Genomic DNA, 61,617 nt, shown 5'->3' on the forward strand with positions numbered 1-61,617 from the left:
TCTCCTCGATCTTCTTGGAGATCTATTCGATGTAATTCCTTTTGCGGTGTGTTTGTCGAAATCCGATGAATTGTGGGTTCATGATAAAGATTACATTTTGAACAATATTTGATTCTTCTCTGAAATCTTTTATGTATGATTTGTTATCTTTGTAAGTCTCTTCGAATATCAGTTTGGTTTGGCCTACTAGATTGATCTTTCTTGCAATGGGAAAAGTGCTTAGCTTTGGGTTCAATCTTGCGGTGTCCTTTCCCAATGACAGCAGGGGCAGCAAGGCACGTATTTTATTGTTGCCATCGAGGATAAAAAGATGGGGTTTATATCATATTGCTTGAGTTTATCCCTCTACATCATGTCATCTTGCCTAATGTGTTACTCTGTTCTTATGAACTTAATACTCTAGATGCATGCTAGATAGCGGTCGATGTGTGGAGTAATAGTAGTAGATGCAGAATCGTTTCGGTCTACTTTTCACGGACGTGATGCCTATATACATTATCATGCCTAGATATTCTCATAATTATGCACTTTTTCTATCAATTGCTCGACAGTAATTTGTTTACCCACCGTAATACTTATGCTATCTTGAGAGAAGCCACTAGTGAAACCAATGGCCCCCGGGTCTATTTTCTCATCATATAAGTTTCCAATCTATTTTACTTTGCAATCTTTACTTTCAATCTATATCATAGAAATACCAAAAATATTTATCTTATTATCTCTATCAGATCTCACTTTTGCAAGTGGCCGTGAAGGGATTGACAACCCCTTTATTGCGTTGGTTGCAAGGTTCTTATTTGTTTGTATAGGTGCGAGGTGACTTGCGTGTAGTCTCCTACTGGATTGATACCTTGGTTCTCAAAAACTGAGGGAAATACTTACGCTACTTTGCTGCATCACCCCTTCCTCTTCAAGGGAAAACCAACGCAGTGCTTAAGAGGTAGCAAGAAGGATTTTTGGCGCCGTTGCCGGGGAGATCTACGCACAAGTCAAGACATACCAAGTACCCATCACAAACTCTTATCCCTCGCATTGCATTATTTGCCATTTTCCTCTCGTTTTCTTCTCCCCCACTTCACCCTTGTCGTTTTATTCGCCCTCTTTTCCATTCGCCCCCTTTTTCTGTTCGCCTCTTTTTCGCTCGCTTCTTGTGTGCTTGTGTGTTGGATTGTTTGTCACAATGGCTTAGGACAATACTAAATTGTGTGATTTTTCCAATACCAACAATAATGATTTTATTAGCACTCCGATTGCTCCCCTTACCGATGCTGAATCTTGTGAAATTAATACTGCCTTGCTGAATCTTGTCATGAAAGATCAATTTGCTCGCCTTCCTAGTGAAGATGCCGCTACCCATCTAAACAACTTTGTTGATTTGTGTGACATGCAAAAGAAGAAGGACGTGGATAATGATATTGTTAAATTGAAGCTATTTCCATTTTCTCTTAGAGATCGTGCTAAAACTTGGTTTTCTTCTTTGCCTAAAAATAGTATTGATTCTTGGAATAAGTGCAAAGATGCTTTTATCTCTAAGTATTTTCCTCCCGTTAAGATCATCTCTTTAGAAACCATATTATGAATTTGAAGCAACTAGATCATGAGCATGTTGCACAATCTTGGGAGAGGATGAAATTAATGATTCGCAATTGCCCTACTCATTGTTTGAATTTATGGATGATCATACAAATTTTTTATGCCGGATTGAATTTTGCTTCTAGAAATCTTTTAGATTCAGCCGCGGGAGGAACTTTTATGGAAATCACTTTAGGAGAAGTTACCAAACTCCTAGATAATATTATGGTTAATTATTCTCAATGGCACACCGAAAGATCTACTAGTAAAAAGGTTCATGCTATAGAAGAAATTAATGTTTTGAGTGGAAAGATGGATGAACTTATGAAGTTGTTTGCTAATAAGAGTGCTCCTGTTGATCCTAATGATATGCCTTTGTCTACGTTGATTGAGAATAATAATGAATCTATGGATGTGAATTTTGTTGGTAGGAACAGTTTTGGTAACAGCGCGTATAGAGGAAACTTTAATCCTAGGCCGTATCCTAGTAATTCCTCTAATAATTATGGTAATTCCTACAACAATTCTTATGGAAATTATAATAAGATGCCCTCATATTTTGAATCTAGTATTAAAGAATTTATTAGTTCGCAAAAGAGTTTCAATGCTTTGATTGAAGAAAAATTGTCTAAGATTGACGAGTTGGCTAGGAACATGGATAGAATTTCTCTTGATGTTGATTCTTTGAAACTTAGATCTATTCCACCAAAGCATGATATCAATGAGTCTCTCAAAGCCATGAGAATTTCCATTGATGAGTGCAAAGAAAGAACCGCTAGGATGCGTGCTAAAAAATATTGCTTTATAAAAGTGTGCTCTTCTAGTTTTGATGATAATAAGGATGAATATCTAAAAGTGATTGATGTTTATCCTATTAAATCTTTGTATGAATCTTGATAATTATGGGACTCGAGATAAGTCAACTTTAGTTAAAAGGCGTCCCAATGATTCGGAGCTTTTATATCTTGATGCAAAAATTAATAAAAGTGGGATTGAAGAGGTCAAAACTTTACATGGCAATAAACCCACTATTTTGGATTTCAAGGGATTTAATTATGATAATTGCTCTTTGATAGATTGTATTTCCTTGTTGCAATCCGTGCTAAATTCTCCACATGCTTATAGTCAAAATAAAGCTTTTACCAAGCATATTGTTGATGCTTTAATGCAATCTTACGAAGAAAAGCTTGAATTAGAACTTTCTATCCCTAGAAAACTTCATGATGAGTGGGAACCTACTATTAAAATTAAGATTAGAGATCATGAATGCTATGCTTTATGTGATTTGGGTGCTAGTGTTTCCACGATTCCAAAAACTTTGTGTGATGTGTTAGGTTTCCGTGAATTTGATGATTGTTCTTTAAATTTGTACCTCGCGGATTCCACTATTAAGAAACCTATGGGAAGGATTAATTATGTTCTTATTGTTGAAAATAGGAATTATGTGCCCGTAGATTTCGTTGTTCTTGATATTGATTGCAATCCTACATGTCCTATTATTCGTGGTAGACCTTTCCTTAGAATGATTGGTGCAATTATTGACATGAAAGAAGGAAATATTATATTCCAATTTCCGTTAAGGAAATGCATGGAATACTTTCCTAGAAAGAAAGTTGAATTACCTTATAAATCTATTATGAGAATCACTTATGGATTGCATATCAAAGATGACAATACCAAGATCTATTCTTGTTTTTATGCCTAGCTAGGGGCGTTAAACGATAGCGCTTGTTAGGAGACAACCCAATTTTAATTTTATTTCTTGCTTTTTGGTTCTGTTTAGTAATAAATAATTCATCTAGATTCTGTTTATATGTGGTTTTATGCTTTTAATTAGTGTTTGTGCCAAGTAGAACCTTTGGGAAGACTTGGGGGAAGTTTTTGCGATCCTGCTGTAAAAAACAGAAACTTTAGCGCTCACGAGATTTGCTGCCAGTTTTTACTGGAGAGTGCAATTAGGTTGATTCTTTTTTAAGATGATTAATATACAAATTACTCATGTCCACCAATTTATTTCAGGATTTTTGGGGTTACAGAAGTATTCGAAACCTACAAATTACTACAGATTTTTCTGTTTTTGATAGATTCTGTTTTCGTGTGTTGTTTGCTTATTTTGATGAATCTATGGCTAATATCGGGGGGTATGAACCATAGAGAAGTTGGAATACAGTAGGTTTAACACCAATATAAATAAATAATGAGTTCATTACAGTACCTTAAGTGGTGGTTTGTTTTCTTATACTAACGGAGCTCATGAGATTTTCTGTTGAGTTTTGTGGTGTGAAGTTTTCAAGTTTTGGGTAAAGATTTGATGGACTATGGAATAAGGAGTGGAAAGAGCCTAAGCTTGGGGATGCCCAAGGCACCCCAAGGTAAAATTCAAGGACAACCAAAGGCCTAAGCTTGGGGATGCCCCGGAAGGCATCCCCTCTTTCGTCTTCGTCCATCGGTAACTTTACTCGATGCTATATTTTTATTCACCACATGATATGTGTTTTGCTCGGAGCGTCTTGTATGATCTGAGTCTTTGCTTTTTATTTTACCACAATCATCCTTGCTGTACACACCTTTTGGAGAGACACACATGAATCAGAATTTATTAGAATAATCTATGTGCTTCACTTATATCTTTTGAGCTAGATAAATTTTGCTCTAGTGCTTCACTTATACCTTTTTAAGAGCACGGTGGTGGTTTTATTTTATAGAAATTATTGATCTCTCATGCTTAACTCATATCATTTTGAGAGTCCTATAGAACAGCATGGTAATTTGCTTTGGCTATAAAATTAGTCCTAATATGATAGGCATCCAAGATGGGTATAATAAAAACTATCATAAAAAGTGCATTGTATACTATGAGAAGTTTGATACTTAACGATTGTTTTGAGATATGAAGATGGTGATATTAGAGTCATGCTACTTGAGTAGTTGTGAATTTGAGAAATACTTGTGTTAAAGTTTGTGATTCCCGTAGCATGCATGTATGGTGAACCGTTATGTGCTGAAGTCGGAGTATGATTTATTTATTGATTGTCTTCCTTATGAGTGGCGGTCGGGGACGAGTGTTGGTCTTTTCCTACCAATCTATCCCCCTAGGAGCATGCGTGTAGTACTTTGTTTCGATAACTAATAGATTTTTGCAATAAGTATGTGAGTTCTTTATGACTAATGTTGAGTCCATGGATTATACGCACTCTCACCCTTCCACCATTGCTAGCATCTCAAGTACCACACAAATTTCGTCGGTACCATAAACCCACCATATACTTTTCTCAAAACAGCCACCATACCTACCTATTATGGCATTTCCATAGCCATTCCGAGATATATTGCCATGCAACTTACCACCGTTCTGTTTATTATGAAACGCTTCATCATTGTAATATTGCTTTGCATGATCATGTAGTTGACATCGTATTTGTGGCAAAGCCACCTTCATAATTCTTTCATACATGTCACTCATGAGTCATTGCACATCTCGGTACACTACCGGAGGCATTCACATAGAGTCATATTTTGTTCTAAGTATCGAGTTGTAATTCTTGAGTTGTAAGTAAATAAAAGTGTGATGATCATCATTAGAGCATTGTCCCATGTGAGGAAAGGATGATGGAGACTATGATTCCCCCACAAGTCGGGATGAGACTCCGGACGAAAAAAGAGGCCATAAAAAAGGAGAAGGCCCAAAAAAACAAAAAAAATGAGAGAAAAAGAGAGAAGGGACAATGCTACTATCCTTTTTACCACACTTGTGCTTCAAAGTAGCACCATGATCTTCATGATAGAGAGTCTCCTATGTTGTCACTTTCATATACTAGTGGGAATTTTACATTATAGAACTTGGCTTGTATATTCCAATGATGGGCATCTCCATAGCCCGTTGATACGCCTAGTTGATGTGAGACTATCTTATCCTTTTTGTCTTCTCCACAACCACAATTCTATTCCACCTATAGTGCTATATCCATGGCTCACACTCATGTATTGCGTGAAGATTGAAAAAGTTTGAGAACATCAAAAGTTTGAAACAATTTCTTGGCTTGTCATCGGGGTTGTCCATGATTTAAATATTTTGTGTGGTGAAGATAGAGCACACCCGGACTATATGGTTTTGCAGGGATAACTTTCTTTGGCCATGTTATTTTGAGAAGACATGATTGCTTTATTAGTATGCTTGAAGTATTATTATTTTTATGTCAATATTAAACTTTTGTCTTGAATCTTTCGGATCCGAACATTCATGCCACAATAAAGAAAATTACAGTGAGAATTATGCTAGGTAGCATTCCACATCAAAAATTCTGTTTTTATCATTTACCTACTCGAGGATGAGCAGGAATTAAGCTTGGGGATGCTTGATACGTCTCCAATATATATATAATTTTTGATTGTTCCATGCTATTATATTATCTGTTTTGGATGTTTAATGGGCTTTAATTTTCCTTTTTATATTATTTTTTGGACTAACCTACTAACCAAAGGCTCAGTGCAAATTGCTATTTTTTTGCCTATTTCAGTGTTTCGCAGAAAAGGAATATCAAACGGAATCAAAATGGAATGAAACCTTCGGGAGAGTTATTTTTGGAACAAACGTAATCCAGGAGACTTGGAGTGGCCGTCAAGAAAGAAGCAAGGAGGCCACGAGGCAGGGGGCGCACCCCCCACACTCATGGGCCCCTCGCAGCTCCACCGACGTACTTCTTCCTCCTATATATATACCCATATACCCCAGAAACATCCAGGAGCACCACGAAACCCTATTTCCACCGCCGCAACCTTCTGTACCCAAGAGATCCCATCTTGGGGCCTTTTCCGGAGCTCTGCCGAAGGGGGAATCGATCACGGAGGGCTTCTACATCAACACCATAGCCTCTCCGATGATGTGTGAGTAGTTTACCACAGACCTTCGGGTCCATCGTTATTAGTTATATGGCTTTTTCTCTCTCTTTGGATCTCAATACAAAGTTCTCCTCGATCTTCTTGGAGATCTATTCGATGTAGTTCTTTTTGCGGTGTGTTTTTCGAGATCCAATGAATTGTGGGTTTATGATCAAGATTATCTATGACCAATATTTGATTCTTCTCTGAAATCTTCTATGTATGATTTGTTATCTTTGCAAGTCTCTTCGAATTATCAGTTTGGTTTGGCCTACTAGATTGATCTTTCTTGCAATCGGAGAAGTGCTTAGCTTTGGGTTCAATCTTGCGGCGTCCTTTCCCGGTGACAGCAGGGGAAGCAAGGCACATATTGTATTGTTGCCATCGAGGATAAAAAGATGGGGTTTATATCATATTGCTTGAGTTTATCCCTCTACATCATGTCATCTTGCCTAATGCGTTACTCTGTTCTTATGAACTTGATACTCTAGATGCATGCTGGATAGCGGTCGATGTGTGGAGTAATAGTAGTAGATGCAGAATTGTTTCAGTCTACTTGTCGCGGACGTGATGCCTATATGCATGATCATGCCTAGATATTCTCATAATTATGCACTTTTCTATCAATTGCTCGACAGCAATTTGTTTACCCACCGTAATACTTATGCTATCTTGAGAGAAGCCACTAGTTAAACCTATGGCCACCGGGTCTATTTTCTCATCATATAAGTTTCCAATCTATTTTACTTTGCAATCTTTACTTTCAATCTACATCATAAAAATACCAAAAATATCTATCTTATTATCTCTATCAGATCTCACTTTTGCAAGAGGTCGTGAAGGGATTGACAACCGCTTTGTCGCATTGGTTGCAAGGTTCTTATTTGTTTGTATAGGTGCGAAGTGACTTGCGTGTAGTCTCCTACTAGATTGATACCTTGGTTCTCAAAAACAGAGGGAAATACTTACGCTACTTTGATGCATCACCATTTCCTCTTCAAGGGAAAACCAACGAAGTGCTTAAGAGGTAGCATACCCATCAGATAAAATGATATATTGCTATCTCCTAGTTTCCTTAATTACGAGGCTATGGAGCATCACAAGTTTATTGAGAGGAATGACCCATCAGTTCGGTACCAACTAATCTTTAACAAGCGTCGTGTATTCCATATTACATTGCCTGCTTCTGCCTTCTTCAACTTGCAAGAAAAACATAGACATTACATACTTGAGGAGGATGCCGAGGAGTACAAGGGAGCGAAGGATACCGCTTGCCTTAACGAGGCAGCTCGCCAAGCTGTGGCAGCTGCACTTCCGTACAACACTAACTACGATTATGGGCATTACCTAGGCTATCAAGGGCCATAGACCAACTTAGGACAAAAGCCTAAGCTTGGGGAGTGTGTATTACTCACCGACATTACATTCATGTACCACACATTCATTCCAGTTGTCGGTGTTCATCCTTTTTCATTGTATTTCCATGTTAGTTTTATTTCCGCTCTCTTCTTGTGTGTTTGAAAAACTTTGAAAATCCAAAAATATTTCTCGTTTCTTTTCGGTTTTTCTTTCTTGTTTAGTAGTTTGTAGTATTGAAAATAAAACCCCAAAATATTTCTCGTTCTTCTTTTATTTGTTGGGAGATTTCCCATGTAAGTAGTTATTCTCATTTTCGTTTTCTTCCCTTGTTAATTTTCTTTCTTAAAAAAACTCCAAAAACATTTCAGTGTGTTTCTCTGAAATTCTTTTTTTGTTTTGAGTTGTCGTAAGGAGAAGACCACGATGAAATTGTTGAGTGGCTCTCATATGCATTATGGTTGATCTAACAAAGAGTCCATATTACCTTGTCTTCTCCTTTAATAAAATGTTTGCAGATTCCAACTTAGTCCACGACACACTTGCACTATTATTATTTTCATATCATTCGGTTGTGCAAGTGAAAGACAATAATGACGATGATTTGATGAAGTGGTTGAGGTGAAGGAAAGCTGGTATGAACTCCTCTTGCTTTTGTTTTTGTAAATATGTTTGGCTCATCGTTATTGATTCAGGTTATTATGAGTAAACATGTTTGTGATGATAATTAGAGATTATAGTTGCTCACGTCATGCTTAAATAGCTAGGAGTGGAAAATGATTTATCTTGAGTGTCAACATACATTAAAATGATTATGATGTAGTATGATAGTATGGTATCTCCCTCTGAATGATTCGAGTGGCTTGACTTGGCACATGTTCACGCATGTAGTTAATTCAGAACCAACATAGCCTCCACGATATTTATGTTCATCGTGTTTGATATCCTACTCACGCCCGTATTCGATGTTACTTATTCTGAATGCATGCTTATGACCGTATTCGCTCTCTGGTTGGTCGCTTCTCAATCTATTTGCTAGCCTTCGCCTGTACTAAGCGGGAACACTGCTTGTGCATCCAAATCCTTAAACCCAAAGTTTTTCCAGACGAGTCCACTATATATACCTATATGTAGTATTACCCTGCCATTCCAAGTAAATTTGCATGTGCCACCAAACATTCAAATAAGCATTTGTTTTGTGTGCACGTACCGCTCATGGAGCGATAGGGGGTGGTCACTATCTTCCATGCTAAGCGGATTATTCTCACGACAAGTGTTTATTCACTTGTCCTTACACAAGAGGGGTTGGTATTCGGGATGCCCAGTCCAATGATCAAATCACAAAATAAACTTCTCTTTGGTGTGTTTGTTTCGCTCGCGGAGCGTTGAGGGGTGGGGCGGCTAATATTTTCCATGCTAGATGTGTTATTCTCAAGATGAGTGTTTATTCACTTGTCATTGCACGAGAGTAAGGAAAAGGTCTTAGGGATGCCCAGTCCCGAAATGCCAAAAAATGAATTTAATTTATGTTGTCAAATAATAAATTCCTTGGAAAGTGTTGGTATGGAGGGCACCCGTGGATAAGGTTAGCATGGAAAGTGAAAGTTATGGTGGGAAAAGGAATAAACTTTATTTTCTATTTGGGAACCACCTATGATATATCTATGCATGGAAAGTATTGGGAACTCTAAGTCGTTTTCGTTGGTCGGATGGATACACCTCTCAAAATGCTTTTATCTCTATGTTTTTCGCTTTGAGCTCTGGCACATCTACAAATCCCTACTTCCCTCTGCGAAGGGCCCTTCTTTTACTTTATGCAATTTTTATTTTGAGTCTCCATCTTCTCTTATAAAAAGCACCAACTAGGAGGCAATATGATCATACTTAAGTATTGGGTGTAGCTAATATTCGAGTGTGTTTCATGAATGGATCAATGTTTGAGCATGATGGGCTAGGGATAACTTATCTTAGCGTTGATATTTTTAAAGACATGGTTGCTTGTTGATATGCTTGAGTATCTAAATTATTATGTCAAAACTAGACAATTTCTTTGAATCACATAAAAAGTCCAAATGTCCATGATATAAATAAAAGAATATGATATGACATGTTAAACAGCACTCCACATCAAAAATTCTATTTTTATCACTTTACCTACTCGAGGACGAGTAGGAGTTAAGCTTGGGGATGCTGATACGTCTCCAACGTATCTAATCCCTCCATTCCTAAATATTTGTCTTTCTAGAGATTTCAACAAGTGACTACATACGGAGCAAAATGAGTGAATCTACACTCTAAAATATCTCTATATACATTTGTATGTGGTAGTCCATTTGAAACCTCTAAAAAGAGAAATATTAAGGAACGGATGGAGTATAATTTTTTATTGTTCCATGTTGTTATTTTATCAATCTTGGATGTTTTATAATCATTTTATAGTCATTTTATATCATTTTGGGTACTAACCTATTGACATAGTGCCAAGTGCCAGTTCTTGTTTTTTCTGTGTTTTTTACATCACAGAAAATCAATATCAGACGGAGTCCAATGCCACGAAACTTTATGGAGATTTTGTATGGACCAGAAGGAACATGTTGGGCCCTGGTTGCACCTGGGGGGAGTCCCAAGGAGGGGACAACCCACTAGGGCGCGCTAGGAGGCCCAGGCGCGCCCTGGTGGGTTGTGCCCACCTCGGGTGCCCCCCGAACCGCCTCTTTGCTCTATAAATACCCCAATATTCCAGAAACCCTAGAGGCATCGACGAAATATTCATCCAGACGCCGCAGAGTCCAAAACCACCAGATCCAATCTAGACACCATCTCGGATGGGGTTCACCACCTCCATTGGTGCCTCTTCGATGATGCGTGAGTAGTTCTTTGTAGACCTTCGGGTCCGTAGTTAGTAGCTAGATGGCTTCATCTCTCTCTCTTGATCCTCAATACAATGGTCTCTTGGAGATCCATATGATGTAACTCTTTTGCGGTGTGTTTGTTGGGATCGATGAACTTTGAGTTTATGATCAGATCTATCTTTTTATATCCATGAAAGTATTTGAGTTTCTTTGATCTCTTTTATGCATGATCTCTTATAGCCTCGTATTTCTTCTTTGATATTTGGGTTTTGTTTGGCCAACTTGATCTATTTATCTTGCAATGGGAAGAGGTGCCTGGTAGTGGGTTCGATCTTAAGGTGCTTGATCCCAGTGACAGAAGGGGAACCGACACGTATGTATCGTTGCTACTAAGGATAAAACGATGTGGTCTATCTCTACATAGATAGATCTTGTCTACATCATGTCATCGTTCTTATTGCATTACTCCATTTCTCCATGAACTTAATACACTAGATGCATGCTGGATAGCGGTCGATGTGTGGAGTAATAGTAGTAGATGCAGGCAGGAGTCGGTCTACTAATCTTGGACGTGATGCCTATGTAATGATCATTGCCTGGATATCATCATGAGTATTTGAAGTTCTATCAATTGCCCAATAGTAATTTGTTTACCCACCGTTTCTATCTTTCTAGAGAAGCCACTAGTGAAACCTACGGCCAACAGGTCTTCTTTCTCATATATTTGCTTGTGATCTACTTTTCCTTTGCATTTTTATTCAGATCTATTAAACCAAAAGTACAAAAATACTTTGCTGCACTTTATTTTATTTACGACCTTTTATTTCAATCTGCTACCAATTTCTGGCATCGTTACCCGAAAGGGATTGACAACCCCTTTAACACGTCGGGTTGCGAGGTGTTGTTATTTGTGTGCAGGTGTTGTTTACGTTGCATTGCTTGGTTCTTCTACTAGTTTGATAACCTTGGTTTCATCATTGGGGGAAATACCTACCTTCGCTGTGTACATCATCCCTTCCTCTTTGGGGAAATACCGACATAGTCCTAGCAGACAGGAGTTTTCTGGCGTTATAGTCAGGGAGCAATCAACACTCTCCCCTCTCATTGCTATGCATCTCCTAGATAGATCTTGCGTGATCGTAGGTAATTTTTTTGAAATAATGTGCTCCCCAATAGTTTACATAATAATGCCTCAGTTGGTGGTTTCTTTGGTGGAGTTTATGCCACTTATTTAGCTGCTCACCTTGGCTTACCCATCAGATAAAATGATATATTGCTATCACCTAGTTTCCTTCATTATGAGGCTATGGAGCATCACCAATTTATTGAGAGGAATGACCCATCATTTTGGTACCAACTAATCTTTAACAAGCGTCGTGTATTCCATATTACTTTGCCTGCTTCTGCCTTCTTCAACTTGCAGGAAAAACGTAGACATTACATACTTGAGGAGGATGCAAAGGAGTACGAGGGAGCGAAGGAGACCGCTCGCCTTAACGAGGAAACTCGCCAAGCTATGGCAGCTGCACTTTAGTACAACCCTAACTACGATTATGGGCATTACCTAGGCTATCAAGGGCCATAGACCAACTTAGGACAAAAGCCTAACCTTGGGGAGTGCGTATTTCTCACCGACATTACATTCATGTACCACACATTCATTCCAGTTGTTGGTGTTCATCCTTTTTCATTGTATTTCCATGTTAGTTTTATTTCCGCTCTCTTCTTGTGTGTTTGAAAAACTTTGAAAATCCAAAAACATTTCTCATTTCTTTTCGGTTTTTCTTTCTTGTTTAGTAGTTTGTAGTATTGAAAATAAAACCCAAAAAGATTTCTTGTTCTTTTTTTATTTGTTGGGAGCTTTCCCGTGTAAGTAGTTATTCCCATTTTCGTTTTCTTCCCTTGTTAATTTGCTTTCTTAAAAAAAACTCCAAAAACATTTCAGTGTGTTTCTCTGAAATTCTTTTTTTGTTTTGAGTTGTCGTAAGGAGAAGACCACGATGAAATTGTTGAGTGGCTCTCATATGCATTATGGTTGATCTAACAAAGAGTCCATATTACCTTGTCTTCTCCTTTAATAAAATGTTTGCAGATTCCAACTTAGTCCACGACACACTTGCACTATTATTATTTTCATAGCATTCGGTTGTGCAAGTGAAAGACAATAATGACGATGATTTGATGAAGTGGTTGAGGTGAAGGAAAGCTGGTATGAACTCCTCTTGCTTTTGTTTTTGTAAATATGTTTGGCTCATCGTTATTGATTCAGATTATTATGAGTAAACATGTTTGTGATGATAATGAGAGATTATAGTTGCTCACGTCATGCTTAAATAGCTAGGAGTGGAAAATGATTTATCTTGAGTGTCAACATGCATTAAAATGATTATGATGTAGTGTGATAGTATGGTATCTCCCTCTGAATGATTCGAGTGGCTTGACTTGGCACATGTTCACGCATGTAGTTGATTCAGAACCAACATAGCCTCCACGATATTTATGTTCATCGTGTTTGATATCCTACTCACGCCCGTATTCGATGTTACTTATTCTGAATGCATGCTTATGACCGTATTCACTCTCTGGTTGGTCGCTTCTCAATCTATTTGCTAGCCTTCGCCTGTACTAAGCGGGAACACTGCTTGTGCATCCAAATCCTTAAACCCAAAGTTGTTCCAGACGAGTCCACTATATATACCTATATGCAGTATTACCCTGCCATTCCAAGTAAATTTGCATGTGCCACCAAACATTCAAATAAGCATTTGTTTTGTGTGCCCGTACCGCTCATGGAGCGACAGGGGGTGGTCACTATCTTCCATGCTAAGCGGATTATTCTCACGATAAGTATTTATTCACTTGTTCTTACACGAGAGGGGCTGGTATTCGGGATGCCCAGTCCCATGAACAAATCGCAAAATAATGAAACAAACTCCCCCAGAAAGTTGTTGGTATGGAGGGAACCCAAGGATTCGGCTAGTCATGGCTTGTGTTTGTTGGTTGAGGGGGAGTAAACTTTACATTTGTACTTGGGAACCGCTGCTAATGTGTTTAGCATGGAAGATATTGAGAACTCTCGATCATGACCTTGATAGGAAAGGCATACCTCCCAAAATTATATTCATCTCTGTTTTAAGCTTTGAGTTCTGGCACCTCTGCAAATCTCTGCTTCCCTCTGTGAAGGGCCTATCCATTTACGTTTATGTTATTTTACGAATATTTTTGAGTCATCACCGTCGCATTTAAGCACCAGTTAGAGAGCACTATTTGTTGGGGAACGTAGTAATTTCAAAATTTTCCTACGCACACGCAAGATCATGGTGATGCATAGCAATGAGGGGAGAGTGTGATCTACGTACCCTTGGTAGATCGACAACGGAAGCGTTTGGTTGATGTAGTCGTACGTCTTCACGGCCCGACCGATCAAGCACCGTAACTACGACACCTCCGAGTTTTAGCACACGTTCAGCTCGATGACGATCCCCGGACTCCGATCCAGCAAAGTGTCGGGGAAGAGTTCTGTCAGCACGACGGCGTGGTGACGATCTTGATGTACTACTGTCGCAGGGCTTCGCCTAAGCACCACTACAATATTATCGAGGACTATAGTGGCTGGGGGCGCCGCACACGGCTAAGAATAAGATCACGTGGATCAACTTGTGTTTCTCTGGGGTGCCCCTGCCTCCGTATATAAAGGACTAAAGGGGGGGTGCGGCCGGCCTAGGAGAGGCGCGCTAGGAGAGTCCTACTCCCTCTGGGAGTAGGATTCCCCCCCCCCCCAATCCTAGTTGGAATAGGGTTCGCGGAGGGGGGAAAAGAGAGAGAGAGAGGCCGGCCCCCTCTCCTTGTCCTATTAGGACCAAGGGAGGGGAGGGGCGCGCGGCCCATGTTGGGCTGCCTCTTCTCTTTTCCACTAAGGCCCACTATGGCCCATATAGCTCCCGGGGGGTTCCGGTAACCTCCCGATACTCCGGTAAAATCTCGATTTCATCCGGAACACTTCCGATATCCAAACATAGGCCTCCAATATATCAATATTTATGTCTCGACCATTTCGAGACTCCTCGTCATGTCCGTGATCACATCCGGGACTCCGAACAAACTTCGGTACATCAAAATGCAAAAACTCATAATACAACTGTCATCGTAACCTTAAGCGTGCGGACCCTACGGGTTTGAGAACAATGTAGACATGACCAAGACATGTCTCCGGTCAATAACCAATAGCGGGACCTGGATGCCCATATTGGCTCCTACATATTCTACAAAGATCTTTATCGGTCAGACCGCATAACAACATACGTTGTTCCCTTTGTCATCGGTATGTTACTTGCCCGAGATTCGATCGTCGGTATACCAATACCTAGTTCAATCTCGTTACCGGCAAGTCTCTTTACTCGTTCTGTAATACATCATCCTGCAACTAACTCATTAGTTGCAATGCTTGCAAGGCTTAAGTGATATGCATTACCGAGAGGGCCCAGAGATACCTCTCCGACAATCGGAGTGACAAATCCTAATCTCGAAATACGCCAACCCAACATGTACCTTTGGAGACACCTGTAGAGCTCCTTTATAATCACCCAGTTACGTTGTGATGTTTGGTAGCACACAAAGTGTTCCTCCAGCAAACGGGAGTTGCATAATCTCATAGTTATAGGAACATGTATAAGTCATGAAGAAAGCTATAGCAACATACTAAACGATCGTGTGCTAAGCTAATGGAATGGGTCATGTCAATCAGATCATTCACTTAATGATGTGATCCCGTTAATCAAATAACAACTCCTTGTTCATGGTTAGGAAACATAACCATCTTCGATTAACGAGCTAGTCAAGTAGGGGCATACTAGTGACACTCTGTTTGTCTATGTATTCACACATGTATTATGTTTCCGGTTAATACAATTCTAGCATGAATAATAAACATTTATCATGATATAAGGAAATAAATAATAACTTTATTATTGCCTCTAGGGCATATTTCCTTCAGTCTCCCACTTGCACTAGAGTCAATAATCTAGATTACACAGTAATGATTCTAACACCCATGGAGCCTTGGTGCTGATCATGTTTTGCTCGTGGAAGAGGCTTAGTCAATGGGTCTGCAACATTCAGATCCGTATGTATCTTGGAAATCTCTATGTCTCCCACCTGGACTAGATCCCGGATGGAATTGAAGCGTCTCTTGATGTGCTTGGTTCTCTTGTGAAATATGGATTCCTTTGCCAAGGCAATTGCACCAGTATTGTCACAAAAGATTTTCATTGGACCCGATGCACTAGGTATGACACCTAGATCGGATATGAACTCCTTCATCCAGAATCCTTCATTTGTTGCTTCCGAAGCAGCTATGTACTCCGCTTCACATGTAGATCCCGCCACGACGCTTTGTTTAGAACTGCACCAACTGACAGCTCCACCATTTAATGTAAACACGTATCCGGTTTGCGATTTAGAATCGTCGGGATCAGTGTCAAAGCTTGCATCAACGTAACCGTTTACGATGAGCTCTTTGTCACCTCCATATACGAGAAACATATCCTTAGTCCTTTTCAGGTACTTCAGGATGTTCTTGACCACTGTCCAGTGAATCACTCCTGGATTACTTTGGTACCTCCCTGCTAGACTTATAGCAAGGCACACATCAGGTCTGGTACACAACATTGCATACATGATAGAGCCTATGGCTGAAGCATAGGGAACATCTTTCATATTCTCTCTATCTTCTGCAGTGGTCGGGCATTGAGTCTTACTCAACTTCACACCTTGTAACACAGGCAAGAACCCTTTCTTTGCTTGATCCATTTTGAACTTCTTCAAAACTTTGTCTAGGTATGTGCTTTGTGAAAGTCCAATTAAGCGTCTTGATCTATCTCTATAGATCTTAATGCCTAATATGTAAGCAGCTTCACCGAGGTCTTTCATTGAAAAACTCTTATTCAAGTATCCCTTTATGCTATCCAGAAATTCTATATCATTTCCAATTAGTAATACGTCATCTACATATAATATCAGAAATGCTATAGAGCTCCCACTCACTTTCTTGTAAATACAGGCTTCTCCAAAAGTCTGTATAAAACCAAATGCTTTGATCACACTATCAAAACGTTTATTCCAACTCCGAGAGGCTTGCACCAGTCCATAAATGGATCGCTGGAGCTTGCACACTTTGTTAGCTCCCTTTGGATCAACAAAACCTTCTGGTTGCATCATATACAACTCTTCTTCCAGAAATCCATTCAGGAATGCAGTTTTGACATCCATCTGCCAAATTGCATAATCATAAAATGCGGCAATTGCTAACATGATTCGGACAGACTTAAGCATCGCTACGGGTGAGAAGGTCTCATCGTAGTCAATCCCTTGAACTTGCCGAAAACCTTTTGTGACAAGTCGAGCTTTGTAGACAGTAATATTACCGTCAGCGTCAGTCTTCTTCTTGAAGATCCATTTATTCTCAATTGCTTGCCGATCATCGGGAAAGTCAACCAAAGTCCATACTTTGTTCTCATACATGGATCCCATCTCAGATTTCATGGCTTCAAGCCACTTTGCGGAATCTGGGCTCACCATCGCTTCTTCATAGTTCGTAGGTTCATCATGATCTAGTAGCATGACTTGCAGAACAGGATTACCGTACCACTCTGGCGCGGATCTTACTCTGGTTGATCTATGAGGTTCAGTAGTATCTTGTTCTGAAGTTTCATGATCATCATCATTAGCTTCCTCACTCACTGGTGTAGGTGTCACAGAAATAGTTTTCTGTGATGCACTACTTTCCAATAAGGGAGCAGGTACAGTTACCTCGTCAAGTTCTACTTTCCTCCCACTCACTTCTTTCGAGAGAAACTCCTTCTCTAGAAAGTTTCCGAACTTAGCAACAAAAGTCTTGCCTTCGGATCTGTGATAGAAGGTGTATCCAATAGTCTCCTTTGGATATCCTATGAAGACACATTTCTCCGATTTGGGTTTGAGCTTATCAGGTTGAAGCTTTTTCACATAAGCATCACAGCCCCAAACTTTCAGAAATGACAACTTTGGTTTCTTGCCAAACCACAGTTCATAAGGCGTCGTCTCAACGGATTTTGATGGTGCCCTATTTAACGTGAATGCGGCCGTCTCTAGAGCGTATCCCCAAAACGATAGTGGTAAATCAGTAAGAGACATCATAGATCGCACCATATCTAGTAAAGTACGATTACGACGTTCGGACACACCATTGCGCTGTGGTGTTCCGGGTGGCGTGAGTTGCGAAACTATTCCACAATTTTTCAAATGTACACCAAACTCGTAACTCAAATATTCTCCTCCACGATCAGATCGTAGAAACTTTATTTTCTTGTTACGATGATTTTCAACTTCACTCTGAAATTCTTTGAACTTTTCAAACGTTTCAGACTTATGTTTCATTAAGTAGATATACCCATATCTGCTTAAGTCATCTATGAAGGTGAGAAAATAACGATATCCGTCACGAGCCTCAATATTTATCGGACCACAAACATCTGTATGTATGATTTCCAACAAATCTGTTGCTCTCTCCATAGTACCGGAGAATGGTGTTTTGGTCATCTAGCCTATGAGGCACGGTTCGCAAGTACCAAGTGATTCATAATCAAGTGGTTCCAAAAGTCCATCAGTATGGAGTTTCTTCATGTGCTTTACACCGATATGACCTAAACGGCAGTGCCACAAATAAGTTGCACTATCATTATCAACTCTGCATCTTTTGGCTTCAACATTATGAATATGTGTGTTACTACTATCGAGATTCAATAAGAATAGACCACTCTTCAAGGGTGCATGACCATAAAAGATATTACTCATATAAATAGAACAACCATTATTCTCTGATTTAAATGAATAACCGTCTCGCATCAAACAAGATCCAGATATAATGTTCATGCTTAACGCTGGCACCAAATAACAATTATTTAGGTCTAATATTAATCCCGAAGGTAGATGTAGAGGTAGCGTGCCGACTGCGATCACATCGACTTTAGAACCGTTTCCCACGCGCATTGTCACCTCGTCCTTAGCCAATCTTCGCTTAATCCGTAGTCCTTGTTTCGAGTTGCAAATATTAGCAACAGAACCAGTATCAAATACCCAGGTACTACTGCGAGCATTAGTAAGGTACACATCAATAACATGTATATCACATATACCTTTGTTCACCTTGCCATCCTTCTTATCCGCCAAATACTTGGGGCAGTTCCGCTTCTAGTGACCAGTCTGCTTGCAGTAGAAGCACTCAGTTTCAGGCTTAGGTCCAGACTTGGGTTTCTTCTCTTGAGCAGTAACTTGTTTGCTGTTCTTCTTGAAGTTCCCCTTCTTCCCTTTGCCCTTTTTCTTGAAACTAGTGGTCTTGTTTACCATCAACACTTGATGCTCCTTCTTGATTTCTACCTCCGCAGCTTTCAGCATTGCGAAGAGCTCGGGAATAGTTTTATTCATCCCTTGCATATTATAGTTCATCACGAAGCTCTTGTAGCTTGGTGGCAGTGATTGGAGAATTCTGTCAATGACGCAATCATCTGGAAGATTAACTCCCAATTGAATCAAGTGATTATTATACCCAGACATTTTGAGTATATGCTCACTGACAGAACTGTTCTCCTCCATCTTGCAGCTATAGAACTTATTGGAGACTTCATATCTCTCAATCCGGGCATTTGCTTGAAATATTAACTTCAACTCCTGGAACATCTCATATGCTCCATGACGTTCAAAACGTCGTCGAAGTCTCGATTCTAAGCCATAAAGCATGGCACACTGAACTATTGAGTAGTCATCAGCTTTGCTCTGCCAGACGTTCATAACATACGGCGTTGCTCCTGCAGCAGGCCTGGCACCCAGCGGTGCTTCCAGGACGTAATTCTTCTGTGCAGCAATGAGGATAATCCTCAAGTTACAGACCCAGTCCGTGTAATTGCTACCATCATCTTTCAACATTGCTTTCTCAAGGAACGCATTAAAAATTAACGGAACAACATCACGAGCCATCTATCTACAAACAAGCATAAACATGCAAGATACTTATCAGGTACTAAGTTTCATGATAAATTTAAGTTCAGTTAATTTACTTAAAGAACTCCCACTTAGATAGACATCCCTCTAATCCTCTAAGTGATTACGTGATCCAAATCAACTAAACCATGTCCGATCATCACGTGAGATGGAGTAGTTTCATTGGTGAACATCACTATGTTGATCATATCTACTATATGACTCACGCTCGACCTTTCGGTCTCCGTGTTCCGAGGCCATATCTGTATATGCTTGGCTCGTCAAGTATAACCTGAGTATTCCGCGTGTGCAACTGTTTTGCACCCGTTGTATTTGAACGTAGAGCCTATCACACCCGATCATCACGTGGTGTCTCAGCACGAAGAACTTTCGCAACGGTGCATACTCAGGGAGAACACTTCTTGATAATTAGTGAGAGATCATCTTATAATGCTACCGTCAATCAAAGCAAGATAAGATGCATAAAAGATAAACATCACATGCAATCAATATAAGTGATATGATATGGCCATCATCATCTTGTGCTTGTGATCTCCATCTCCAGAGCACCGTCGTGATCACCATCGTCACCGGCGCGACACCTTGATCTCCATCGTAGCATCGTTGTCGTCTCGCCAAGCTTGTGCTTCCACGACTATCGCTACCGCTTAGTGATAAAGTAAAGCATTACATCGCGATTGCATTGCATACAATAAAACGACAACCATATGGCTCCTGCCAGTTGCCGATAACTCGGTTACAAAACATGATCATCTCATACAATAAAAATCAGCATCATGTCTTGACCATATCACATCACAACATGCCCTGCAAAAACAAGTTAGACGTCCTCTACTTTGTTGTTACAAGTTTTACGTGGCTGCTACGGGCTTAAGCAAGAACTAATCTTACCTACGCATCAAAACCACAACGATAGTTTGTCAAGTTGGTGTTGTTTTAACCTTCGCAAGGACCGGGCATAGCCACACTCGATTCAACTAAAGTTGGAGAAACTGTCACCCGCAAGCCACCTTTGTGCAAAGCACGTCGGGAGAACCGGTCTCGCGTAAGCGTACGCGTAATGTCGGTCCGGGCCGCTTCATCCAACAATACCGCCGAACCAAAGTATGACATGCTGGTCAGTAGTATGACTTATATCGCCCACAACTCACTTGTGTTCTACTCGTGCATATAACATCAACATATAAAACCTAGGCTCGGATGCCACTGTTGGGGAACGTAGTAATTTCAAAATTTTCCTACGCACACGCAAGATCATGGTGATGCATAGCAACGAGGGGAGAGTGTGATCTACGTACCCTTGGTAGATCGACAACGGAAGCGTTTGGTTGATGTAGTCGTACGTCTTCACGGCCCGACCGATCAAGCACCGTAACTACGGCACCTCCGAGTTTTAGCACATGTTCAGCTCGATGACGATCCCCGGACTCCGATCCAGCAAAGTGTCGGGGAAGAGTTCCGTCAGCACGACGGCGTGGTGACGATCTTGATGTACTACTGTCGTAGGGCTTCGCCTAAGCACCACTACAATATTATCGAGGACTATGGTGGCTGGGGGCGCCGCACACGGCTAAGAATAAGATCACGTGGATCAACTTGTGTTTCTCTGGGGTGCCCCTGCCTCCGTATATAAAGTACTAAAGGGGGGGGGTGCGGCCGGCCTAGGAGAGGCGCGCCAGGAGAGTCCTACTCCCTCTGGGAGTAGGATTCCCCCCCCCCCAATCCTAGTTGGAATAGGGTTCGCGGAGGGGGGAAAAGAGAGAGAGAGAGGCCGACCCCCTCTCCTTGTCCTATTCGGACCAAGGGAGGGGAGGGGCGCGCGGCCCATGTTGGGCTGCCTCTTCTCTTTTCCACTAAGGCCCACTATGGCCCATATAGCTCCCGGGGGGTTCCGGTAACCTCCCGGTACTCCGGTAAAATCCCGATTTCACCCGGAACACTTCCGATATCCAAACATAGGCCTCCAATATATCAATCTTTATGTCTCGACCATTTCGAGACTCCTCGTCATGTCCGTGATCACATCCGGGACTCCGAACAAACTTCGGTACATCAAAATGCAAAAACTCATAATATAACTGTCATCGTAACCTTAAGCGTGCGGACCCTACGGGTTCGAGAACAATGTAGACATGACCGAGACATGTCTCTGGTCAATAACCAATAGCGGGACCTGGATGTCCATATTGGCTCCTACATATTCTACGAAGATCTTTATCGGTCAGACCGCATAACAACATACGTTGTTCCCTTTGTCATCGCTATGTTACTTGCCCAAGATTCGATAGTCGGTATACCAATACCTAGTTCAATCTCGTTACCGGCAAGTCTCTTTACTCGTTCTGTAATACATCATCCCGCAACTAACTCATTAGTTGCAATGCTTGCAAGGCTTAAGTGATATGCATTATCGAGAGGGCCCAGAGATACCTCTCCGACAATCGGAGTGACAAATCCTAATCTCGAAATACGCCAACCCAACATGTACCTTTGGAGACACCTGTAGAGCTCCTTTATAATCACCCAGTTACGTTGTGACGTTTGGTAGCACACAAAGTGTTCCTCCGGCAAACGGGAGTTGCATAATCTCATAGTTATAGGAACATGTATAAGTCATGAAGAAAGCAATAGCAACATACTAAACGATCGTGTGCTAAGCTAATGGAATGGGTCATGTCAATCAGATCATTCACTTAATGATGTGATCCCGTTAATCAAATAACAACTCCTTGTTCATGGTTAGGAAACATAACCATCTTCGATTAACGAGCTAGTCAAGTAGAGGCATACTAGTGACACTCTGTTTGTCTATGTATTCACACATGTATTATGTTTCTGGTTAATACAATTCTAGCATGAATAATAAACATTTATCATGATATAAGGAAATAAATAATAACTTTATTATTGCCTCTAGGGCATATTTCCTTCACTATTGTCATTCTTATCCATTGAGTATAGTTAATGTTGAGTGTGACATGACTGGATCTCTTTTACCATGAATTACAATGTTTTGTCGTTTCTTGAACTTCAAAGGTGCTCTGCATTTATGTTTTGCGGTCTTAGAAAGGGCCAGCGAGATACCATGTTATCATATTATATCATGATTTTTTGACAAATTGTTGGCATCTGAGATATCTTATTATTGCTCGCTAGTTGGTTGTGTCATTGGTATGAGTAAATGTGAGACCTAAATGTTATCATGAACATGGTTGGTTCATAATCCTTGCTGAAAATTTGAACATTAGTTAGGCATGCTCACAACAACAAGAACAAAAAGTGTTTGTAAACGTTTTTCTTTATCACTTTCAGTTTATCAACTGAATTGCTTGAGGACAAGCAATGAGTTAAGCTTGAGGGAGTTTATGTGTTCCAAACGTATCTATTTTTCCAAATACTTTTGCTCTTGTTTTGGACTTTAATTTGCATGATTTGATGGAACTAACCTGGACTGACGCTGTTTTTAACAGAATTGCCATGGTGTTGTTTTTGTGCAGAAATAAAAGTTCTCGGATTGAGCTGAAAATTTATGGAGAATATTCTCAGAATATATAAAAAATACTGGTGAAGAGAAATACCAGAGGGGGGCCACCAGGGCGCTACAAGCCCATGGGCGAGCCCACCCCTATGGCGCGCCTAGCAGGCTTGTGGGCCCCTGGCAGCTCCCGCAACCCTAACTCCAACTCCATAAGTACCTATTCGTCCAGAAAAATATTAGAGAGAAGGAATCATCATGTTTTACGATACGGAGCTGCCGCCACCTCCTGTTCTTCATCGGGAGGGCTAATCTGGAGTCCGTTCGGGACTGCGAAGAGGGGGATTCGACACCCGTCGTCATCATCCATCATCCTCCATCACCAATTTCATGATGCTCATCACCTTGCTAGATGGTGATTGTTGGATGAGATTTATCATGTAATCAAGTTAGTTTTGTTAGGGCTTGATCCCTAGTATCCACTATGTTCTGAGATTGATGTTTCTATGACTTTGCTATGCTTAATGCTTGTCACTAGGGCCCGAGTGTCATGATTTTATATCTGAACCCTTTATATTTTCACGAATATATTTGTGTTCTTGATCCTATCTTGCAAGTTGTATGCACCTATTACGTGTTATGGTCTGCATGTCCCAAAGTGACAATAATTAGGATTCTTTACGGTGATTACCGTAATTCGAGGAGTTCATGTATTCACTATGTGCTAATACTTTGTTCGGATTCTTTATTAAAAGGAGGCCTTAATATCCCTTATATTTCCTTATGAGCCCCGCTGCCATGGGAGGGTAGGACAAAAAATGCCGTGCAAGTTCTTATTATAAGCACGTATGACTATATATGAAATACATGTCTATATTACATTGATGAATTGGAGCTAGTTATGTGTCGCCCTAGGTTATGACTGTTACATGATGAATGTCATCCAACATAATTATCCATCACTGATCCAATGCGTACACTTTCGCATATTGATCTTTGTTAAGTTACATTCGCTGTTGCTGCTGTTACAATCACTATAAAACGGCTACCGTTATTGCTACCGTTGCTATTGCTACTGTTATCACTGCTATAAAACTATCATATTATTGTGCTACTGATCACTCTGTTGTAGATATTTAGTTCTTCAGGTGTAGTTGAATTGATAACTCAACTGCTACTACTTGCAAATATTATTTGGCTTCCCTTGTGTCGAATCAATAAATTAGGGTTGAATACTCTACCCTCGAAAACTATTGCGATCTCTTATACTTGTGGGCTATCACCGCCTGCAACGCGCTTTGTCGTGGTAGGGGACCGAGATGGCCTTGGTCTTTGGTGGCGTGGAGGAGCGGCGAAGGGGCGGGTATCTTTTTGTGGAGTCTTGCGAAACGACGGATCTTGTTTAACACAGAAATATGTCCACCTAGGTCACCTACGTTTTATGCAGAGCAGAGGATTCTTAGAGACATGCTTTGATGGATTGCTCAATGGCAAGAAGCGTTTGGAATTTATTTGAGAACGGGCTGGTAGAACAAATATGCCAAAACCAGGCTGCTAATATAAAGAGCTTGGTTTTTACTATGCATGAAACATTGTCCCACAACGATTTTATTGGCATGGTGCTTACTCTATGGGCAGTCCGGGGAGCAAGGAGGAAAGCCATCTATGGGGACATTTTTCATAGCCTCCTCTGGACACATTATTTTATAGTAGCTTTTCAAACAAATCTTCAGATTCTCGACACTTCGAGGGTGATCATCACACGTATGCCATCCTCAAGACCGACACAATGGCTCTCTTCGCCTGATGCATATGTAGCGAGAAGTTCGAATTTTGGTGTTGTTGCAACGGTGTGACGAGACCATAATGGTGGCTACTTTGGGAGCTGTGGTGATTATTTTTATGGGCATTAAGCATCCTGGAACACTAGAAGTGTTGGCCATTCCAGAGGCCTTAGCTCTCGCCAAAGACCTAAATTTACAAAAGATTCATATTGCATCCGGCTACAAGATGATGATTGATGATATCAAGCAACAAAGCTCAGCCAATTATGGAGCTATTATACATGAAGTCATAGAGCACTCTAGGGTTTTTATCATGTGTAATTTTGTTCACGAGCTTAGGAGCTTGAATTTCGAGGCTCACAATCCAGCGACACATGCTTTACATTTAAGGGTTGACCATCATATTTGGTTAGGTCAACCCGGTGATTTTCTCTTCATCCTTGTAAACATTGTGACGACTTAATAGAAGCAGATTTGTCTAAAAAAGAAAAAAAATAAAAGAAAAGACAACACTAGTTATTTGGCTTCCATTTCTAGTTTTCTACCGGTGCTGCTACAGGGGAATTCGCTCGCCTTCCATTTCTAGTTTTCTACCCTCTTGGTCGCACGCGTCGTCCTCCCCGGCCTCCACTCCACTCCCTCCTTTCCCGCCCACGCCGTCTTCCTCCTCTCTTCCCCCGTTTCCAGCTCCGGTCTAGCTAAAACCCTACCTACCACCAACCCAGTCGCCATGGCGCCGCAGACGCCTATCATACCCCCTGCCTCCTTGGACGGCGACGGCCTTCCTTCCTGGAAACCCAACCCATTCTCCGCCGACCCTACCTTCGACATGGGCTTCCTCAAGGCAGCCTTCGACGGCGACCTCCGCCTCGTCAAGAGTAGGCACCTCCATACGCCGGCGATTCTTTTTCTCCATTTTCCGGTTCTTGTCTGTTTCCGTGCTGATTTTGGCGCCGATCCGTTTTACTACGTTTCAGAGGCGGCGAGGGTGCTGGGAGGGGGGCGGAAGGCCGTCGCCTCGCCGAGAAGCTGGGGGCAGTGAGGGACGGCATATGCATAGGCTTACTGCACATGGCGGCCCTAGGCGGGAGCCTGCCCGTGTGCCGCTACCTGGTCGAGGACATCCGGCTGGATGTCGATGATGTAGGCCCGATGGGTGCGTCGCCTTCCTTCAAGTCCTTTCCTTTCCTTTCCTTTCCGTAATAAGTAGGGAGTAGCTTTCGTCGATTAGAGAGTAGCTCTCGTTCATCCAGGTAGGTGTTTCCTTGGATGGGCTGATTTTGTTTCTGCTAAGCTTCTCTGCTCTGTTGTCCCTGACAGGCGAAACACCTTTGACCTGTGCGATTAGCCGTCAGAATGCGTACTTGGTGTGTTACTTTCTCGACCATGGTGCTGATACAGAGAAGCTCAACAGCGAGGGCTATACGCCTCTCCATTTTGCCACCAATCAAGGTAGCATGGATCTCTACGCATAAGTATCTACTACACATACTCATCTTTCCTAACTCTTCTTCATCTCCATGTGTACTGCGTTTGTGTGAGGAGCCATATATCAGTGAGACATCCAGTATTTTTTTCTGATTGGGTATTCTTTATAGTTGAAGGGCGTATAGGTATACACTATATGTAAAAAGTCCTTCCTTTCCCCCCTATACACATCACATTATGCAGAACAGAACTAGCTGGCCTTTTATGTTTCAATGCTATTGTCAATTTAGTTTAGCCAAGTCTCAAAAGCTTAAACTTGCAGTTGCGTCTGAATTCTGTGCACTCCATCAATTCCAGCTATTGACTATGTATTTCGTGGCCTTGATTTATGCCTTCTAAATTACAACCAAGGAGTTACAACAAAGTATCTATAGTTGAATAGTGATATACAGTATCTTGCATTTTCTACTTTGTATCCAGGATACGTTGACATAGTAGAGCTCTTACTCTCAAAAGGAGCTAACCCTGATGGACTAAGTCATGGTGGGACAGCACTGCATGTTGCTGCTAATAATGGGCATGATGATATTATTGTGAAGGTTTTGTTGGATCACCATGCAGATGTAAGCGCCACTCTCATATTTTCCTTTTTTACAAACTAGTTTCCTTAGAATGGTTAAGTCCACAGTAATAGTTATTTCATTTGTTGCCCTATCCAGCAACTTTTTCCTATCTGTATTTATTTCATGTCACTGGCTCTTGTGTGTTACACCTGTATTTTTCAGTTTTCATTCCTTCTAATTTAATCTCACCTGCTCCAGTTTTCAAACATAGTCTCAATATATAGTATCTTGTCTTGGTAACATGAGTGAAATTGCTGCTCTTTGTCCAATTCAGTTTCTCGAATATACACATCGACCTGTAGTCTCCTTTTCAGTGCTGAATTGTCTTGTTTTATTGCAATGGTCCCACCAGTGTCCAGGTGGAGTCCAGAGACTTGAGTGTAACATGCTCTCTGTTTCTCCAGCATACACATAATCCAACTATAAAATGTACACAGTGCTTTTAGTTTCTACTGTTCTTGCTTGACATAGCCTGGCAAGTTGAAGTTTAACATGCTTGACTTTTAAGTTCGACCTTTGTCGTTTGTCTGGCCATTGACTTTACTGAGCTGGAGACTCATTCTTTTGATCTTCCTTTCTTTCGTTTGAATTTTTGGGGAATGGTCAGAGGTACTTCTCCCAGACGGATTAATAGGATTAATATCACCTTTTCATAAATAACTTAGAATATTGTCTCCTCTGAGGATCATGTGCTTGGAGTAATCAAGCAGGACATGCTGTTGGCTCACTCGCGTATCTCCTGGAGCACATTTGGGGAAAACGAGCCTGATCCAGAGTCTGATTAGCTGTAATTTTAAGTTTGTTTTGAGGGCCACTGGGAGCCATGATCCCTTTCTCTGTAACTCAACTATACTTGCTTCTCTTCTGAAATGCATCGGCAATACAACTTCAATTTTCCTCAAAAAATAGATAACATGAGAGGCTAATTCATTTAATTTGCGATGTTTGTACATGCTAATTATGTTATTTCTTATTTGTGTCAAAAGCTTCTACTCACAATGACATTTTTTTAATATATATATATACAGATTCAGCTGTAGTTCTTCAGCCCTTACTTAAATTTTATGCTGACTGTAGTTATATGGAATTTCTAATTTCTGCATCTCCCAACAGCATAAGATAGCTTTGAGTGGTACTGATTCTACAGCTCTTGTTATTGCTACTGCCGCGTGCTCACTAAAATGTGTGAAGCTCCTGCTTGAGGTATGTCATCTTCTCACATCAACTTACAGGTTACTGTGCTAATGTGAAAAGAAAGGGTTATATTACTTAGTTTCTGTAATTTTCCTAAAATGGTTATGACAATGATGAATTGCAATTTGTATGTTTGTTCTTGTGAAGTATATAACCTGTCATCTTTTGTTAGGCTGGTGCTGATGTGGATGGTATTGGTAAAGATACACCCTTAATAATTGCTGCCCTTGCTGGCTCGACTGACATCCTTAAGTGCTTAGTTCTGGCTGGTGCAGATGCTAATGATATTGACAGTGTAAGCTCTTTTTTTTTTACCTTACTGCTACATGGATGCTCTCGTCCAAACTTAGCAGGACATATTCTAATACACGGTTCGTTTAGCAGGTCATTGCTAAACATATTACTGGTTTTCCATCTTCAGTTTGTAAACTTTAAAACAAATGTCTTGATGAATTCTATTTTGTGCATTTTTGGTCCATTTAGATTTACCATAACAGCGAAGCTACATTTTAAATTCAAGACTTTATTCTGTTTGATTATTTGGAGAAGCATGTAATGGCTCTAGGCTATCTACTACTCCCTCCGTCCCATAATGTAAGATGTTTTTCAACACTACACTAGCGTCAAAAAGCGTCTTACATTATGGGACGGAGGGAGTAAGTAGGAAGAACTTACCTTGGAGTTCCAACTTTGACCAATTTCGAACTTACAAAGAACATTGGATTGTTGGATGAAATATATAAGTTACCGTCATCAGTTTGAGAAAAAAATGAAGGTGCGATTGCAAAATCAGCAGGAGTTACTTCTTATCTTATTCATCCTGGAAATTGTTGGGAACTTGGGATAGTATATAATGTAACAATTCGGTATTAGTATAAATGTTGTTCTTGACAGATCATGTTAACTAAGCGCCAGATTTATCCTAATCTCTAGAATGTATTTAAGTTTATACCATGTCTGCTCAATGGTTGTCTACATACTTTGCATGCTCTCGGCCGCTTCGGCAGTTTATTTTGTCAAATATCAAGTGAAGTTAATCTTGCTTGTTGTCTTGGCAGTATGGGCACACTCCTATAGAAATTGCTGCACGTTCTGGTATGCGTGAACATGTCAAAATTCTATTTCCCGTCACTTCTCGTATTCCTAAAGTACGTGACTGGAGTGTTGATGGAATCATTGGTAATGTAAAATCAGTGCCCTCATCAAAGGTATAATTATAAAACATCACTACCATATTTATATTAATGGTTTGAGTGTGCATGCTTGATTGCTGGCTGTGAGATTTCCTGAATTTGGGGTTTCTTCAATTCATTGTCTTAACTTGAAAAAACAGTTTGAAACCGTGCACTTGACTGGCCCTTCTGTATGTAATGAATTATGATTAGTGGCTGAGAATTAGATTGATCGTGAATTTCAAGTATGCCAGTTGTCTTGCTGCAATGGGTTAGCTATGAGCCGGTAAGCAAAAATGTGTCACATGTATTGCATGCCAACTCATTTCGGAGCAATAAGATTTAGTTGAAATGATTCTAAATGTATTTAACTTACCTGTTCTGTTAAACTGGTCAACTCGATATTCCTTATCATGTGACTTTTTGATGGCACATCACACTTTAATCTTTTACGTGTTAATTCTGTGGCATGCAACATGGATTGTGGTTTATTATCATGCCTAGGTGTTTTGAACTCTTGTGAAGTTTAAATTTTTGTAAGTATGAACCTAGCCAGGATTAACCCCAGTGTTGATTTTGGCCCAATTTGGGTCGAGATGTGCATTTAAGATTCTAAATTATAATAAAGTACAGGGAATTGGCCAAGTGAAAATATTAGTTTTTAATGATGAGATTGTGGTCTTGTGGGATTTCTGTAGCGGTAGCCTTAGCATATCCCAACTTGCTTTGGAGTAAAGGCTTCATTGTTTTTGTTGTGGATTCTGTAGTGGATGGAAGATGCGGTAATCAGTAATGTTGTTTAATACCTCACTCCAAAGACCACAATCAGTGATATGTATATCTGAAACAAAAGAGACTACCGAGTTCTATCAGTGATATTGATAGTTAGGCCAGTAGAAACATGTGGAAATGAAATGAATCAAACAATTCTTCAACTGCTGACACTGACTTTTAATATTATTTTATCTGGGAGACAGGAGGTTCAACATTTGAGTAAAAATATTCATGGCCATTTCGCAAGAGATAGAACTATTGAGTATGAGGAGATTATTATTTTTTCTACTGAGCATGTGGGAAGGGATTACATGTGATACTGCATTCGAGTAAAAATATTCATGGCCATTTCGCAAGTGATAGAACTATTGAGTATATTCAGGAGATTTTTTTTTCTACTGAGCATGTGGGAAGGGATTACATGTGATACTGAATCTTTATTTCATTTGACTGCTCTCAATGTTTCAGAAAACTATGCTTGCTAGTGCAAAATCTAAAGCACATGAGGCATTCAAGAATGGGAAACATCTTATTGCAGCAAGAATTTATGGAGAGGTACATTCTTGCATCTTGCTTGTTCTAGTTTATGGACTCATTGACTGCTTAGGACAAGTTGAAAGACTATAGTGCATTTTAGTTTTGTTTTTCTGTTCCTTCCATGGAATGGCATGTGTGATGGAAACTATGCTCTCTGTGCGCTTTGCAGATGTGCTAATGCTGTGAACTAGTTAGAGATTGCTCCTCTAAGCCCTTCCTGTCACGTTGTTATTTTTGTAATCTCTTAGGATGCATTTTTTTTATTGATGACGCAGTTGGATCAGTGGTAGAACAGATCATACATTGCATGTAAATTCAATTCATCATTGTGGACATAGGCCACACAGCAGCACATACGTGTAGGGGAAATAGAATTTGACACTGGACACATGAGACCAATACTAGCGGCTGGGCATGAAGGAAGAAGTTGATACCACAATGAAGTCCAGGAAGAATAATAGAATTGTTTCGGAGTTGGTTTATGTTAAGATATATACCTATCAACCAACTATCCCAAAAGACCGATCTGATAGGGAGAGGAGATATATAATACTCCCTCCGTTCCCAAATATAAGTCTTTCTAGAGATTCCAACAAGTGACTACATACGGAGCAAAATGAATGAATCTACACTCTAAAATATGTCTACATACATCCGTATGTTGTTGTCCATTTGAAATGTCTAAAAAGACTTATATTTACGAACGGAGGGAGTATACCTAACGTATGCATGGCATGGGTGAGCGGATATCCTTTTTGACGGAAAACAGCTAGATGCTGATTCTCATTGATGAAGAAAGAGGTTTTTTTTTGCAAGGAAAAAGAGAATTCATTCATCAAACGACGGCCAAGTCTGCATTACATAGGTTAGGTACCTCGTCCGGTCCTGACCGAAGCCACACTGCAGTGCGCTTCTGTATTCTACCATAGTTTGCTAAAAAGTGGCTAACAACATTTTGTTCCTGCCTAACATGCTTGAATATGAACTCCCTATTATCCTGACGAAGTAACGATTTAATCTCCTGGACCATCATCATATATGTTGATCTGTTGTCTCTCTGATCAGTGGTCATCTTAATAAGCTCTGAGCAATCTGATTGGATAACGATTGGCAAAGATGACCACTGGATGGCTAAGGAGACGCCTTCCACACAAGCTGCTAATTCAGATTGCAACGGCATTGCACAGTGTTGTAACTCATGGCAGGAGGAGTATATAATTGCACCACGTTCATCTCTAAGCACCATGCCAGCTCCTGTTGTGTTGTCCACTTCCGAAAAAGAACCATCAATGCTCAACGCCACCCAGCCCGCTGGCGGAGGCTCCCAGGCAAGCTTCTTCCGCTCCCAGCGCACATGTAATAACGGGCTGTTCTTGCTTAGTTGACCGGCTCCCATTTTACCTTTGACATGATCAGCATGAGGGCTGGCTTGTACGACTAGCAGTGAGGTAATATAACTGGAGAGAAACCGGGTCGACACCTTGATGGGTGGCGGACGTTTGTTGTGGACGATCTCGTTGCGCACATGCCAGCATCTCCATAGTGTCATCAGCGTACACAAGCGCCCTTCCTCTGACAGCTCCGCCAACACCTGGAGGAGCCAATCCGTCCCTGTGTTCACTAGCCTCCGGCCGTCTGGAATATCCCATTGTTTTGCCATTGCTCGCCACAGCTCGACTGCTAGTGGGCACCTACATAGAGCATGAAATATGTCCTCCGGTTCGGTAGCACACAATGGGCACAGATTAGAGACTTCAAGTTTACGACGGTGCTTATTAGTCCAAGTGGGTAAACAATCAGTAGCCACATGCCAAGCAAACACACGCACCTTCGGAGGAGCAGGGCACCTCCATAATAAAGCCCAGACGGCTCGTCGCTCGTCCGGTGCCCTGCTCGCCGCAACTGAAGATTGACGAAGACGATCATCGAGAGCCAACCGATACGCGCTCCGGACAGAGAAAATACCATTCCGTTCGGGTTCCCATGCCAGGACATCCGCACCAAGCCGAGGGGAAGTGTGAATTTTGATTATCTGATTAATATCTGCAGGTAAAAATATTGATGGAGGTCAAGGTGCCAACCACCTCTCTCATCGAGAAGCTCAGAAACTCATCTCAACCTGCAGCGTCCCTGTTTCGTGATTGGTTTACCATAAATTGGTATCCATCGATCTCTCCATATACGTGTGGACTGTCCGTTGCCAACTCTCCAGGTGACACCACATTTTATAAGTTCCAGTCCATGAACTATCGATTGCCACGTTGGTGAAGTACTACTAGGGAACACCGTGTCCTCAAGATTACCTGATGGAAAGTACTTGGCCTTCAATACTTGAGAGCATAGACTGTTCGGGAAATTCAGAATACGCCATGCCTGACGTGCTAGCAAAGCTTGATTGAACAGCCGGAACTCCCTGAATCCCATTCCACCGTGTGACTTGGGTTGAATCAGTTTCTCCCATGCTCGCCAGTGCGTTTTCCGTCTTCCCTTTTCTGCTCCCCACCAAAAATTCCGAACCATCCGCGTGAGGTCATCGCATGTTGATACTGGAAGCCTGAATACACTCATCAAATAAGTTGGCAGGGCTTGAGCAATGGATTTGATAAGAACTTCTTTTCCACTCTGCGCCATTGACTCGCACCATGTAACAAATCTCTTAGTAAACTTCTGTTGGATGTTCTGGAACCGTCCCTTGGACATGCGCCCCATAGGTGTGGGGAGGCCTAAATATTTCTCCTCGAAGCTAACATTCTGAACATCAAGGACACGGATCACATCTTCTTTATCTCCATGTCGGCAGTGTTCCCCAAACAAAATTGAGCACTTCTATGGATTAATAAGTCGCCCTGTTGCACTAGCAAACATATCCAGAACCCCTTTAACCTGCAATGCTTTTCGTTCTGTAGCACGAAAAAATAGGAGAGTATCGTCCGCAAAAAGGAGATGGGAAATCCCTGGTGCCCGCGGGCACACTTTTAGAGGCGTAATATGAGACTCCCTCGCCTTCTCCTTAAGCAGTGCTGCTAGGCCGTCCGCAATAAACAAAAATAAGAATGGTGATAAAGTATCTCCCTGCCGTAGCCCTCGCGACGGTGCAAATGAATCCGAGCAGGCTCCATTAATTTTGATAGTGTATCTCACCGAGGTGACACATGACATTATCCATTTCACCCATCGATGATCGAAACCCAACTGTTGCATCACTCGCTCCAGGAAAATCCAATCCACCCGGTCATACGCCTTGGACAAGTCTAGCTTATAGGCACAAAAAAATTTGTCCGGGTTTTTCTCATGCCGAATAAAATGAGTACACTCAAAAGTAATGAACGCATTATCTTTAATGAGTCTACCCGGGACAAAGGCACTCTGCTCTGGTGAAATTAGCTCACCAAGAAGGGGCCTCAACCTCTTGACCAGACACTTTGCAATCACCTTATAAATCATGTTGCATAGGCTTATGGGACGGAAATCTGACAACTTACTTGGTTCATCAATCTTTGGAATCAGCACTATGGTTGTCATATTCACCCCCTCTGGCATGTGTCCCGACTCAAAGAATAACCGCACAACTGAGATAACATCCTCCTTCATAATAGCCCAGTGTTTCTGGAAAAATCGAGCTGGAAAACCGTCCGGACCCGGTGCCTTTAGAGGCCCAATCTGAAACATAGCATCACCTATCTCCTTATCAGTGAAGGTAGAGCAAAGCCGTTCATTCATCTCATCAGTGATAGCTCGAGCAAACAAGGGCACCACATTATCTGCATTTAGAGAGGCATCAGCTGTAAAGAGGTTTTGAAAATAGTCCAGGGCCATACCTTCCATAACATTCTCATCTGTATGCACCACCCCGGAGCTATCCACAAGCCTTTTTATTTTATTTTTTCTAGCTCTCCACACAGCTCGCCTATGAAAAAATTGGGTATTGCGGTCTCCCTCTTTAAGCCAATCAATGCGAGATCTCTGTCTCCATAACATCTCCTCTCTGTACAACAATTCCTCTAGATGATCGGACTCCTTGCGTATCTCGCCGCGGTCTGCATTCATATGCATAAGCTCCTCAAGCCTGGACCTTGATTTTTCAATCTCTTTACTCACATTTCCAAACTTCTTATGACTCCACTTGATGAAGAAAGAGGTTGAAAACCCATACAGATGGTTACAGACGTAAGCTCTACACCTAGTTCACACGTACTGCCAGTGCATGGCGCCGGCCACCATGTCTAGTTACAGCCGGCTGGTGAGGCAATTCATGGCGGCTCGAAAAATTTGCTCATCGGCGTCAGTCCAGCGAACAGCCAACACCTCGCCTCGTCAGATATCCTGTTAACCAGTTGGTTCACATCGCAGGCTTTCCCTTCGAAGACTCGTGCGTTGCACTCTTTCCAGAGGCACCAGGAGACGAGGAGGCAAGTGGCATGCCATGTTGGTCTGTTGCGTCTCGGGAGGGAGCTGATCTGTCTCCTGAACCTGTCTCTGAGGCATACATTCGTGTTCATGTCAATTGCAGCAAAAGGAGGGCCAAGCAAGGCTGCCGTTGATGCCCAAACCTGCTTCGAGAAGGTGCAGCCCGCGATCAGGTGCCGTGTTGTTTCCGACTCGTTATGGCAGAGTGGGCATAGCGGGTCGTGTGGAATCTGTCTCTTCGCCAGGTTATCTGCCGTGAGGCACTTCCCTCTCAGGAGGAGCCAAGAAAACGCCTTTGCTCTTGGGCCAGCCTTTGCGCTCCAGATCAGCGACTTGTCATTGGTTGGGATTGATCCCTGGAACTGCATCCTGTACGCAGACGCCGCCGAGTACTCTCCCGAGGTCGTCCACTTCCATCTAATGTTGTCTGGCAGGCCGTCAGTGAAATTTATGTTCCTTGTCACTTCCCACAGCTCACAGAGCTCGTGCAGCACCACCGGAGGTGGGTTGGCCTTGACATAATTTAGCCACTTGCCGTTGCTGATTGCGTCTCTGAGTGAAAGACGGCGGCCATTGCAGTGTCCAAAGAGGTTTGGCCATCTGTCTGCTGGCCGGCAGCCCTGAGCCCAGTGTGATCTCCAGAAATTTGTCTTGCGCCCGTCTCCGATTGTGATCTCCGTGGCAGCCCGGAAGACGCCCTCCGCCGCTGGGTCACTGGCCATGATCAAATCCTGCAAGGGGCGCGTGTCGTCAGTCCATTTGCTCCATTGCCATCTTGCCCTCAGTGCAGCACCTTGCATCTTGAGGTCGTGGACCCCGAGGCCCCAAACTCCCATGGCCGGCAAACCTCCTTCCACCGCACTAAGCACCTGCCTGCCGGTGCCATCTCATCTGCTGCCCAGAGGAATCCGCGCCGCAGCCGGTCTACCAATCTTATGAACCAAGCCGGTGGTGCAATCGCCATCAACCTATAGATGGCCATGGCGGTGAGTGTAGTTCGGACAAGCTCGATCCGGCCCGGCAACGCGATAAGCTTGGCCTTCCATCCTTTGAGTCGCTTGGCCAGACTGTCCAGGACTGGCTGCAGGTCTTCTCTTCGTAGGCGACCGTCCTAGAGGGGCAGCCCAAGGTAGGTAATTGGGAACACCTTGGAGGAGCAGTTGGTACCTTCGATGGCGGCCTCCACGGCGATCGCCTCGCAGCGAATGGGCGTGGCCGCGCTCTTGTCCCAATTCGCCTTCAGGCCCGAGACCTCTTGAAACTCTTCGAGGAGGCGTACTGTCGCGTGCATCTCAGAGTTAGATGGGTTGATGAAGGCAATGACGTCGTCGGCATAGATCGACACTCGGAAAGGCATGTTTATCCGACCAATGCTGGCAAACACTCTGTATCTGCAAGCGGTCTTAAAGAGGGATTCCAGAGTATCCATTGCGATCACGAAGAGTAGCGGGGAGAGGGGGTCTCCCTGTCGAAGCCCGCAGCGGTGTTTGATCATCTCCGATAGATCGCCGTTAATGTTCAGCCTGGTGGATGATGTTGCGAGCAACCCTGAAATCCAGTTCGTCCATCTGATGCCAAAACCCCTAGCAGAAAGTAGCTCGAGGAGAAATTCCCAAGAGAGGCTGTCGAAGGCTTTTGCGATGTCAATCTTCAGAAGCAGTGCAAGAGTTCTTCTAGCCTTCAGGGTTCTAATCATTGCATGGACATACATAAAATTGTCAAGTATCGATCTCTTCCGGATGAAAGCACTTTGGCAAGGCGAGACAAGCTGATTCATCACCGTTGCAGCCTGCGAGACAGAATTTTTGCAATTAGTTTTGCGATGCTGTGGATCAAGCTTATTGGTCTAAAATCAGTTAGGCTAGTGGCCCCCTCCTTCTTCGGGATCAAGATCATGACCGCCGTGTTTAATGCCTGTAGATTTGACATGTTCTGATTCCAAAATTTGTTAAGTGCCCGCATCAGGTCATCTTTGATTACTTGCCAGCAACTTTGGAAAAAAGCCCCGTGAAGCCGTCAGGTCCTGGGGCTCTGTCAGTTTTTGTGTCATTGATCGCTGCGAGTACCTCTTCTTCAGAGAACGGATCATCCAGTTGTGCAAGCAGCTGCGTGTCCGGGGTGTATCCTGGTGCCTCAAAGTTCAGTTGCTTCCTAGTAGGAGCCGGCTGTCCGAGCAGTTTCGAGAAGAACTCCCAAGCAATATCCATCTTATCTTCCTGTCCCGAGAAGAACTGGGCCTGATGCTGAATTGAGGGGATGGCATTTTTCCTCCTTCTTGTTGTGGCCTTCATGTGAAAAAATTTGTGCAGGCGTCTCCTTCTTTCATTCCTCTGACAGTGGATCTCTGTCTCCAAATTGATCGCTGCAGAGCACTGTGTCCCAGCAGTCTCATCTTCAGATTGTTCCGCAACATGTGCTCTAGTGGTGTTAGTTCTCTTGAATCTCTCGCCTTGTCCAATCAAAAAATGATCTCGTTGGCAACATCCATTGCGCGGTTCATCTGGTCTGTAGACCGATCATGCCAGCTCTTTAGGGCTCCGGCCACTCTGCTCAGTTTCGTGTGCAGGACAACAAACGCATCGGGCGATGCAACTGGCTGCTGCCAAGCTGTGGCCACCACTTCCTCAAACCCGTCCATCCGCATCCAGAAGTTTTCAAATCTGAATCGTCTGCAATGCTTGAAATCGGTGGCGCAGGTGAGCAGTAGCGGGCAATGGTCACTGACGGCGGATGACATCCCTTGTAGCAAGCAGGAGGGGAAAAGATCGTGCCACGTGTCGTTGAACAGCACCCTATCCAATTTAACTAGCGTTGCCCTTTGCTGCTCATTTGTCCAAGTATAGGTGCGGCGGTGGAGGTACAGGTCTTTGAGTTCCATGTCCGAGATGAAACTCCGGAAGGCGTTCATTAGTCTTCTGTTAATCCTGTTGTTTGATTTGTCTGCCGCCGAGCAGATAAGATTGAAGTCACCTGCACATATCAGCGGACACTGGTTGCTCGAGATGCAAGTGTGCAAGTCTGTGAGGAAATTCATCTTCTCCTCGTCCGCCTGCAGTCCCTAGACCCCAATGATCTGCCAGCTCTTCCCCGTCTTTGTGTGTGTGCATCGGGCGGTCACGAAGTTGGTGCTGCAGGTCGTTGATGTGACCTGAATCTCCCCATCCTTCCAGGCCATTATTATTCCCCCTCGTGTTGTTAGCAGGTTGAAAACAGAAATTTGTGAAGGCGTCACCACAGCACTCCATGACGATTGCACTAGTGACAACAGAGAGCTTCGATTCTTGCAAGCAAATGAAAGATACATTGAATTGTTGCACTAGTCTCCTAACTACTCCTCTTCTCATAGCCGAATTCAGTCCTCGTACATTCCAAATCAACATTGGGCAGCTATCCATGGGAAACTAATCTGTCGATGCGGCAATACACAATCCAGCGCCTAGGCAGAGCCGCGCGCGGTCCCACTGCGGTGGTCTTGATCCCGGGAGCAGCTGCAAGTGCTGACAGCGCCTCAACCTGCATCTGAGTGAGAGGCCTCTCGAATGCGATCTCGTAGCGCAGAATGGCCTCCCGGCCATTGTGGTCGATCCCAAGCTTCTGCAGGATCAGCTGTTGGGCCCGAGCTACAGCGTTGAGGGTTGACATCGTCTTGGAGGCGAGCCAGTCGCTACGACGCGGGTTCGCGACAGGGGAGCGACGTCGGCGGGGGGCCCTGGCCGTGCTTGCTGGCGGCCTTGGAAGGATGGCGGGGGTAGCGTCAGCCGTGACGTCCGCGATGAGCTGATCCATCGCGGTCAATGGCCCCACTAGCTCAGGTCTTGGAGGCGAGGCGTTGGTCTGTCGTGGCTGGCCCATCGCCAGAGGGGAGGGCAGGCTGGGGGCTTGGAGGGGGATCCTCATTGGCCCACCGATGGGCCTTAGCGAAGCAGCTGAAGGAAATATGCCCTAGAGGCAATAATAAAATTATTATTTATTTCCTTATATCATGATAAATGTTTATTATTCATGCTAGAATTGTATTAACCGGAAACATAATACATGTGTGAATACATAGACAAACATAGTGTCACTAGTATGCCTCTACTTGACTAGCTCGTTAATCGAAGATGGTTATGTTTCCTAACCATGAACAAAAGAGTTGTTATTTGATTAACGGGATCACATCATTAGAAGAATGATGTGATTGACATGACCCATTCCATTAGCTTAGCACCCGATCGTTTAGTATGTTGCTATTGCTTTCTTCATGACTTATACATGTTCCTATAACTATGAGATTATGCAACTCCCATTTGCCGGAGAAACACTTTGTGTGCTACCAAACATCACAACGTAACTGGGTGATTATAAAGGAGCTCTACAGGTGTCTCCAAAGGTACATGTTGGGTTGGCGTATTTCGAGATTGGGATTTGTCACTCCGTTTGTCGGAGAGGTATCTCTGGGCCCTCTCGGTAATGCACATCACATAAGCCTTGCAAGCATTGCAACTAATGAGTTAGTTGCGAGATGATGTATTACGAAACGAGTAAAGAGACTTGCCGGTAACGAGATTGAACTAGGTATTGAGATACCGACGATCGAATCTCGAGCAAGTAATATACCGATGACAAAGGGAACAACGTATGTTGTTATGCGGTCTGACCGATAAAGATCTTCGTAGAATATGTAGGAGCCAATATGAGCATCCATGTTCCGCTATTGGTTATTGACCGGAGACGTGTCTCGGTCATGTCTACATTGTTCTTGAACCCGTAGGGTCCGCACGCTTAAGGTTTCGATGACAGTTATATTATGAGTTTATGGTTTTTGAAGTACCGAAGTTAGTTCGGAGTCCCGGATGCGATCACGGACATGACGAGGAGTCTCGAAATGGTCGAGACATAAAGATTGATATATTGGACGGCTATATTCGGACACCGGAAGTGTTCCAGGTGATTTTAGAGAAAACCGGAGAGCCGGAGGGTTACCGGAACCCCCCGGGAGAAGTAATGGGCCATATGGGCCTTAGTGGAGAGAGAGAAGGGCAGCCAGGATGGGCCGCGCGCCTCCTCCCCCCTGGTCCGAATTGGACTAGGAGAGGGGGGCGGCGCCCCCCTTTCCTTCTCCCTCCCCACTTCCTTCCCCCTCCTAGTAGGAGTCCTACTCCTACTAGGAGGAGGACTCCTCCTTGGCGTGCCATAGGGCCGGCCAGCCTCCTCCCCTTGCTCCTTTATATACGGGGGCAGGGGGCACCCCTAGACACACAAGTTGATCCACGTGATCGTTTTCTTAGCCGTGTGCGGTTCCCCCTTCCACCATAATCCTTGATAATATTGTAGTGGTGCTTAGGCGAAGCCCTGCGACAGTTAAGCATCAAGATCGTCACCACGCCGTCGTGCTGACGGAACTCTTCCCCGACACTTTGCTGGATCGGAGTCCGGGGACCGTCATCGAGCTGAACGTGTGCTAGAACTCGGAGGTGCCGTAGTTTCGGTGCTTAATCGGTCGGGCCGTGAAGACGTACGACTACATCAACCGCGTTGTCATAATGCTTCCGCTGTCGGTCTACGAGGGTACGTAGATCACACTCTCCCCTCTCGTTGCTATGCATCACCATGATCTTGCGTGTGCGTAGGATTTTTTTTGAAATTACTACGTTCCCCAATAGTGGTATCAGAGCCTAGGTTTTATGTGTTGATGTTATATGTTGATGTTGTTGGAAATATGCCCTTGAAGCAATAATAAAAACATTATTATTATATTTCCTTGTTCATGATAATTGTCTTTTATTCATGCTATAATTGTGTTATCCGGAAATCGTAATACATGTGTGAATAATAGACACCAACATGTCCCTAGTAAGCCTCTAGTTGACTAGCTCGTTGATCAACAGATAGTCATGGTTTCCTGACTATGGACATTGGATGTCATTGATAACGGGATTACATCATTAGGAGAATGATGTGATGGACAAGACCCAATCCTAAACATAGCATAAGATCGTATAGTTCGTTTGCTAGAGTTTTCCAATGTCAAGTATCTTTTCCTTAGACCATGAGATCGTGTAACTCCCGGATATCGTAGGAGTGCTTTGGGTGTACCAAACGTCATAACGTAACTGGGTGACTATAAAGGTATACTACGGGTATCTCCGAAAGTGTCTGTTGGGTTGACACGGATCAAGACTGGGATTTGTCACTCCGTATGACGGAGAGGTATCACTGGGCCCACTCGGTAATGCATCATCATAATGAGCTCAAAGTGACCAAGTGTCTGGTCACGGGATCATGCATTACGGTACGAGTAAAGTGACTTGCCGGTAACGAGATTGAACGAGGTATTGGGACACCGACGATCGGATCTCGGGCAAGTAACATACCGATTGACAAAGGGAATTGTATACGGGGTTGCTTGAATCCTCGACATCGTGGTTCATCCGATGAGATCATCGAGGAGCATGTGGGAGCCAACATGGGTATCCAGATCCCGCTGTTGGTTATTGACCGGAGAGCGATCTCGGTCATGTCTACATGTCTCCGAACCCGTAGGGTCTACACACTTAAGGTTCGGTGACGCTAGGGTTGTAGGGATATGTATATGCAGTAACCCGTATGTTGTTCGGAGTCCCGGATGAGATCCCGGACGTCACGAGGAGTTCCGGAATGGTCCGGAGGTAAAGAATTATATATATGAAGTGCTATTTCGGCCATCGGGACAAGTTTCGAGGTCACCGGTATTGTACCGGGACCACCGAAAGGGTCCCGGGGGTCCACCGGGTGGGGCCACCTGCCCCGGGGGGCCACATGGGCTGTAGGGGTGCGCCTTGGCCTATATGGGCCAAGGGCACCAGCCCCAAGAGGCCCATGCGCCAAGAGATAAGAAAGGGAAGAGTCCCAAAGGGGGAAGGCACCTCCTAGGTGCCTTGGGGAGGAGGGATTCCTCCCTTGGCCGCCGCCCCCCTAGGAGATTGGATCTCCTAGGGTCGGCGCCCCCCCTAGGCTCCCTATATATAGTGGGGGAAGGAGGGCCTCTCAATCCACGCCTTTGGTGCCTCCCTCTCCCTCTCCAACACATCCTCCTCCTCTATAGTGCTTGGCGAAGCCCTGCCGGAGTACTGCAGCTCCACCACCACCACGCCGTCGTGCTGCTGTTGGAGCCATCTTCCTCAACCTCTCCTTCCCTCTTGCTGGATCAAGAAGGAGACGGTACGCTGACCGTACGTGTGTTGAACGAGGAGGTGCCGTTCGTTCGGCGCTAGAATCTCCGGTGATTTGGATCACGTCGAGTACGCCTTCCTCGTCCCCGTTCTTTGAACGCTTCCGCGCGTGATCTACAAAGGTATGTAGATGCAATCCGATCACTCGTTGCTAGATGAACTCCTAGATGGATCTTGGTGAAACCGTAGGAAAATTTTTGTTTTCTGCAACGTTCCCCAACAGTGGCATCATGAGCTAGGTCTATGCGTAGTTCTCTTGCACGAGTAGAACACAAATTTGTTGTGGGCGTTGATGTTGTCAACTTTCTTGCCGCTACTAGTCTTATCTTGCTTCAACGGTATTGTGGGATGAAGCGGCCCGGACCAACCTTACACGTACGCTTACGTGAGACCGGTTCCACCGACTAACATGCACAAGTTGCATAAGGTGGTTGGCGGGTGTCTGTCTCTCCCACTTTAGTTGGAGCGGATTCGATGAAAAGGGTCCTTATGAAGGGTAAATAGAAGTTGACAAATCACGTTGTGGCTTTCACGTAGGTAAGAAAACGTTCTTGCTAGAACCCTTCTTCAGCCACGTAAAACTTGCAACAACAATTAGAGGACGTCTAACTTGTTTTTGCAGCAAGTGCTTTGTGATATGATATGGCCAAAATTGTGATGAATGATGAATGATATATATGTGATGTATGAGATGTTCATGCTATTGTAATAGGAATCACGACTTGCATGTCGATGAGTATGACAACCGGCAGGAGCCATATGAGTTGTCTTTATTTTTTGTATGACCTGCGTGTCATTGAGAAACGCCATGTAAATTACTTTACTTTATTGCTAAACGTGTTAGCCATACTAGTAGAAGTAATAGTTGGCGAGCAACTTCATGGAGACATGATGATGGAGACCATGATGATGGAAATCATGGTGTCATGCCGGTGACAAGATGATCATGGAGCCCCAAGATGGAGATCAAAGGAGCTATGTGATATTGGGCATATCATGTCACTATTATTATTTGATTGCATGTGATGTTTATCATGTTTTTGCATCTTGTTTACTTAGAACGATGGTAGTAAATAAGATGATCCCTCATAATAATTTCAAGAAAGTGTTCCCCCTAACTGTGCACCGTTGCGATAGTTCGTTGTTTCGAAGCACCACATGATGATCGGGTGTGATAGATTCTAACGTTCACATACAACGGGTGTAAGACAGATTTACACATGCAAACACTTAGGTTGACTTGACAAGCCTAGCATGCACAGACATGGCCTCGGAACACAGAAGACCGAAAGGTCGAGCATGAGTCGTATAGAAGATACGATCAACATGAAGATGTTCACCGATGTTGACTAGTCCGTCTCACATGATGATCGGACACGGCCTAGTTAACTCGGATCATGTTATACTTAGATTACAGGAGGGATGTCTATCTAAGTGGGAGTTCATTGAATAATTTGATTAAATGAACTTAATTATCATGAACTTAGTTTAAAAATATTTACAATATGTCTTGTAGATCAAATGGCCAACGTAGTCCTCAACTTCAACGCGTTCCTAGAGAAAACCAAGCTGAAAGACGATGGCAGCAACTACACGGACTGGGTCCGGAACCTGAGGATCATCCTCATAGCTGCCAAGAAAGATTATGTCCTACAAGCATCGCTGGGTGACGCACCTGTTCTCCCTGCAGAACAAGACGTTATGAACGCTTGGCAGGCACGTACTGATGACTACTCCCTCGTTCAGTGCGGCATGCTTTACAGCTTAGAGCCGGGGCTCCAAAAGCGTTTTGAGAGACACGGAGCATATGAGATGTTCGAAGAGCTGAAAATGGTTTTCCAAGCTCATGCCCGGGTCGAGAGATATCAAGTCTCCGACAAATTCTTCAGCTATAAGATGGAGGAAAACAGTTCTGTCAGTGAGCACATACTCACTATGTCTGGGTTACATAACCGCTTGACTCAGCTGGGAGTTAATCTCCCGGATGACGCGGTCATTGACAGAATCCTTCAGTCGCTTCCACCGAGCTACAAGAGCTTTGTGATGAACTTCAATATGCAGGGGATGGAAAAGACCATTCCTGAAGTATTTGCAATGCTGAAATCAGCAGAGGTAGAAGTCAAAAAGGAACATCAAGTGTTGATGGTGAATAAAACCACTAAGTTCAAGAAAGGCAAGGGTAAGAAAACCTTCAAGAAAGAAGGCAAGGGAGTTGCCGCGCCCGGCAAGCAAGCTGCCGGGAAGAAGCCAAAGAATGGACCCAAGCCCGAGACTGAGTGCTTTTATTGCAAGGAAAGTGATCACTGGAAGTGGAACTGCCCCAAATACTTAGCGGACAAGAAGGCCAGCAAAACGAAAGGTATATGTGATATACATGTAATTGATGTGTACCTTACCAGTACTCATAGTAGCTCCTGGGTATTTGATACCGGTGTAGTTGCTCACATTTGTAACTCAAAGCAGGAGCTGCGGAATAAGCGGAGACTGGCGAAGGACGAGGTGACGATGCGCGTCGGGAATGGTTCCAAGGTCGATGTGATCGCCGTCGGCATGCTACCTCTACATTTACCTACGGGATTAGTTTTGAACCTCAATAATTGTTATTTAGTGCCAAGTTTGAGCATGAACATTGTATCAGGATCTCGTTTAATACGAGATGACTACTCATTTAAATCCGAGAATAATGGTTGTTCTATTTATATGAGAGATATGTTTTATGGTCATGCTCCGATGGTGAATGGTTTATTCTTAATGAATCTCGAGCGTAATGCTACACATGTTCATAGTGTGAGTACCAAAAGATGTAAGATTGATAATGATAGTCCCACATACTTGTGGCACTGCCGCCTTGGTCACATAGGTGTCAAACGCATGAAGAAGCTCCATGCTGATGGACTTTTAGAGTCTCTTGATTACGAATCATTTGACACGTGCGAACCATGCCTCATGGGTAAAATGACCAAGACTCCGTTCTCAGGAACAATGGAGCGAGCAACCAACTTATTGGAAATCATACATACTGATGTGTGCGGTCCAATGAGTGTTGAGGCTCGCGGTGGCTATCGTTATGTTCTCACCCTCACTGATGACTTGAGTAGATATGGGTATATCTATTTAATGAAACACAAGTCTGAGACCTTTGAAAAGTTCAAGGAATTTCAGAGTGAGGTTGAGAATCAACGTGATAGGAAAATCAAGTTCCTGCGATCAGATCGTGGAGGAGAATACTTGAGTGATGAGTTTGGCACGCACTTAAGAAAATGTGGAATAGTTTCACAGCTCACGCCGCCTGGAACACCTCAGCGTAATGGTGTGTCCGAACGTCGTAATCGCACTCTATTAGATATGGTGCGATCTATGATGTCTCTTACCGATTTACGGCTATCTTTTTGGGGGTATGCTTTAGAGACTGCTGCATTCACTTTAAATAGGGCTCCGTCGAAATCCGTTGAGACGACACCGTATGAATTATGGTTTGGGAAGAAACCTAAGCTGTCGTTTCTAAAAGTTTGGGGATGCGATGCTTATGTCAAGAAACTTCAACCTGAAAAGCTCGAACCCAAGTCGGAAAAATGCGTCTTCATAGGATACCCTAAAGAAACTATTGGGTATACCTTCTACCTCAGATCCGAAGGCAAGATCTTTGCTGCCAAGAATGGATCCTTTCTAGAGAAAGAGTTTCTCTCGAAAGAAGTAGGTGGGAGGAAAGTAGAACTTGATGAAGTATTACCTCTTGAACCGGAAAATGGCACAACTCAAGAAAATGTTCTTGAGGTGCCTGCACCGACTAGAGAGGAAGTTAATGATGATGATCATGAAACTTCAGATCAAGTTGCTGCTGAACTTCATAGGTCCACAAGGACACGTTCCGCACCAGAGTGGTACGGTAACCCTGTCTTGGAAATCATGTTGTTAGACAACGGTGAACCTTCAAACTATGAAGAAGCGATGGCGGGCCCGGATTCTGACAAATGGCTAGAAGCCATGAAATCCGAGATAGGATCCATGTATGAAAACGAAGTATGGACTTTGACTGACTTGCCCGTTGAGCGGCGAGCCATAGAAAATAAATGGATCTTTAAGAAGAAGACAGACGCGGATGGTAATGTGACCATCTATAAAGCTCGGCTTGTTGCTAAGGGTTATCGACAAGTTCAAGGGGTTGACTACGATGAGACTTTCTCACCGGTAGCGAAGCTAAAGTCCGTCCGAATCATGTTAGCAATTGCCGCATTCTATGATTATGAGATATGGCAAATGGACGTCAAAACGGCATTCCTTAATGGTTTCCTTAAGGAAGAATTGTATATGATGCAGCCGGAAGGTTTTGTCGATCCTAAGAATGCTGACAAGGTGTGCAAGCTCCAACGCTCGATTTATGGGCTGGTGCAAGCATCTCGGAGTTGGAACATTCGCTTTGATGAGATGATCAAAGCGTTTGGGTTTACGCAGACTTATGGAGAAGCCTGCGTTTACAAGAAAGTGAGTGGGAGCTCTGTAACATTTCTCATATTATATGTAGATGACATACTTTTGATGGGAAATGATATAGAACTCTTGGACAACATTAAGGCCTACTTGAATAAGAGTTTTTCAATGAAGGACCTTGGAGAAGCTGCTTATATATTAGGCATCAAGATCTATAGAGATAGATCAAGACGCCTCATAGGTCTTTCACAAAGCACATACCTTGATAAGATATTGAAGAAGTTCAATATGGATCAGTCTAAGAAGGGGTTTTTGCCTGTGTTGCAAGGTGTGAAATTGAGCTCAGCTCAATGTCCGACCACGGTAGAAGATATAGAAGAGATGAGTATCATCCCCTATGCCTCAGCCATAGGTTCTATTATGTATGCCATGCTGTGTACCAGACCTGATGTAAACCTTGCCGTAAGTTTGGTAGGAAGGTACCAAAGTAATCCCGGCAAGGAACACTGGACAGCGGTCAAGAATATCCTGAAGTACCTGAAAAGGACTAAGGAAATGTTTCTCGTTTATGGAGGTGACGAAGAGCTCGTCGTAAAAGGTTACGTCGACGCTAGCTTCGACACAGATCTGGATGACTCTAAGTCACAAACTGGATACGTGTATACTTTGAATGGTGGGGCAGTAAGCTGGTGCAGTTGCAAGCAGAGCGTCGTGGCGGGATCTACATGTGAAGCGGAGTACATGGCAGCCTCGAAGGCAGCGCATGAAGCAATTTGGGTGAAGGAGTTCATCACCGACCTAGGAGTCATACCCAATGCGTCGGGGCCGATCAAGCTCTTCTGTGACAACACTGGAGCTATTGCACTTGCCAAGGAGCCCAGGTTTCACAAGAAGACAAGGCACATCAAGCGTCGCTTCAACTCCATTCGTGAAAATGTTCAAGATGGAGACATAGATATTTGTAAAGTACATACGGACCTGAATGTAGCAGATCCGTTGACTAAACCTCTCCCTAGAGCAAAACATGATCAACACCAGAATTCCATGGGTGTTCGATTCATCACAATGTAACTAGATTATTGACTCTAGTGCAAGTGGGAGACTGTTGGAAATATGCCCTAGAAGGAATAATAAAAGCATTATTATTATATTTCCTTGTTCATGATAATTGTCTTTTATTCATGCTATAATTGTGTTATCCGGAAATCGTAATACATGTGTGAATAATAGACACCAACATGTCCCTAGTAAGCCTCTAGTTGACTAGCTCATTGATCAACAGATAGTCATGGTTTCCTGACTATGGACATTGGATGTCATTGATAACGGGATCACATCATTAGGAGAATGATGTGATGGACAAGACCCAATCCTAAACATATCATAAGATCGTATAGTTCGTTTGCTAGAGTTTTCCAATGTCAAGTATCTTTTCCTTAGACCATGAGATCGTGTAACTCCCGGATACCGTAGGAGTGCTTTGGGTGTACCAAACGTCATAACGTAACTGGGTGACTATAAAGGTATACTACGGGTATCTTCGAAAGTGTCTGTTGGGTTGACACGGATCAAGACTGGGATTTGTCACTCCGTATGACGGAGAGGTATCACTGGGCCCACTCGGTAATGCATCATCATAATGAGCTCAAAGTGACCAAGTGTCTGGTCACGGGATCATGCATTACGGTACGAGTAAAGTGACTTGCCGGTAACGAGATTGAACGAGGTATTGGGACACCGACGATCGGATCTCGGGCAAGTAACATACCGATTGACAAAGGGAATTGTATACGGGGTTGCTTGAATCCTCGACATCGTGGTTCATCCGATGAGATCATCGAGGAGCATGTGGGAGCCAACATGGGTATCCAGATCCCGCTGTTGGTTATTGACCGGAGAGCGATCTCGGTCATGTCTACATGTCTCCGAACCCGTAGGGTCTACACACTTAAGGTTCGGTGACGCTAGGGTTGTAGGGATATGTATATGCAGTAACCCGAATGTTGTTCGGAGTCCCGGATGAGATCCCGGACGTCACGAGGAGTTCCGGAATGGTCCGGAGGTAAAGAATTATATATATGAAGTGCTATTTCGGCCATCGGGACAAGTTTCGGGGTCATCGGTATTGTATCGGGACCACCGGAAGGGTCCCGGGGGTCCACCGGGTGGGGCCACCTGCCCCGGGGGGCCACATGGGCTGTAGGGGTGCGCCTTGGCCTATATGGGCCAAGGGCACCAGCCCCAAGAGGCCCATGCGCCAAGAGATAAGGAAGGGAAGAGTCCCAAAGGGGGAAGGCACCTCCTAGGTGCCTTGGGAGGAGGGATTCCTCCCTTGGCCGCCGCCCCCCTAGGAGATTGGATCTCCTAGGGCCGACGCCCCCCCTAGGCTCCCTATATATAGTGGGGGAAGGAGGGCCTCTCAATCCACGCCTTTGGTGCCTCCCTCTCCCTCTCCAACACATCCTCCTCCTCCATAGTGCTTGGCGAAGCCCTGCCGGAGTACTGCAGCTCCACCACCACCACGCCGTCGTGCTGCTGTTGGAGCCATCTTCCTCAACCTCTCCTTCCCTCTTGCTGGATCAAGAAGAAGGAGACGTTACGCTGACTGTACGTGTGTTGAACAAGGAGGTGTCGTCCATTCGGCGCTAGAATCTCCGGTGATTTGGATCACGTCGAGTATGCCTTCCTCGTCCCCGTTCTTTGAACGCTTCCGCGCGTGATCTACAAAGGTATGTAGATGCAATCCGATCACTCGTTGCTAGATGAACTCCTAGATGGATCTTGGTGAAACCGTAGGAAATTTTTTGTTTTCTGCAACGTTCCCCAACAGATGTTATATGCACGAGTAGAACACAAGTGAGTTGTGGGCGATATAAGTCATACTGCTTACCAGCATGTCATACTTTGGTTCGGCGGTATTGTTGGACAAAGTGGCTCGGACCGACATTACGCGTACGCTTACGCGAGACCGGTTCTCCCGACGTGCTTTGCACAAAGGTGGCTAGCGGGTGACAGTTTCTCCAACTTTAGTTGAACTGAGTGTGGCTACGCCCCGTCCTTGCGAAGGTTAAAACAGCACCAACTTGACAAACTATCATTGTGGTTTTGATGCGTAGGTAAGATTGGTTCTTGCTTAAGCCCGTAGCAGCCACGTAAAACTTGCAACAACAAAGTAGAGGACGTCTAACTTGTTTTTGCAGGGCATGTTGTGATGTGATATGGTCAAGACATGATGCTAAATTTTACTGTATGAGATGATCATGTTTTGTAACCAAGTTATCGGCAACTGGCAGGAGCCATATGGTTGTCGCTTTATTGTATGCAATGCAATTGCGCTGTAATGCTTTACTTTATCACTAAGCGGTAGCGATAGTCGTGGAAGCATAAGATTGGCGAGACGACAACAATGCTACGATGGTAATCAAGGTGTCGCGCCGGTGACAATGGTGATCACGACGGTGCTTCGAAGATGGAGATCACAAGCACAAGATGATAATGGCCATATCATAACACTTATATTGATTGCATGTGATGTTTATCTTTTATGCATCTTATCTTGCTTTGATTGACGGTAGCATTTTAAGATGATCTCTCACTAATTATCAAGAAGTGTTCTCCCTGAGTATGCACCGTTGCGAAAGTTCTTCGTGCTGAGACACCACGTGATGATCGGGTGTGATAGGCTCTACGTTCAAATACAACGGGTGCAAAACAGTTGCACATGCGGAATACTCAGGTTATACTTGACGAGCCAAGCATATATAGATATGGCCTAGGAACACGGAGACCGAAAGGTCGAGCGTGAATCATATAGTAGATATGATCAACATAGTGATGTTCACCATTGAAACTACTCCATCTCACATGATGATCGGACATGGTTTAGTTGATTTGGATCACGTGATCACTTAGAAGATTAGAGGGATGTCTTTCTAAGTGTGAGTTCTTAAGTAATATGATTAATTGAACTTTAAATTTATCATGAACTTAGTCCTGGTAGTATTTTGCAAATTATGTTGTAGATCAATAGCTCGCGTTGTTGCTTCCCTGTGTTTATTTTGATATGTTCTTAGAGAAAATTGTGTTGAGAAATGTTAGTAGCAATGATGTGGATTGGATCCGTGATCTGAGGTTTATCCTCATTGCTGCACAGAAGAATTATGTTCTTGATGCACCGCTAGGTGACAGACCTATTGCAGGAGCAGATGCAGACGTTATGAATGTTTGGCTAGCTCAATATGATGACTACTTGATAGTTTAGTGCACCATGCTTAACGGCTTAGAATCGGGACTTCAAAGACGTTTTGAACGTCATGGAACATATGAGATGTTCCAGGAGTTGAAGTTAATATTTCAAGCAAATACCCGAGTTGAGAGATATGAAGTTTCCAACAAGTTCTATAGCTAAAAGATGGAGGAGAATCACTCAACTAGTGAGCATGTGCTCAGATTGTCTGGGTACTACAATTGCTTGAATTAAGTGGGAGTTAATCTTCCAGATAAAATAGTGATTAACAGAATTCTCTAGTAATCATCACCAAGTTAGTAGAACTTCGTGATGAACTATGATATGCAAGGGATAACGGAAACGATTCCCAAGCTCTTCGTAATGCTGAAATTGACGAAGGTAGAAATCGAGAAAAACATCAAGTGTTGATGGTAGACAAGACCACTAGTTTCAAGAAAAGGGCAGAGGGAAGAAGGGGAACTTCAAGAAGACCAGTAAGCAAGTTGCTGCTCAAGTGAAGAAGCCCAAGTCTGGTCCTAAGCCTGAGACTAAGTGCTTCTACTACAAAGGGACTGGTCACTGGAAGCGGAACTACCCCAAGTGATTGGCGGATAAGAAGGATGGCAAAGTGAACAAGTATATTTGATATACATGTTATTGATGTGTACTTTACTAGTGTTTATAGCAACCCCTCAGTATTTGATACTAGTTCAGTTGCTAAGATTAGTAACTCGAAACGGGAGTTGCAGAATAAACAGAGACTAGTTAAGGGTGAAGTGACAATGTGTGTTGGAAGTGGTTCCAAGATTGATATGATCATCATCGCACACTCCCTATAATTTCGGGATTAGTGTTGAACCTAAATAAGTGTTATTTGGTGTTTGCGTTGAGCATGAATATGATTTGATCATGTTTATTGTAATACGGTTATTCATTTAAGTAAGAGAATAAATTGTTGTTCTGTTTACATGAATAAAACCTTATATGGTTACACACCCAATGAAAATAGTTCGTTGGATCTCGATCGTAGTGATACACATAATCATAATATTGAAACCAAAAGATGCAAAGTTAATAATGATAGTGCAACTTATTTGTGGCACTACCGTTTAGGTCATATTGGTGTAAAGCGCATGAAGAAACTCCATGCTGATGGGCTTTTGGAATCACTTGATTATGAATCAGTTGATGCTTGCGAACCATGCCTCATGAGCAAGATGACTAAGGCTCTGTTCTTCGGAAGAATGGAGCGAGCAACATATTTGTTGGAAATCATACATACTGATGTATGTGGTCCGATAAATATTGAGGCTCGCGACAAGTATCATTATTTTCTGATCTTCACAGATGATTTGAGCAGATATGAGTATATCTACTTGATGAAACATAAGTCTGAAACATTTGAAAAGTTCAAAGAATTTCAGAGTGAAGTGAAAGATCATCGTAACAAGAAAATAAAGTTTCTATGATCTGGTCGTAGAGAAGAGTATTTGAGTTACGAGTTTGGCCTTCAGTTAAAAACAATGTGAAATAGTTTCACTACTCACGCCACCTGGAACACCACAATGTAATGGTGTGTCCGAATGTCATAACCGTACTTTATTAGATATGGTGCGATCTATGATGTCTCTTACCGATCTACCACTATCGTTTTGGGGTTATGCTCTAGAGACGGCCGCATTCACGTTAAATAGGGCACCATCAAAATCCGTTGAGACGACGCCTTATGAACTGTGGTTTGGCAAGAAACCAAAGTTGTTGTTTTTGAAAGTTTGGGGTTGCGATGCTTATGTGAAAAAGCTTTAACCTGATAAGCTCGAACCCAAATTGGAGAAATGTGTCTTCATAGGATATCCAAAGGAAACTATTGGATACACCTTCTATCACAGATCCAAAGGCAAGACTTTTTTTGCTAAATTCGGAAACTTTCTAGAGAAGGAGTTTCTCTCGAAAGAAGTGAGTGGGAGGAAAGTAGAACTTGATGAGATAACTGTACCTGCTCCCTTATTGGAAAGTAGTTCATCACAGAAATCTGTTCCTGTGACTACTAGACCGATTAGTGAGGAAGCTAATGATGATGATCATGTAACTTCAGATCAAGTTACTACCGAACCTCGTAGGTAAAAACAGAGTGAGATCCGCACCAGAGTGGTACGGTAATCCAGTTCTGGAGGTCATGTTACTTGACCATGACGAGCCTACGAACTATGAGGAAGCAATGATGAGCCCAGATTCCGCGAAATGGCTTGAGGCCATGAAATCTGAGATGAGATCCATGTATGAGAACAAAGTATGGACTTTGATTGACTTGCCCAATGATCGGCGAGCCATTGAGATTAAATGGATCTTCAAGAGGAAGACGGACACTGATAGTAGTGTTACTATCTACAAAGCTAGAATTGTCGCAAAAAGGTTTTCGACAAGTTCAAGCTGTTGACTACGATGAGAGTTTCTCACTCGTATCTATGCTTAAGTCTGTCCGAATCATGTTAGCAATTGCCGCACTTTATGAAATCCGGCAAATGGATAAACAAAACTGCATTCCTTAATGGATTTATTAAAGAAGAGTTGTATATGATACAACCAGAAGGTTTTGTGAATCCTAAAGGTGCTAACAAAATGTGCAAGCTCCAGCGATCCATCTATGGACTGGTGCAAGCATCTCGGAGTTGGAATATACGCTTTGATGAGATGATCAAAGCATATAGCTCTATACAGACTTGAAGTGAAGCCTGTATTTACAAGAAAGTGAGTGGGAGCACTACAACATTTCTGATAAGTATATGTGAATGACATATTGTTGATCGGAAATAATGTAGAATTATTCTGCAAAGCATAAAGGAGTGTTTTGAAAGAAGTTTTTTAAAGAAAGACCTCGATGAAGCTGCTTACATATTAAGCATCAAGATCTATAGAGATAGATCAAGACGCTTGATAAGTTTTTTTCAATGAGTACATACCTTGACAATATTTTGAAGTAGTTCAAAAATTGGAACGGTCAAAGAAAGAGTTCTTGGCTGTGTTACAAGGTGTGAAATTGAGTAAGACTCAAAGCCCGACCACGGCAGAAGATAGAAAGAGAATGAAAGTCATTCCTTATGCCTCAGCCGTAGGTTCTATAAAGTATGCCATGCTGTGTACCAGATCTATTGTATACCCTACACTGTGTTAAGCAAGGGAGTACAATAGTGATCTAAGAGTAGATCACTGGACAGCGGTCAAAATTATCCTTAGTGGAATAAGGAAATATTTCTCAATTATGAAGGTGACAAAAAGGTTCGTCATAAAAAGTTACGTCGATGCAAGTTTTGACACAGATCTGGATGACTCTAAGTCTCGATCTAGATACATATTGAAAGTGTATAGACAAATAGAGTGTCACTAGTATGCCTCTACTTGACTAGCTCGTTAATCGAGGATGGTTATGTTTCCTAACCATGAACAAAAGAGTTGTTATTTGATTAACGGGATCACATCATTAGAAGAATGATGTGATTGACATGACCCATTCCATTAGCTTAGCACCCGATCGTTTAGTATGTTGCTATTGCTTTCTTCATGACTTATACATGTTCCTATAACTATGAGATTATGCAACTCCCGTTTGCCGGAGGAACACTTTGTGTGCTACCAAACATCACAACGTAACTGGGTGATTATAAAGGAGCTCTACAGGTGTCTCCAAAGGTACATGTTGGGTTGGCGTATTTCGAGATTGGCATTTGTCACTCCGTTTGTCGGAGAGGTATCTCTAGGCCCTCTCGGTAATGCACATCACATAAGCCTTGCAAGCATTGCAACTAATGAGTTAGTTGCGAGATGATGTATTACGAAACGAGTAAAGAGACTTGCCGGTAACGAGATTGAACTAGGTATTGAGATACCGACGATCGAATCTCGAGCAAGTAATATACCGATGACAAAGGGAACAACGTATGTTGTAATGCGGTCTGACCGATAAAGATCTTCGTAGAATATGTAGGAGCCGATATGAGCATCCATGTTCCGCTATTGGTTATTGACCGGAGACGTGTCTCGGTCATGTCTACATTGTTCTTGAACCCGTAGGGTCCGCACGCTTAAGGTTTCGATGACAGTTATATTATGAGTTTATGGTTTTTGAAGTACCGAAGTTAGTTCGGAGTCCCGGATGCGATCACGGACATGACGAGGAGTCTCGAAATGGTCGAGACATAAAGATTGATATATTGGACGGCTATATTCGAACATCGGAAGTGTTCCAGGTGATTTTAGAGAAAACCGGAGAGCCGGAGGGTTACCGGAACCCCCCCGGGAGAAGTAATGGGCCATATGGGCCTTAGTGGAGAGAGAGAAGGGCAGCCAGGGTGGGCCGCGCGCCTCCTCCCCCTGGTCCGAATTGGACTAGGAGAGGGGGGCGGCGCCCCCCTTTCCTTCTCCCTCCCCACTTCCTCCCCCCTCCTAGTAGGAGTCCTACTCCTACTAGGAGGAGGACTCCTCCTTGGCGCGCCATAGGGCCGGCCGGCCTCCTCCCCTTGCTCCTTTATATACGGGGGCAGGGGCACCCCTAGACACACAAGTTGATCCACGTGATCGTTTTCTTAGCCGTGTGCGGTGCCCCCTTCCACCATAATCCTCGATAATATTGTAGTGGTGCTTAGGCGAAGCCCTGCAACAGTTAAGCATCAAGATCGTCACCACGCCGTCGTGCTGACGGAACTCTTCCCCGACACTTTGTTGGATCGGAGTCCGGGGACCGTCATCGAGCTGAACGTGTGCTAGAACTCGGAGGTGCCGTAGTTTCGGTGCTTGATCGGTCGGGCCGTGAAGACGTACGACTACATCAACCGCGTTGGCATAACGCTTCCGCTGTCGGTCTACGAGGGTACGTAGATCACACTCTCCCCTCTCGTTGCTATGCATCACCATGATCTTGCGTGTGCGTAGGAATTTTTTTGAAATTACTACGTTCCCCAACAGCAGCTACATGGGTCAACTCACCCAAAGCAATGGGCGGCAGGGTGGTCCTAGTCACCAACATCGGCTCTGGCTCCATCTCTGCGATGGCCATCTCCTCGCTAGCCAGGCCCGTCTGTCCTGTGGCAGCCCTGGTTTGCGTCCCCCCAGGCGAAGCACGAGGAGGGGATGTTTCTCCCTGCGCCCCAACGGAAGGCGCTTCTGCATTGCCCCGAACGGTTGAGGGAGGGCCCAGTGCCGCGGTTGCGACAGTGCCCGTGAGCGCGTCCACCAGCGACTGGCCCGCTGCCGCATGCACATGCACGTCGGGTTCCGCGGCATGATTGGCATCCGTGGATCTGATGCACATATCAACGTTAGGGTTCGGTGGCTCGTCTCCGGACGACGCCGGCAAGGACGGCGTGCGCTCCACGCCCTGGAGGAAGCCACAGACCTGGTTGTCGTTGATGAGGGCGACACGTCACCGTGGTATGGCGCAACTTGGCTGGACATGCGGTGGAACACTGAGGGGCGGCCTGATGGCACCGACGCCGAGCGGGAGCCGTCGATGTAGTTCGTGCCCAGGGCAGCGGCCGAATGTCGATGCGGCCCCCCTCCCTTCTCGTGCCAGGTCCCTGCGGCCCTCCGGTGACGGCGAACTCCTCCAGCTCATCGAGGTGCACGAGGACGAGGCCGGCCTGAACGCGTGGGCATAGCGGGAGCGGCGAGGAGGTTTCGGTCGTCTGGACGAAGCCCGATGGGAGGGCGAGGTGGTTCAGCGGGTCGATGTTGCGGCGGGGCTCGTGGGTGCCCAGCTCCACCAACCGGGGAAGCTTGTCCGGCATTTCCACCCAGGCATAGAGGACGTAGAATGAGGTCTCGATTTCGTGGAGAGACTCTACCTCGATGGCGTGGCGTCGATCCGCACCATGGGGAGCATCTTGGCGACGTGCTGCAGCGACCAGGACTGCAGCGGCACGCCCTCGAGGAAGAGCCGCGCCCGGTAGCGCAACGTCTTGAGCTCGGAGCGGGTGCGATGGGACCAGTCCTTGACCAGGTACGTCGAACCTTGGTTGTCGTGGAAGACGCCACGGTCAAAGACGATGTCGCGCCACCGCGGGTCGGCGAATCGGGCGATGAAGGAGTCAAAGAAGAAGGAGACGGAGATCCCTGCGGGCGGCATGTCCGGGAACTCTACCAGGACGCCCTCCTTGACCTTGGCCAGGTACATTCCCTCCGCAGCCACAGAGATGATGAGCGCCGTGGCCCGGAGCTGGATCTCTCGGTCCGCCATCTCCTGGGTGAAGTCGAGTAGCACCGTGGCGCTGAGCGGGCGGCGGTCTGCATCGCCAGGCCGCGATGCGGGGTTCACATCGGATGCGGAGGCCATGAAGGGGAGGGCGGCGGTTGGAGTGGGGTTGGGCCCTGGGAAGACTAGGCGGTCGCGGACGGGTGGCCTGAGAAGCGGAGGGGTGGCGGAGCGCGGCGGCGGAGCGTGGTGCATAGGCGTGGCGGCGGTGCGGCACGTGCCAGGAAGTGGCGGGAGGGGGTTGCGCGGTAGGTGCTTGAAATGGCAGTCCTTGCGGCGGTGACCAGCCCGGGCGCAATGGATGCAACGCAAACGGTTGTGGCAACTACCAGAGTGGTGAACTGCTTCAAGGCACCGGAAGCAACGACCCCTGAGGTCTCCCTTAAAGGAGTAGTGGAAGTGGTGCGAGGTGGGGGCTCTAGCCGGTGGAGGCGCCACCTGAGCCCGTCTCCTGGAGACCAGCTGCCACCCATGCCCAGCCTCGTCGGCATTGAAGGCCGGCCCAGGTTGTCGAGGGGTAATGACCACAGGGGTAGGCGCAACCGGTGGCCCGGAGGTAATAACCTTAGGCGCTGCCGCAGCCGGAGACTCGGAGGCATGGACCGCCGTGGTGCCCGCAGTCGTGGGGCTTCGTGCAGCGACCTCCGCGTATGACCGCTGGACGGAGGGCGAGCCCTCATCCTCAGATCCACTGTCCGAGAGGCAGATGCGTGCCTCAGAGCCAGGGGATCCGTGGCTGCGCGGGGAACCCGGAGAGGAGGGCGAAGGCGGGGCGGCGAGCGCCAGCCAGGCCGGCGGCGGACTAGGGGACAGAGCTCAGGTGCCGTGGCCGAGGTGGCCACAGGCGGAGCAGAGCGGAGCTGGTGTCGAAGGCTGGTCGTAATGACAAGTATCATAGACTAGTATCATGCATATGATACTAGTGTATAATACTATATCCGTAATGCATAGTATCATATGTTAGTATCATAGATGATTTTATTTATTGCCATGCATGACACATAGTAACACAACATTTAATATGATACGGTATCATGATACGATACTCAACCCCCTCTTTCTTCATTTAATTCTATGTCACCTCATCAAATTTGCCTAGTTGGCATGCATGATACTACCTATGATACTCCCATTACGACCAGCTGAAGGGACCGAGCTCGTAAAGTTGTTTTCACTTACTGGGCCATTTCCATCGAGCAGATATCCTATCACATGCTTATGGAAGCTAATCATGTCATTGATGACTTGTATTTACTGCATGCGTATATATTATTAAAATTCAAATTGTTTTAGTGGTTCATCCAGCACGGCAGATTTCTTGCTGGCAAATCTTAAACATTGTGCAGAACTGTGCTGATGCTTGTTGTGTGCTGTTGCAGGCAATGGAGCTCGACCCTTTTAATGCGACCTTGCGCTCAAACAGTAGCCTATGCTGGATTCGCTTCGGTAATGGGACGCAGGCCCTGAAGGACGCTCAAGCTTGCAGGATGATGCGACCTGGCTGGGCCAAGGGCTGCCACCGCGAAGGAACTGCTCTGATGCTACTGAAGGTGAGATGCGATGTTTTTTTAGATGAGTCGTGTGTCTTGTTTGTGTGGGAAAACCGTTTCGATACAAGTACACAAGTTGTGTTATTTTCTGTGGCAACAGAATCGTATTTGATGTAGTATGTACAATTCAAACTCCTTGTCTTCAGGACTATGAAAAGGCATGTGGTGCATTTCTTGATGGTCTTAAGTTGGAGCCTGGGAACGTCGAGATGGAAGACGGGTTACGGTATCCTCTTTGTTCCTGTTGGCTACATTTTACACTTACTGTGATAACCATGGATGGTCAATGATGTTTCTTCCTTGTTGCGGTGATCTTTCAGTTAGAACAGCCTGCCCCGTAGACACCATACTTAACGTACTTAGAGTTGGAACTGAACTGAAATATGCAGGGAGGCCTTGGAGTCCATGAAGATATGTGGCAAAAAGAAAAGGGGTTAGCTGGCCTAGCTGGACCAGCACCCGCGATTACTGCAAGTAGAAGTAGATGCCAGATATATACTCTTACCAGAAACTTGTACGCATGCACTTGATTTGGTCCACTCACTGAAGAAACGGAGGTGCCTTGTTTGGCTGAATTGTTAGGTTAATTGCTAGATGTCCTCTTGCTAATCATCATGAGCTAGCTGCCAGAAACGACCGGCCGGGACGCGAAACTGTTATAAGGGCGTGAGAGGGCTGAGAAGTGCTTCAGTTTTACTGAACTAAGAGCATCTCCAACAGACGCGTTAAACTAGCACCGCGCTGCAAAATTTCTCGTTTTAGCGCGCGTAACCGGAATAGTTGTTTCAGCGGGCGCGCGAAAACAGCGCGCGCGACATACGTAGTCCAGCGCGCGGGCCGAAACTCAATCGCGCGCCGTTTATTTGTTGCGCCCGCTCCCGCGCGCTGGACTCTCGCGCGCTCGCTCGCACCTCCCACCTCGCCATCCAGCCGCGCCGCCGCCGCCGACCACGCCACCCGGCGACTGTTCCGGCGCTTCCCCGGCCTATCCCCGCCCCGCGTGCGCTTTCTCCGGCCCCCCTCTAGTCCCGCCGCCCCGCCCGCGTGCTCGCTGCCGCTCGGCGCCCGCAAGGTGTTCGAGAAAACGCCTAGAAGGTATGTATTGCTTAAAAGCCATGAATTTCGTGCATGTTGATTATAGTTTTTTATTTATAGCATAGTATTCAACATTGTAGATGAGTTCGTCATATGATTCTTCCGAAGAAGAATTTGATATGGAAGAGGAGGAGGATCTTGCAATGATCCTAGCTATGCATATTAATGAAAAACCAAAGCACGGTGGTTCGGTTATGGGTCGGCAGAAAATTTGGAGGGATAGGATCGATGCCCACAACAGATTGATCAGGCATTATTTTGCGGAGAATCCCACATACCTCGAGTCATATTTTCGTCGCCGGTTTAGGATAAGCACCGAGTTGTTCAGGCGCATTGCAGAGAAACTAGCGAGCCATGACCGTTTTTTCAGCAAAGGAGGAATGCCGCCGGAGAGCTCGGGCATAGCATCTTTCAGAAGGTGACAGCCGCTTTGCGTATGTTGGCATACGGTATACCGGCTGATCTAGTTGATGATCACTTGGCTATGGGTGAGAGCCAAGCCATCATGTGTGTCAAGCGCTTCGCAGTCGGAATTGTGCAAGTGTTTGGCGAGGAGTATTTGAGATCTCCCAACGCTGAAGACGTCGCAACATGATCATCGAGAATGAGCGTGGCCAAGATGCTTTGGTACATAATGCATGCTTGTGTGATCATGCACAACATGATCATCGAGAATGAGCGTGCCCAAGATGTAGACTACTCTCAGTATGAGCTCTTGGGATATCCCGTGCGAGTGCGACAGAGGGCTGAAAGGGTGGCCCGTTTTGTTGCCTCCTATCATGTCATTCAACGTCCCGCAGCGCATAATGATCTTTAGAAGAATCTCATTGAGGAGTGGTGGGCATGGAATGGACGACAAAGAGCAACATGATTTGTGCGTTCGTTATTGTATTGTTGAACTATTTGTTGTGTTTAATTGCACTATTTGTTGTATTGAACGATAAACTGTTTGTTTGAGTTGTAATAAACGAAATTGAACTATTTATTTTTGTTTGTTTGATCTTTTTGCTTCTGTTTTCGAATGCATATGTTGTTTGTGCGAGTGTCGCGCGCGCTGTTTTAACGGCGCGCGTGCTGCATTTTAGCGCGGCTGCTGGAGTCAGCGCTGCGCGCCGCGCCAAACCAGGCGATGGGCGCGCGCTATAAGCTGTTTTTTGCGCGCGGCGCGTTGATGCTCTAAATGCTGTTAGCTTTTCCGATTGTTCTTGCTGACCATCTATCGTCCGAGCCCTCGCCGGATCGCCTTTTGAGGGCCTTTTTTTGTACTGTGTTTGCCTCTCGTTACTTAAAGCATCTCCAACAGACGCCCAATATTAGCGCCCAAAAAATCGCAAGTTTAGCGCGCCCGGAGTTAAAAATAGCTCTCCAACGGACGCTGTATAATAGAGCATCCTGTAAAAAGCGTTCAGCGCGCCGGACAAAATTGGATCGCAAGCCGTATATTTAGCGCTTGAGCTCCAGCACGCTGAACTTCTCACGCACGTGAAAAGTGTGTCCCGTGCGTCCGGAGCCGCCGTTGGCCTCCTCGTATGCGCGCGCCAGCTCGCCAGCCGGCCACGGGCGGGGCGGACCGCTGCCACGACCACGGCGGCGGCGGGGCAGGGAGGAGCACAGGCGCAGCTAAGGCCACGGCGGCGGCGGGCCGGGAGGGGCGCAGACGCGAGCCCGGCCATGACGGTGGCGGGGCGGGGCGGGGCGTGGGCCACGGCCACGAGCGGCACCGCGCGGGCGCGGCCACGGCGGTGGCGGGACGGGGGAGGAGCGCAGGCACGGGCCCGGCCACGACGGCGGCAG

At 44.4% G+C, this 61,617-nt stretch overlaps 1 pseudogene; it reads left to right on the forward strand.

Moving 5' to 3' along the window:
- Positions 1–25,710: 25,710 nt before the first annotated feature.
- Positions 25,711–59,052, forward strand: LOC119283534 (annotated as a pseudogene).
- The last annotated feature ends 2,565 nt before the right edge of the window (positions 59,053–61,617 follow it).

The sequence above is a fragment of the Triticum dicoccoides genome, chromosome 4A (assembly GCF_002162155.2).
Source record: "Triticum dicoccoides isolate Atlit2015 ecotype Zavitan chromosome 4A, WEW_v2.0, whole genome shotgun sequence".
Lineage (NCBI taxonomy): Eukaryota > Viridiplantae > Streptophyta > Magnoliopsida > Poales > Poaceae > Triticum > Triticum dicoccoides.